The 72,089-nt window shown below is 41.9% G+C and overlaps 1 protein-coding gene across 1 annotated transcript; it reads right to left on the bottom strand.

Annotated features, from left to right (window-relative positions):
• Positions 1 to 59,473: 59,473 nt before the first annotated feature.
• HAPSTR1 (HUWE1 associated protein modifying stress responses) lies at positions 59,474 to 71,801 on the bottom strand (the record flags this gene model as incomplete). Its single annotated transcript, XM_079542798.1, has 4 exons — positions 59,474 to 59,718; positions 66,684 to 66,959; positions 70,806 to 70,886; positions 71,582 to 71,801. 4 exons carry the CDS (start codon positions 71,799 to 71,801, stop codon positions 59,474 to 59,476), a joined length of 822 nt encoding a protein of 273 aa, XP_079398924.1.
• Between the last annotated feature and the right edge of the window lie 288 nt (positions 71,802 to 72,089).

The raw sequence follows: 72,089 nt of genomic DNA, 5'->3' as shown, positions 1-72,089 counted from the left end.
AGAATAACAGGCAGCCCTATTATCTGCATCTGGATCTTGACCAAATTCCCCGAGGATAGGGAAGGTACAAGCTTTGATGGAAGCATTCCCAGGCACTTCCAGTACTACCTAGGCACTGGCAAAGTCTACACGGGCTCCTAAGAGTCAAATGAGAACTGACTCCATGTCAATTTGCTTCACCTTAGTCAGGAGGAGGGATTTTATTGTCCATCTATTGTTGTGAATCTTATGGGAACTGTATCTTTGAGACCTTGTCACTCCATCTAATATTTTTGAAATTGATGGACAGTTTCAGAAAATATTAGGAGGGATTGACAGCAGATCCTTGCAGAGCCCATGATTAAACAAGCTTCTTCAGTTGTGGAGTTTCACCTCTTTTTCTTTAGAAAATAACAAGCTCAAGCAGTATCTGAGTTGGTATCTATAAGATGATGTTTACACTTAGCTCCTTCAAATAAATTTTTGCTTCCTTGGTACTCCACGGTAATATACCTCTGCAAATAAAGTGGTTTCTGATGATCTCACCACAGGGCTACTTCTTGTTTTTGTAACAGTGCAGGAGTAGCAGGAGAGGATCCAGCTTGTGATCTGCTCAGACAGCTCAGAGGAGGAGACAGAGAAGAGAGATGGAAGAAAGGGGTGAAAAGAAACAACAGAGAGCATGGAGAGAAAAAGAAATGGAGAGAGAAAAGGAAGAATGGACTGCTTGTTTCCCCTAGGTGTTCACAATTTCCCAGAAAATATTTTGAAGTGTATCATCCCAGCATCCTTCTGATAGGCACAGCACAGTACAGATGCAGAGATGCCAGACTCCTCTCCTGCTGCAGACAGCAGCACTGCACACCGCTGACTCTTGAAGGCCCACAGGCCACAGGGCCATTCCTTCTAGATGCCAAAAAAGACTCAAGATTTCAAACCTGGAGCAAGTCCCATCTCGCTTTGAATTTACACTGAGCTCTCCAAAGCATCCCATAGCAGTACACAAAAGCGAGTTCCTCAAAGCCCTTGCAGAAGGAAGAGCACAGAGTCCAGAGTGCCAGGAGGAATCAAGCAGAGGGAGAGCTTGGGAGAAAGTGAAGCAGCTACTTTTCTTGCTTGAGTTTTCTGTCATGGAATTTTACCTACAGGAGGACTGCACACATTTGCAGTAATGGCTGAGAGATCCATTTTGAGCTACTGAACTTTGTGAATTACGCAGTAATTGGAAAAACACAATGAAAATAAGGATTTGCACCATAAAGCACTCCTGTTTCATTTATCGGAACGGCTGTAGGTTTGGTTATTTAAGAGAACGCTTTGCAATATGCTGTCGTACTTATGGGGCTGAGCTTTGTGAAGAAAATATACAAATGACAAAGTCCTAATAAAAGGAGATTTCATTTGAGACATGAAGGGCAACATAATTAGAGCAGTTTAGTTGGTGTCTGTGAAGAAAAACCCAGCGCTCACTGAGCTGTGCAGGATTTTCTGAGCAGGCTGTTTGACAAAATGGGAGTTGGGGCTATTGCACAAATTCCCACTCAGCCCTTCCTGTCTCAGGGAAACTACCTGCAGCGTGCAGAGGTGGTACGAGCAGAGCTCAGGCCCTGCAAAACCTTCCAGCACTGAATTCTTTTTACATCCTTTAAACTCTTGCTGCATGGGCCTGGAATTGGGTCTAACAGAAAATATGCCACCAGGCACTGGAGAAGGCCATGAGCACAGGTGATTCACAGAATGGAGCCAGCAGCAGGAGGGAGGCCTTCATCTGGGAGCAATCTGGGCTCAGCTGTGGTATCCTGGCATGGCTCACCCCTCAGCACAGTTACAGTCCCCATACCTATGGGCTATCTGCAGGGTAACCAGCATCAGAGCTGCTGCTGCCGACGATTTCTGCTTCTAAGAAAGGAGTCCTTTGGAGAAGGCATGGTGCCAACTGACTCAGAGAACACAAAATCCTATGCCATAGCCCCTGCAGACATCAAAATACATGAGATCTTGTGAACACACAGCAACGGGTAGAGTTTGATCCAGCAGGTCAAACTCTAGACAGGTAGAGCCTGACCGTGTTCTAGGACCGCAAGGCTGCAGGGAAAGCTGCACGCTCCGGGTGCACAATTTTTGAATTGGCACAAATCATAACTTCTGAGTTCTCTGCCAAGCCTCAGATCCATTTTAAAGAGGGGAAAGGTTGCCCTTCACTTTGTCATTTCTCTCTGCTTCCAGCTGTGATACTGATACTAGCCCTTCACACACTCAGTAGTAAATGACCAACAAGTACAAGATGATAAAAACGTTTATCTTCTCCCTCCTTTCTTTCTTTGGATTTGTTACAGATGTGACACTAATAGTGATAGATGAGTTTAATCTCTTTTTTTTTTTTTAAGGTCTGTTGATTATTTGCTGGCCTTGTAGTTTGTGCTCTATATCTACAAAGGGAATTTTATAATGTGTGATGCCTGCATTAATGGGATTTTGGGCCTGTAAATCATCCAGCACTGATACTCATTGTTGAATGCATATTTCTGAGGCCAATAAGTGCCTACACTCTCTTTCAAAATTCCACACGGTGCTTTTCAGCCTTCTTAATTTTTAAACCCGCTAGGAGCATCCGCTCTCCTTCTCTCTCCAGCCTCCAGAATTGTGAATGTCATTGGCATCTGAAGAAACCAAATCCTTTTAATGCTATTGCTGTTGATTTGCTTTGGGTTACAGTTCAACTTACAGATGTAAAATTCAGGCAGCTCTTTGTGTTTGTGCTCCTTTGGTCAGAAAAGACAAGCTACTCTTTCCCCTACAGATGTCTGACTCCATGAGGGTTGGATTTTGCTTTAAAATTGTCAAAAACTCCCACAAGTCCCGCATTGAAGATGTGCTCATTTTTCCTACTAAACTTTCCTTTTATTATAAATATAAAAGAGGGTTCACTATTTGCAGAGATAAAATACTTTCCCCAGCCTTATTTAATCATCGCTATTAATATCTGGACGCAACCTTGGTGCACATAAATCATCTGAGGCGGACAGTCACACTCAACCCTGTTGTGCAAATATGGAAGGTTGACCTTTAAAACAATACTGTAGTCATCACGTTGTACATTTATAGATCTGTACTTATCCCGAAGGATCCCACAGCCCTAACACCACAAGGTATGCTGGAAAGCAGGCATCCCTGGCATGCAATCCAAATGGCATGCAGCACCCTGCATAGCCCAAGGGAGAAACAAGGTCTTGGGCAAGGTCAGGGAGTAACTCCTTGAATCTCAGCATAGCCATGAGCCTGGGGTTACTGCATACAGCCCTCCTGAAAACAGTATTTCAGACACAGTGCTCGCACACTCAGCCATCCTCATAATCCAAAGGGGTGCCCAAATGGTGGTAAGAGGAAAAGAGATCAGTCTGCAGGCAGACACAGCTACCCTACACGGTACATTACCCCTGAGAAATAATTCTGCACTCAGAAGTTTTTCTATTCTTTCAGTAAGAATAAAAGATATTATTTCTTCCTACACATCTTACTCCAAATAGAAATTAACTGAAAGGGAGTGGTAAAAGATTTGGTTTCCTTACAATATCAACTTTACAACCTGAGTCATGGAATGGCAATGAATTTAGGAAAAAAGGTAATGGAGAGCATTTTCAGTTGGATGAAGAAAACTGCCTTGGGACGGGCAGAAGGCTCTGAGCTGATCCTTGCCATGCTCTTACAAGGCATAGCATAGGACAGACTTCTTGACTCTTATCCTGTCCTCACACAATCAGCAACAATGAAGGAGCAAACCCTCAAGGCATGTAGAAGTGGAATTTGTAAGAGGAAAACAAAGATAGCCGCACCCCGGTGACAATTATTACACAGATATAATTATTCCTGAGGAAGATATTTTCATCATTTTACATACTGTTTAAATCCAGTTTGAATTAGGATGGCCTTGGAAATAATAAGAGATCTAATTTCTGCTTAACTCTGTTAACTTCTCGGGAAGCCCGCTGAGCCTTCAGAGACTTCTCATTTGCATAGAGAAGACGTTCTCCTTCACGCAGAGGCATAATGGATGCTGAAAGGGTAACAAAGCATCTTTCCCAGTCACCCACAGTGAGAGTTTACTTAACACACACACAACAGAAAGCAAAATGAAGGGTTTCCATATTTATATTGGCGTTTCCAAGGGAAAATTTAATGAAAAGCTAAGATAAAAGAGGGCTCAGATGGCTTTCTGAAGTTGGGGAGCACTGGTACAACAAACACACAAACACTTCCTTTAGGAAGCTCTTTGCAACACAGATTTTGTATGAAAGTGCAAATGGAATTAACCTTCATTGAGACTGGAATACAAAACCATACCAACAAATGACCAAATAGCAAATGACACCCTCTCCTTCACAACTGTCGTATCAGTCCTTGAGACTGTGAGCACAGTCCATTCAGTGCACTGAACCTGAAAGTACATCTTTCTGATAGCACATGGCTCCTTCCATTTCCCAACATACACGTAGCAGTCTAGCTGGCCAAAGCAATGTGGAGTGCAAATGACAGCACCGTTACACAGTCCAGGCCACAGCAGGTGCATGGAGTGCTGTCTGCTGGGTGCAATAAATATCAACGCTTCAATTTCAAGCAGGTTTTGCCCGATTGCAAAAAATTTAGGCTTTGGAATGGAAGGTTATAGGGGAAAAAACAAAACAAAACAAAACAAATAGACATGGAAAACAGGATAGATCATGAAACATCTTCATAGTATTAAAAACTATTTCAGGCTTGTAATTTTTATAGATATAGACATTAACACAAAACAGTACTTATCTACCTTAAGAGCATAGCCTAACTCAATCCTTTTAAATGGAACAGCAGAAGCAGAAATGTGTTGATTTTCACCAAAGTAGTGCTAATAACACTGAGTACAAAGAGAAAATAAATGTGACCCAGGCTCTTTAAGTTACAGTGATAAAGTTATTGGGTTTAAAGGTTGTGTTCATGTGAACAGACAAATATAGAAAGGTCCCAGAGAGATGGATCAGCTCTTATAAATTCAGACAGATCAAGAGACAGAATGCATTTCAGGCATTTGTCTATTAATTATAAGCACACTACTCAGATGCTTGGATTTTGTTTGGATATTTTCCAGGAACACAGATCACTCTACCATTTCACAAGGCTCCCAGCCCGCTTCACCTCCCCAAAATGGCTGTTTCTGCTGCTGGTGTGGTGCTCCTGTGGCATCCGTATGGGAAGCAGCACCTTTGCACACCACTGCTGGTTCAAGACCATGGAGACAAGCTTTCCATCTGATCTCCTAGGAAAAGACTTTGAATGATGCTCCGAGTCAGGACAGCATCCTAATTTTTTAGAGCATTTTCAGATTTGCATGCCACTTAATTAAACATTTTGTTAAGTATAAAAAAGAATCTGTCCTGGAGGTAATGAAATCCTGTAAGTTTCAAGACAATAAACATCTGGATGAAAGAGATAAAGTCCTTCAGTGCCCAGCTGATGTAGGGTTTGAAGCATGAGCTCACGTCTGATTATCCATCAGGCATCCACAAAGGAGAGAGGATGCATGTGAGCCTTTCCTTTTCTTTTTAAAGTCCAAGAGCAATAGAAAGTTTGTTAACTTTGAGTCAAGCACAAACCATTATTTTGGTGGAAAAAAGTCTTCATTTTACAACAGAACCACTTCGAAGGTTTTCAGTCTTTACATTCATCCATGAGACTTCAACTAAAACACCTTTTATGCTGAATACACAGTATAGCCAGTAAGTGCTGCTTGTTAAGATCAAGATCTATGATTTTATGAAGATTCACAGCTGAATAAAATGAAAGCTGCCTTCATTTACCACCCGAGATGCCGCTACATTTCAAAGAAATGGTGGCCAAATGCATTCAGATGATAAGAAAGCACTGTTCAAGGAATGATTCGCAGCAATGACTAATATTTGATATAACAACCATGAAATGAAAGCAGCATTAAGTTTTATTAAATAATTTTCCACTGCCTCCACACTGCAGCATTAGTATGTGCAGCAGAGAGCTTAACTAAATTATCAGTTGAGAAAGTAGTGTCGGGAGCTATTACAAAATGCAGCAGCTGTAATGAAATTCAAAGCCCATGACTGCTCTTAGAGAAGGTATTTTATAGATGTGGAACCAGGAAAAGAAAGTGAATCCTGGTTAGTGACTGTAACTGTAACTATCAGCCTCCTCTACTTTTTCCACCTTTGCACTCTCCCCTGGCTGCAGAGCTACTTCCTGTGCCTCAGAATGAGGATAAACTGAAGGCTGAGAAGCCAAGAGAGAGGCTATGCCTCTCAGCACTCAAGCCAGAGTCTTTCCAATCCTCACTGCACACCATGGCTTCCAGGAGGCAGAAGGGCTCACCCTTACTCAGCAGGTAGTGCTCCAGCAGTGGCAAAACTTCCTGGTGGGAAAGTATTTCCCTAACACAGCATACAGGGGAAAAAAAAAAAAAGCAGCTTAAATACATGCATTTCACAGCCAAATTACTTATTGCAGTGCAAAGGAAACCCTTGGAGTCCTGTGCTGCAGAGGTGTTAACACAGCCAGCTTCAAGAGGAGAGCATGCCACCAGCATGTGAGATATCCTTGGCTCGCAGCTCAGACTACAAAGACCCCTGGGGCTCCAGTTTGCCATTCCAATCGAGAAGGGAACTGTTGCCACTATAGATAACACAAAATTTGTTCTGTAAAAAGACCTTTCAGCTCAAACTTATTGCTCAATGTTATGCTTGGGGGAGCCTATGGCTTTGTTTCTGGGCAACCCTAATATTGTAGGCAAAGAAAACCTTCCACCTGCCTCAGGAACAGGAAAAGGAGAGTGCTTCCAGACTTTAAAACACCAGATATGGTTGGATTCATGTTTAATCGTGATGTGACTATTTATTACAAATGCTCTTGTGCTTTGGCCTCTTCAGGTACCATCATACAAAGACAACTGTTTGGCTATCACATCTGTACTGGATATGGCCCAATTTGTCTTCTTGTAACTCATTCAATTTTGAAAATACAGAAGTCTAGGAACTCTGGCTCTATTTTCATGATGTGCTGCACTGCTTGCAATTTTTCTTAGGGGTTTTTCTTTTTCTTCACACTGCAGGCAAGTGAGAAAAGGGGAAATCACACAGATGATGAGCAACTCATGATCGGGCCACAGGTAGGAGAAATTCTTGCACCTGTGGAACTACTAAGGCAGATGCTGGAGAATTGGAATGCTGGAGGTGGAAAAAGGGCCATAAGATAAAGTCACACAAAAAACGGATGGGGAGAGGAATACAATTGAACTATTTACAGGGAGAGAGAGAAAAAAAAATAACAACACAAACATTCAAATTAAACACCTAAGAAGTTATTAGGGGGTGTTACGTTAACACATAACACATAGGCATGTTAACAGCTTCTCTCAGTCCTAGAAGTCAAGGAGGGTCATGCCATTTCTGCCAGTGTCTGAGTGTGTAAGGGTGTCCAACCCATAGAAGAAGGGTTGTCTTGAGTACTGCTATGCATAAAAGTCCACATAGACCAGCTGTGACTGTATATGCAGGAGGGTATGAAAGTGAGGGTGACTTACATTTAGATATATCCAGCAGAGATGTAAACCAGAGGAATAAAGACAAAAATCAAAAATACGTAATCATGTACAGAAAAGGGATTTGTCCATCTAAAAGCTAGATGAAAAATGTTCTTAAAAAGTAAAAAGTGAGAAGAAAAAGAATAATCTGTTTCATGATGTGATTTGGCTAGAAGTCTGTTTTGTTCTTCTTTATCTCTCCACCTTTCTGTTGAATTACAAAGGATTATGAAATATTGTGCTGACTTTGTATTCCCGATATGGGATTGTGCTAAATAAACATGACACATGAAAAGCAAACAACGTGCCTTATGCTCCTACTTGTCTATATTCCTTCATCTCTTATAAACATCCATCAGAGCTCTCTGTGCAGTGACAGTGCTTACTGCAGCAGGACAAGGATATTGTCCATGCACAACCAGGTGAGTTAGGTGATCTGAAGTGAGGTTGAGTCCTCTCAGTAAAAACACAAGAAGAAAAAGCAAAGGGAACAAAGTGCAAATGATGTGTCCCACTCACTTTTGTTCCTTCTTGTTGGGGCCAGCACTGACACCTTCTGACATGCTGTAACTCCCACTGTTTAGTCATATCACAGCTAATTATACATCCACCCTTTAGATTCTTATTCCATTATTCTTATGAGAAACTGAAAGAGTTCAGTCTAGCAAGATATTCAAAGCAAAGACATGTTGTTCGTGAGTTATAATTAACAGCCGAGAGAGGAAATATCTGAGACTAGAAAATGCGAGCAGAAAAAGAAAAAGCAATACCAGATGTCATGTCTCAAAAGTGAAGCCAGCCACATTCACTCTAAAATAAAATCTAACCTGCATATAACTAAACATCAAGAAGATCATTCATGGGTATACTGCATTAATCAATGGCTGACTCTTTATATTAGAAAGCAAACTTGAGGTGATTAGACACATAGAACACATTAGAACACTGTCTGGAATGTGTTGTCTGACATTCTGCATAGCAGACAAGCCAGGGCTCTGACTTCTGGCTTTAAGGTACCAAAACTCCTAACAGCAGAATCATAATGTAACTGAGGCTTACAGCTAGTGGCAGAGCAGGTGAGACAGATTAGAGATTTGCATTGTACCATTAAAGTCATTCATTTCAGTATTGTTTCCTTAAATTTAGCCTATCACATCCTTAAACTTCTACACAACAGAGGTGGTAAGCCAAATTCTACTATAAAATGTTCTGCACCCTCCTTTCCTGCCCACCATTTCCAACCCTGGGCACAGATTTACCTGTGATTTACATTTCACAATGCACAAAGTGCCTGAGAATCACACACAGGGCCAAGCAGAGCAGAACGTTGGATTGTGCATCTCGGCACAAAACTACTGAGAACAGTGAGAAGAGAAAGGGTAAATGCAATCACTGGAACCTATCTGGTGACCCTTTGACCTCCACTGAAATATTGCCCAGCCTCACTTCTCTCTCTTGTATACTTGCCTCATCAGCCATCACATAAGACAAAATTTTACTTCGTACTGTTGTGATGCAAATTGTCTCTCCAGTGCTACCCACGGTGCCTACACAGTAATTGTACAAGGCAATGAAGAAGTGAAGACCTTACCCAACCTTGTTATCAATAATGAAAGCAACAGCTGCATAAGCACATCTCTCCACAAGAGCTGGGGATGCCTTCAAGGCACTCAGAACATTTGTAGACCTTCTTCGTAACTAATAATTACTTAGAAGTACAAAAACATAATCAGCTTACAGAACAGATCTGTCTTGGCCTATTTACAAGACCTGTTGTTTTGCTGCCAGTTACTGTTCCTGAGCTGTCAAAGTAAATTTTCTTCCCCATTCAAGTGTGGATGTGCAGAGACTGTTGTGTTCGTGCTGAAGCATTTCTTATTCAGGCCAGAAGGTCTTTGTGCCCCCTCCTCTTCTTCAAGGGCTTCTTCATTTCAGCTGTAATTTGTCTGTGCTATAAATACTCAATCCTGGACTCACTTCTGAGCCCAGGCATGTTGATTGTCAGGATATCATTAGCAAAGACAATAGGTGTATAAATGCACAGTGACTAAAACAGACCCACCAACTTGCAGGATGGCTACAGACCATGTTGAAAATTTTCTTAATATAATGAAGACTCCCACTCTCATCCCCTTCAGCTCCAAAGCATCATGGCTCTGTCTCCAGTATCATCTATTTGGAACCACCTGGTTCCCAAACACCACCATCACTTGGTCTGAACCATTCAGATAGTTGAGAGCATTCAGTCCTGCTGGGTGTTAGCATGAACTAGCATTCTGTCTCCTGACACAGTCTGCCTCTTTTTAGCTCCAAATCCCAAAGCATTTAATCCAAGCTGTGAATATTGTTTCAGTCCCCACAAAGCTAGTCATCCATCTTTCCTACAGCTTACTCCTTCCAAAAGCCACCTTGTTCCTGAAGTTCTTCACCCTTCCCCGAGCAGGGAAGGTCCCATAGCAGCCTCCTAATACCCAACCTAAACCACCCCTGTCTCAGCTTAAAACCATTCACCCTTCTTCCTTAGTGAGGTTTAGGCTAGTGATGACTGACATTCAGATGATATGTAGTTTGTTTAGGCTTGTTTAGTAATAACAACCAAAGTTTGTCCTCCTACACTAGTCAATAATATCCAAACTGGAGAATGCAGGGAAATAGTAGTCACTGCTAGAGGCAAAAATTCAGTGTAAAGCTTGGTTTCATGAGATATTAAAATTCAGGTTAATTGTTGTATTTATTTAGAAGCATCCAGCCTGAGCTCCTAAGTTCTAAAAAAATTTAGGAGTAAAGAATTTGCGACCAGTGGATCCATAATGCTGGCAATGCTCAGTAGCAGATTCACAGCAAATCTGGTCCTGGTAGACCTCTATCCTGCTCCTAGCTTGATTACTGAGTGATATAAGAAGGACACTGAAGGAAAGAACAGGCAGCTGAAAAGGTTTGGGTTTAGGTAGAGGAGAAATGCAGAACATAGAACTCCAGAAAATGGACCTTTGGCTCCTTTTTTTTACCTGAAAGATCTTGACAATGATCTTTTCTGCCCTCTATCATAATTGCTATTTTGACCAGTTATTTGAGGGGAGGAGGAGAAGCTACAGAGGTCACTTACGTGCATTGGGTTTATGCAAGCACCTAATCTAACAGAATTTACACAAAATCAAGTACTCAAAATTGCCATTCTTGTTCTTTCCCAATCAGCTACTTTTCTTCTTTGAATATAGGGAGAAATTGCAGTGCCTAAATTAGATGTCTAAGAAAGTGACAGAAAATCCTTCCCACTCCCTCTACATCCATGTCTGATAACTGTGTAGCTTCAGTATGAATCAGGATCTCACAGCACAACCATATTATAAATAGTGACTGTATTCTTATTTCCACAGAGGCTGCTTTTTCTTTCACGGGCAAGATGCACTGACATTGTGAATTTATTAGAACATGGAGACATTTATGAGAACCAATGAAGAGTTTTTATTTCCTCTCACTCTGATGTGCTAACTCTTCCCAAGGAATTAATCTCCATTTGGCTTTACTGTATGTTGCCTTACATCACCACATTGTCCATACCTGCATTTCAACAGCCTCCCAACATCAGTTTTAGGTTCTCTGTCTCTTCAGTTATAATTCTGTCTCTGGACTAGACTGCTTTGTGCCCAATTAAAACAATATGCAATTAGCTCAAATCTGTGTCCTGATTCCATCTAAATTAATAAGCATGCTTTATTCTCTTAGTTCATTTTTCCACTTGGAGAATGGCCTCATTATATGCTATATTCATGAAACAGATTAACATCTCTAGACCCAGAATATCTTGAAATAAGGCAACATATTGTATCTCTATCTCTTACAAAGTTAAAAACATTGTAGTGTTCTTAGTGAGGACTTAAAGCAGAGCTGCATTGTTTCATAATCTCCTTTGACTCTCAATGCACTCTTCCAGCCACACTGCCTTATTACATTATTACACTCGTCTACATTTTGCTGAGTACATGCTGAGCCAAACAGTTATGCATGTGAATGCAATTTGATGGCACTTGAGTAAACTGAATTTCAGGTAGCTGTTAGAAGCAGCAGACATCAACACCGAGAAAGTGGAAAAAAATGAAAGGCTGACACATAAAATCACTTCAGAAGTGATCTGGTGTTACTGTGGATGAGTGTACTGACTGCAGAGCTCCTCTGTTGCTCTTACCACCTGTTCACCAAGTTCTAGGTCTTCCCATATGCTGACTACAGAATTCCCCCCCCCCAAAATAAACTCCTTGTATTAATACTCTATCTGAGAGATTAAAAGACTACATGCTTCTAGAGGTCAGTGCATACTGTGGGTAGGTGTTGTACCATGAATTAAAATACCTGAGCTCCATTCCTGACCTTATTGTAGACTTTCATGACTTTCAACAAGTCATTTTGCTTCTTCTTTTACTACTCTACACTTCTGTTTTTTTGGGTGAAAAATCTCTTAGGAATGGTTCCATCTCACAGGGTGCTGAGACACTGCCTTAGCCAGTGGGATCACTGAGCACTAATGAAGAAAATTATCAATGAGGAGGAGTACTGTAAGTAATTATTTCCTATTAGGGCTTCCTTAACTAAAAAAAAACAACTAAATACGTGCTTTTTGCATCAGAAATATGTTTTTTCAGTGGAGATTAGGCAAAATCAAAACTGTCCTAAAGCTTAAGAAATTTGGATTGATTTGTCATTAATATTTACATGGACATATTGAAAGTATGCAATGCATCTGGTTCATATGCTACCTATCATCATCTTGACTGTTCCACATTTTCAACAGATGGGTTGGACTCTCTTGAGACTCGCAGCTATGTTGTATGTCCTGGCATAGCTCTGACAATTGTTCTTATTTCTCTAGGATACCTTTGCTTCTTGTTTCCTAATGTCGTCTGAGAGAACATCATCATCTGCATATCTGCCTTCTGCAGTGATCTAAACTGACAGCAAAGAGTAGCAGTCCACGCCCCACCTCCTGCTTGCAGAGATTTTGCTCTAAATTCTATTTGGTGATTTGTTTATAAATTGTTTCTATTAATACTCTTCGGTTAACTACCAAGGAAAAGCATCTGTAGTAAACAAAAAATTAAAAAAAAAATTAAAATATGGGGAGTGCTAGTCAGAAAAGGGCACAGCCATTAAGCAAAATTAATGGAAATATGCTCATCTCTCCCAAATGCAGAATCATTTTTTCTTACCACGCCTTATGCATTACGAACATTGCAACAAATTGCTCATGGAAAACATTCACATTTTAAGGCAAACCTTACTCCTGTAGTTCTAAAGGTGACTCCTAATGGGAAAAACAATTAGACTTCAGGAGCATTTCATTAAGATCTCTTGATTCACCTAAAGGTCTTTTCCTTGGTTGGATTACGATCCTGACACCAGAAACTGCAGTTTCCAGCTTAACATTCCCTATGAAGTCATAGATGAACAGAAACAAGAAAAAATGGCAATTAAGCAGAAGAATCGATGCACAGAGACAACTAATATACAGGAATAAATCTAAAGTTCAAACAAGTCCATAGATTTCATAGCTAGAGTGAAGTGCTCGTGCTGTGAAAGACTTTTTACTTTACATCATCTGTAGGAGCCCACACGGTTTCTAGCCTCCAACACTTGTTCCCAGGACATAATCTTCAGCAATGACTTTGGAGGTGGATGCTCTTTCTTCTTGAGGAACCCAATGACCTTGAGAATTTTAACACAAAAATCACACTTCAGTCTATTAAAATCATTTTGGTACTGATGAGAAACTTTTAAACAAAACTAAAGTAGTTGGCACATTGTTCCACAGTTGGCTGGAACTTTAACAAAGACAGCAACTAACCACCAACATGTATAGGCTCTACAGCTCATCTGAGGGAAACAGATGGCAGTAACTCATTTAATTGGTCCCTTACAGATGCACATAAATGCCACCTAAAGCATGTACTGTCCTGAAACGAGAGAACAAGCATGGAGCTTTTGGTAGTTATCTTTGTTTGGGCCAACAGAACAGCAACCATGATGAGACACTGAATATACAGACTGGAATCATACCCCTGTAAAAGACTTTTTCATCATTTACAAGCAAAAGAATAAACATTTCATGTTCTTTCCCGAAGCTGATAAATGAGGAAAACCCATGCTTACATCCCTAAGGACCTTCTAACCTAAAAATAAGAAGTCTCCAATAGCAACACCAAAATCACTGCAGTGTGTGTGCAAACTACTTCAGTACCATGTAGGCATTGTGTCCGATTTTAAAAAAGAAAAAAAAAAAGCTTCAGAAATAACTTACAGATGCCAATGCTCTCGAAAGGATTATAAACCATTGCCAACTACAACTTGTCTTTTCCCCCAGCCACATGGGATAGCTCCTTAACCATCAGGGAGATTAGGTAAAATTAGGAGCAACTCAGCTAACATAATCAAAGCTGATGGAAACTAGAATCAGGTAAATCCAGAACAGTAAGGCAAGCTCACAGTATGGTTATAAAACATTTGCTGCTGTGGTTACAATTCAACTGCCCTAAAGTAGCTCTCTTCCAGTAGGATCCAATAGCACAAAAGGCATTGTAGGCTCTCTACCTTCACACATGCCTTTGCTGGATGTGATGAAATGCTTGCTGAATGCAGCAGTTCTCTCTCACTCCACCAGCACATTGCCTATCTGCTATCCATTTCCCTGAGCTGCAGTCACACTCCTGGAGTGTGGCACAGCACAGACATACCTTTAAACCAGTTTAGCAAGCACATAAATATCCAGGGCTTATTTATCCCCTCACTTGTTACAAGATGCAAGCATACGCGAATGACTTAGAGATACCTATGGCCTTCTAGTTTGGAGTCCCTACTCTCCCACTGAATCCATTCTGACAATGTCTTCTATCATCCAGCGTTAAAAACAGGAGTACAACAAAGTTTTATTTACTGCTGATTGCAGTTGAAGGTATCCTGGCACGAGATCTTCCTTTATTCTAGCCTGTAATGTGAACTGAAGGCCTGGATTTCCCCCGTACCTCAGGAGAAGTCAGAAACAATTACCTTGATATCAGTGCAATTAAACCTGCATGAAAAGAGAACGTGGGAGCTGAGAACAAAGTCTTGCTGTTTCTGGGAACAGCCCTCAGTAGCTCTTCTGAGCAGAGATTTTTTTGCACAGAAAACTGCTCAGTGGTCCTATGGCCAGTTTGGCTGTTGCTGTTGAAAATTGTGGTTTTGCTTTTCTGCATGGAAAGAACTGGCATCATCAGTCTGAACTGCCAAATGAGCAAAACTTACTCGAATAAGCAAAAAAACTTCTTTAAGCAAAAGTTTTTGCACATGAAGGAATCAAGATCAGAGTTCTCTATGGAAAAATACTTGGGAATAGCTTGAGTTCATAACAAGCATGTAGTAGAATGAAGTTGTGTGACCTGAGAAAAGGAAATAGGTATTAAATATACAAAAAGAAATTTTCCCCTGGTTCTAGATCTAAATAACATTAAATTATTTGGCTTTGTGTTTTGTTTTGTTTTGTTTTTTTTTTAAATTTGTTTATTTTTAATTACTCCTGACGATGAGAAAATCTTGGTATTATATTTTGGGGAATAAAGGGTTTTACTCACTGTACAGATCTCCAATCGTGCTTCTTAAAATTCTTAAGATTCTAGTTGGATTTCAAACAATTGAAAAGTAAGGTAAAATTAAATGGGTGCACTTCTAGGTTATTATCCACACACACACATTAAAAAATAATTAAAAAAAAAAAAAAAAAAAAAAAAACAAGCAACCATGCTCTGCTACTAATAGAAATGTTGCATCAGAACGAACATCATTTCTTTTCACAGAAGGGTTTGTAAGGGAGCTCAAGAGATCACTGAGTCCAACCCCCCACAAAAGCAGGTTCCTACATTAGGTTGCACAGGTAGGGATTCATGAGTCTTGAATATCTCCAAAGGAGAGACTTCACCACCTCCCTGGACAGCCTGTTCCAGTGCTCTGTCATCCTTATCATAAAGAAGTTCTTCCTCGTGTTTGAACAGAATTTCCTGTTCTTCTCTTTACGCTGTTTTCAATCTAGGAAATAACAACCATTCATCCATTTTACAGTGTTGGGGGGCCATGAAGATGAATCATGCCAAGACGTGTTAATCTGAGATGATACAAAATTGCCGGGCTGCTAAAAGTGAGAAGCAATAGATATGACTCTTTATTCTACCAAACGATACATGGCCTCCAAATCTGAAAGCAATGAAGATTGCTCTAACCTGCTTCTTTAATCTTTTCCACTTTTTAAGGTTAAAGAATGGAAATGGAATTGGGACTTGCAATGTTCCCAAAATGTGGACTCACAGTGTGCACAAACACGGTTCCCCTTTATTGCCAGAATGACAGGAGGAAGGGACACCATCCTACACAACAGAGATATAAATTTGCATTGAGCCCCAGACGGCTTAGGTTTGATGTGCTGAATGTGCCAGTGGCTTCACTTCAAATAGCGAGTGCTCAGCAACATTCCTCTTCCCAGGGTCACGCAAAGTTTATCTTTCCAAATCACTCAGTGCATCTATAATCAAAGTGCACTTTGGCTTCAGTCCTAGGTTTATATCTTCCTGTCTGTCACTTTGTTCACAGGTTTACAGAAGGTCGAAGGCCCTCGTCCTTCACATCTTCTCTCATGGAAAGTGTATCTAGCTCAAGCCAAAAAAAAAAAAAAAAAAAAAAAAAAAAGGACTGATGGAGCTTCCCATGCACAACTAGAAGATTTAACATTATTTTGTAAAATCAGTAGCAGGATGTTTTCCACAGTGGTTTCTGTTCAGCTGCAAAATGGTCACCCATGCATATTAGCTCTCTAATAAGTAAAGGTATTTCAAGGGACGTGCTGAAAAGCACTCCAGATCACTTTATTAAAAGTTGTAATGGTGTCCCTGGTTGAATTCAATTCTTGCAGTCAAAGCTATCAGGTTAATAAAAAAATACACTCTTAATTAATAAAGTATATGTTACTATGTTCGTAATCAGCAAGATTCCATCAAGGTTAGAATCAAGTGCTCATCCCATAACCCACGATCACAATTTTCAGAGGAGGATAACATAGCAAATGAAGTCTGTATTTCCAAGCATAAATGTGACTGTTTCTGCAACGCTGTAATAAGGTGGCCTTGGATTAACATAAAAGCTTTAAAGCAGAAGGTTGCAGTGTTTCAAAAAGTGCTTAAAAATGTTTAAGCGTATATTACAATGTCGCTAAAATAATCACAGAATCACAGAATACATATTCTTAAATCATATCTTTAAACTTAAATACACACCACAACCTTCCTGATTCATATGGATTTAAACACTTATTTTTCTGAACTGGGTTCTAAGCACCAAGGGATAGAAATAGCACAGGTAATGGTATCAAGAGACCTGCTTGTACGTATCATTCTGAGCACAGACAGTTCCAGCCCAAATCTTTGCATAGTTCTGCAATGCCTGGTCAGGTGTTTGCTTCTGTTTACATCGATCTCTTCATTAACCTGAAGACAGATGCTACCTTATGGAAAGTGAACGACAGACACCTGCAGGCTGGTGACTACTTTTTATTACCTTCAATGACTCACGTGGAAAATTAAACAATCTCTTATGCAATAGCTTAATTTCTTTGACTCAGAATTACAAGACAGGGCTCTGCATCAACAGTTTGTTGTTACTCCTTAGGCTCAGGCTCTCTAGAGGTCTCTAAAATAACTACTTTTTTTTTTTTAATAATAATTCTTACAGTTAATAAAAGTTAAGAAGTTTATGGCTACTCTCAGTGCGAGGCTGGGATCATGAACTTCACACTGAGCAATAAGGAGAATTGCCTACAAGAGCTTCCAGAATTCTGGTGAAAAATTGGACATTGCTGTAATTTGGTCTCAAAATATTTGTTTAATAGGATAACCAGAACTGTGACATTTATAACGTGCTAGAACTCCTGCTTAATGCATCCTTGCACCACTGGTTTATTGAGCTACGTAGCTCCCTGAACTCAGCACACAAAGGTCTTCATCACAGAAGAATATTTGCTATTGCAAGAGTCAGCTATAAAAGAAGAAACTTGAGCAGAATTTCAATTCACTCCGAAGGGTTTACACGTGCAAACAAAGTATGTGTAACAAAATGAAGCAAATATATACGTGTACACATATAAATATTTACACGCAAGCACAAACACATGATTGAAAAACTGGAAAAATGTGAGTTTAAAAAAAAATTAGTTTAAAAGAATTCAAATAGATATGAAGACCCGTAAGCTGACTCACTTTTCACACTTGAAGATTTTTAAGCTTATGTCCCACACGAAGCAGGTAAGAGATAAATTTTGACTGATTTCAAGGCCACATAGTTAGATACATCCTAGAAGTCAGTCTCATTCTATTTCCTTGCTCAGTCACAGCCTAAATTATTAGATCTCTCTGATGTTGGAGGAAACTTGAGAAGTCATCAGCTCTTCTGGAAGAAAAAATTGGTATTTTCCCCCCAAGTTCAGAGAAACCAGGCCACAAGGATTATGCAAAGGTAGCTATTATGTCTCTGTGCAAAGCATGTTCGTAACAAAGGAGATTTAAAAAAAAAGATTTTCCATTTCAGTAACATTGCATGAGAACATGAAAAGCAGTAAAATCTCTATCTCAGGCACCTCACACAACATCATTCTTTGCATTCAAACAACTCCTCACAACAGCATTCTTTGTTTTGACTGGTTTCACCATTTCCTTATTCAAGAAAGCATTCCTACAAGGAAGCCACATTTACAGGCTGACATTCTTATCTCAGCAATTTCATAAAATCAGCTCTCCTGTTTAAGAGATGTCGGTGCTTTCTGATCCTCCACTGTAAGAAGATCAGGTAATATGCATTATGTTTTATTCTCTCCATTTTAAAACACTGAAAAGCAGTAATTATCACTGATGTTAACTCAGTGTGTGAAAATAATGTGTTTCTAATTTAAGCTAATAGCAAATCTCTCCATAACTTTAAAGCATAATGTTGAGATCTGGCAGTGAGCATTATTACTGGGAAGTCATTTGGATACTATCAGTCATTCATAAGCTTATGGTGCATAAAACCAAAGAAATCCAAAGTACAACTAAAATTTATTTCTAAATTTAAATATAAACATACTGCCACAGCCAGATATAAGTTGTCAGCTCTCAGGATTGTATTACATATGGCACAATATTTCATATCTCTTCCAAGTCTCAGCACTGGGAGGTATATTCAATCACTTACAACTGTGAAGACACCTTGAAATAGTGTCCCATACCAATACAGTAAATAGGCTTTAAATCCAGAGAACAGTTTTTTATTTTTAAGTTTGGAATGTTAAGTCCCATAGTCCCATAATTCTAGTACCCTATGTTATTTCCATATTCCTCAGGTAAGAAAGGGACAGAGGAAGTAGAGATGTTTGATTTCAGATCAAACATTTGCAATTCTCATCACCAAAATGGGAAAAGAAAAAAAAAAAAAAAAAAAAAAAGGAATAAACACACACACACAAAAAGCAGCGGCAGTCAGGAAAATGAGAATTCTGGTCCTCAGTCAACTTGGAAGCTCCAATGCTTCCTGGAGACAGGAGGTTGGCTGCTCCCATCCCTGCTCAGAGCAGCCAAAGAGGAGATGCCAACCAGCCCAGGAGAAGGTTCTGGGGCTGTCCTGCACCTTGTTCAGCTCAGGTTTCAGTTAGTGAGGACAGAATTAGCTCAGAAGTGCTGAAATCGTGAGGTCACGTTTCACGTGTCTGCAGGGATGCGTGCTGTGACTGCATTGGCATAAGAGAGAATACAAACCCCAAGCAGTGGGCAAAGCCCCATTGTTCACTCCTCTGATGTAAACCATTTTCTTTTGCCTTTCCGCAGCTGTTTTGGATGGGATGCTGACCTGGGGCAAGGCCTTACATTGTGCTGCCCTGGGACCATCCCGAGCCACCAGGCCACCCTTAATTACAGCCACAGCCAACAGCAGATCCCTCCACAGAACACGTAGGTTTCTTCACTTGCCAAAAGTTGTTTTCCCTTGCCAGCTTTCCTCTAGGTGACACAGTATTCATCTGCTGTCAGCAGAGGTTAGCATAACAAACCTCAAGGAGTAGCACTGTTGGATAGGAAGAAAAATACCTAGATGGCATACAAACATTTGTGGAAAAATAGAGACTTGCTTTTCTGATGCATCTCTTTAATGGCCATGCTAAGCCTTCTCCTGCCAAATAATTGTCAGTGTTCGTCTAATTCTGTGTCTCTCTACTGCCCAAGGGCCACCTACATTAGAAATCAGTGGTGTTTTGTCTGCTCTACTGACCAGAATCTTAGGTTTACCATTTGGTGCAAACACAGCTTAAACAAAAACGCATCAGCATCATCTTCAACTGATTTAGGAGGGACAGCACAAGGTGACAATTCCCTCACTGACTTTGTAATTAGAACTGGTCAAAAGTTTCCCTCTGATAAACAATTCTATTAAAAATAAAGTATCATCTATCATACTGGACATTTTCAACATTACCACTTTTGGAAAAAACAGCATGCCTTTTAAAAACACATCATAACGTTGGCAAAAAACATTTCTGAAACTATAGTCAACTTCTCTCTTAATTTAAAACAACATGGGAAGTTTCCAAATCCTCAACTTCCAAACAGTTTCCATATGGCACAAAATCAGGGTTACCCTTCCTAGCTCACCCCCCCACCAATACTATTAAGCAAACACTGCTCCACTCTGAAAGCCAGAGGACCAGCAGCCACTGCTGCAGCTTGGCTGCAGTTACCCAGACTCAGCTGCTGGTAGATTCACCAGATCTACTCCTTAGATACAGAACGAATGGCCCTGCAACCCCTTCTTGAAAAAATCATAAAACTAGAGACATGAAAAGGATGTTGGTTTTCTCCCTGCTGAAACTACTTCTGTTCCTTTTGTTGCACACATTTTTTCAGTTTCTCCAGGAAAATCTATTATCCTTGGCAGCCTGACACTGCGTGGAATAATTTCTAATTTGATCTTCCTTGCCATGATACGAATATTAGAGTATTTTTGCTTTTTATTTCTCTGGGGAGCGTAAATATCCTTGAGAAGAAGTTTTTCCACCAATCCTTCTGCTGGCACGCAGGTCAGTTTGCTGACATTTCTCCATTTTCTGGACTCTCCATCACATAATTCAACGGTACTGATTAACATCAACCCACATCTGGGCTTTGGTGTTCAGAAGAACTGAAGAACTGTGCTGTAAGTGAACGTGACTGCTCTAAGAAATGTTCCCTACCAGCTGTTAAAACCTGGAGAGGTATTTTCTTTCTTCTTCCCTGGAAATCTTGCAATTATCTTTTTCCTTTCAAAAAGAAAAAAAAAAAAAAAAAAAAAAAAGAGTATTCCCAAACAGTTAATCCTATTTCTATTCTATTCCTTTTTTTGAGGTATTTGTTTCTAAGTTCAAAGATATATTGCTATGTAGATACTTCATTGAAGCTCGGGATTCCTACTAGGATTTCCAGCCCTAGAAAAGTCTGTAAAGGATTTATCAAAAGATGATAAACGTTAGCTACCTCAATGCAGAGTTCAAGTTGTAGGCAGATGTCCTGCAAGAAGACTGTAGAAATTAATTTCATCTTTACAAAAAAAAGCCTCAAGAATTGTTTTTTATTTTCTAAAAACTATGAAAAGCCCACCTTGGAATCATTATTTTAGCCGAAAGATTAAACTTCCTACTGTCTCAATTTTGCTTTTAAATAAACTGATGTGTAAAGGGAATATGGGAGCTTTCACCCACACTCTCAGCAACCAGCATGTTCCCTCCGGTGCCAGCACCCTTCTTCCCACTTCTCCTCTGAGTGAACATTACAGAACACATCAAGGGATGGAGCCTGCTGAGGGCACAGCCCCCTGTGATCTGGCAATCACTGCAAAGAGTACATCCCATCACTGGACAAGCTCTATAGGCCCAGAGGATAATGCCAAGCAGAGGCTTGGCTTTTGCTAGAGCTTACATAGGGCCACCTAGATTTCCCTGCAGCATTCCTATAGGCTTGCCAGAGCTCTCTGACACACACTTTGCAGAGATTATACATGACAGACAGAGAGCAGGTCTGGGAGACAGCTGAGCAGGCTGACAAAAGGAGCTTAAGTAAAAGCTGCCCTCTTCTTTCTCCCCATTTTCTACTTACAGAATGACTGATTTTTGTGGGGAGGTGATGTGTTTGTTTTGCTTTTTGTCAGAATTATTTTTAAGAGCCGTTTAATTTGCTCCTTTGCTTTTCCCTGGACAAGAACAGCTACGGCAGGTTGGCAGCAGGTGCTCAGCCAACACGAACGTGGGATGCCTGTGCTCTATAAAGGGAAGGGTGGAAAGTCGTGAGTCCTGCATCCACTCCTGCAGCACTGCGGGCAGTTGATGCTCCTATCCTTAGAAAGGTCAAATGCTTTGTAATAAGAGCATTACAGGCTCACAACCACACTCTGCAGAGCCTAGCCTCAGCCCCATAATTCACATTGCAAACATCACGGTATGAATGCAGATCTGCTGTCCTAAGGGAGACACAGGAACCATGAAAAACTCAGGCGGTTTCATTCCTTCTTTCCTCATTTTTCTGCCCTTGCAAGGACAAAAACCCACATCAGCAAAATTAATTCATTCCTGTGATGAAGGCAACAACCAGGAGAGGAAAGTAGTAGGAAAAACAAGTCTGGCATTTTGACATTTGTAACATGCTGACAAGAATACACGATGGCAAGAAGTCCTATTTTTCATAGCCATCAGCCTGCACAGTTGGACTGGACTTATTTTTTTTATTATTATTCTACAGTATTACAGTCACTGCTCTGAGTCAGACACCATGGGATGGTGGACCCAGAAACTATCCATGATATTTTGTGCCAGCATATCTGAAAGGTCAGTATTCTGCATCAATGAGAGCTAAAATAAAGTCAGAACCAGAGGCAGAATCTGACCTAAGGCACAAAATTAATTTCAGGAACTGGAATATTTTACTAAGAGGTTCTGTAAAAGAGCACTCTCAGGAATCCTTTGATTACACGACTCCACGCTTGCCAATAAATTTATCCCAGATGTTAGTGAGGAGTACAACTCTATAGAGAGCTCCAAAAATGGGCTGTAAGCTCAGTTGTGCTGTAACTTGCAGCAGTTTTCTGGCCCAGATAACGCTCTCTCCACCATAATGGAAAATCAGAAAACTGCCCAAACCCACCTGGTTGACAATATTCAGTTGGAGCAAGAAATGGGCAACCTAACTTCCACAACTACTTGTACCTCCCTTTTAAGAGAACACCATTCCAGGGCACTGCACTCTTCTACCTCCTAGGGAGGCTGAGGTTTGTATTTTCAAAATCTGGTTTTCATTTTACATCTGTGTGACAGTTAAAGCCAACCATAGCCTATTTAGCTGGGGGCTCCACATCTATAAAGGAAAGAAACGGAAGAAGGCAGAACTGCAAAGCAAACAAACAGACAAGGTGCAAACAGTACTTAAACACTCACAGAAACATGGAAAGATTCAAAGAACTCTTTGCAAGATGAGCTTCATGGTCCTACGTAGCAAATGAGTATCACAAAGACAATAACATTTTCCTGAGGTCTGCAGGTTAAGAGTATACCAAAAAAATCTTCAGACTAGTAAGATTTTGTATAGTCATTTAGAAGAGGAAAAATCCTTTTTAATCACCCACAGAAAAACTCCAAAATGAATAACTACCAGGATAATAAATCTGCCAGCGTAATCTCATTTCCATTAGCTTTATTAGCCGAAGAGATTGCTAGATCAAATTCAATCTTCCAGAAATAAATATACTATTATTTTTAACCTCATTTCCCAAGACTGTGAAGTCAGCGCTCTCAGACTGCTTGCTGCCTGTCCACCCTGATAGGTTTTGAGCCTGGTGTCCAGTATCAACTTAATTTAATGAAGAAAGAAGCGTATTTGGAGATGTTAAAGTCAGAGTCGGTTGGTGAACAAGCCCTGAACAGGGGGCACCCAAATGCCCCACTTGGAAAGACAGTAGCACTGCAATGCAACGCCTGTTCACCTCTCCCCAAGGGAATGGACAGCACAGACCTGTGGCACTGGCCATCTGCGCTCGCACACCCAGGCGTTTTTCACTAGTCCAAGCTCATGCTTCCTTTACCCAGTCACAACTAAGTAGATCACCCCTGAAACGGTGCCTTCTTCTACAATTGCTCTGCTTGTTATTCTAAACTGGCAAGCAATGACTTTGCTAGCTGATTTCAAGTAAGATCTTGTTTAAATGGCAAAGAGGATACCTAAACATCTGCCAGAAAAATTGCTATGCAGTTTCCCATAAAACTCATTTGTTAATATTTTAATTCATGTTTAGCCTGCAGCCCTTTACTCCACACAATCTTCATTACTTTTACTGCTAACATTAGTGTTCTCCAAAATCTAAAGCAAAAGATAAACCTATGCATGTAAAATACTTTTGTACATTTTTATATGTTCTGCAGTGCAGTACACACAATAAAAGGTGATTTCTGCTTCCCCTCCTCCCTAGTGGACTTACTGCTCTAAAGAAACCCACCATCTGTTGAAAATACCTTATTCTCCTACCTTTTTTTTGTTGTGTTTTTTTTTGTTTGTTTGTTTGTTTTTAATCTGTCAGTACATAATGATGAGAAGACCAGTGCCTCTTTGTAACACAGACAAATTGCAACCAACCTCAGTGCAGGAGGCATATTCCTATGCAGTACTTCTGCTCCCAGTGGGGAAGATTTCTACTGCACTCCTGCTAACAAGAATTCTTGCCCTGCTGCCTGTTGCTGTTCTCCAGTAATGCACAAGTACTGTGCATCAGAGAGAAATATGCAGTGGGGAAGACGCAAATTCAGGCTAACAGCACTGAAAGTTACACAGCACTCCAGCATCTACTTACAGCAAATCCTGCAAGAATACATAAATGCTGCTCATTAATTTTAGTAGGAATAACTTAATAGTTAAACTAGTTTTGCACAGATCGTTGTTATAATGAGGTAGTGAGAAAGGGAGGAGGGACAACGCTCCCTTATGTACCTTCTGAAATTAACTTAATTTATCAGAATAACCATTACCTGACCATACCCAGCCCTGAGAAAAACTTGCTTTTCAAGCATTAGTGAATTAGGTTTTAATTCCTCATTATCACTGATGGAAATAATATGCGTGAACTGGTGCACACATAGATAATAAGGAACTTTGCACGTATCTCTGCCAGCTCCTTCCTCTGTGGAATTGCTTTGCTCTGTGCTGCATTAGCACCTGAGCAGCCTGCTGCTGAGCTGAGCTCTCTATCCTCCTTTAAATTAACAATTTCATGTATCATTACCTGGACTTAATTTATTCTTGGTCTTTGGCTTCTTAACAGAGAAAAAAAGTTCAGTAACACAGAGTGCTGTTGTTGTCAAGGGATTATTCAATATATTTTTCCATTCCTATCTTGCAGCTTTTAAAAGCACTCCTATTGTACTATGCATTGAACCTGTGGATGTTTCTTATCACATCTACTTCTCATCTCATTCTATGTGAGACCCTCACAGTCAGATAAAGTCATCAGGTAAAGAGAAGCAATTCCTTTTGCTTGATTAAGCACATGACTTAATGCTTCCAGCTGCATTAGGGGACAGTAGTGGGAGACAGGCTATCTCAGAGCCACACAAATCCCTGCAGCAGCACCATGAGGCTTGAATAATCAATTGCATATTCCAAGAGAGCTTGCCTGCAATAATAAAAATGTTTCTTGTGCCTTGTGAAGTAATAGGTAGGGTGACAGTAAAGATTTTAAAAAATCCTACAGCATCACTTTATTATTATTATTATTGCCAGGACTTGAGATGAGAAAGCTGCAAATTTTTTGCAGTGTGGATGTGAGACTGTTACTAAGATGTAGATGTGCTTAAGCTATTACAAATACTAAGATGAGATAAATTACCATTGGCTCTATCAAGGTGTGACTGAACAGAAAAGCATTCATTGCAGAGCAAACTCCCAGCTCTCTGAGACCTGAGATTGTCCTGCCGAGGATGATCTCTTTTTACCAACTCAGTAAGGGCATCTTAAGTAAGCACGAGGTCTAAAGCAACGCTAATCTGCAAAGTGGTTGTTGTGTATTTAGAAGGGATCTGCTCCCCACAACAGGGAAGTATTTTGAAGTCCCAGACAGCAGCCCAGTTATGCCAAGGGAGGTACATCAGCATGTGTTCCATGCTTTCCCAGAGGTTGAATAGGAGTTATTACAGCAATAATGCATACAGGCCACTGGCCCTTCTTCACAAGCCATCTACCTTAACAGCACATTAGTACAACTTCAGCTCGTGAGTTGCTCAGCTGAAGTGAGGTTTATAAATTCTGCAGGGGAGGAGATAGAGCAGTACATGCTGGCCAAGTCTCGTATGGCCTTTGCTTTTAAATCAATCACCTTTGTTCAGATCACAAATAAATGCAAGCTATTTTTGTCTAATGGTATCAATAAGTATCTACATCCAAGCTACTGTATGCAGTAGATGTCTCAGAAGAGGAACCAAGGATGGCTGAGCGAGAAACTGAACGATCCTCATTGTCAATATGAGCCACTTACGTGTCCCTATTAGATGGAGCATCCCCCATGCCCTCAGTATAGATGACTTCCAGCTCAGAAGCCATAGTCAAACTTCAGTGTGACATAGCCAAGCAGTACTGCCAGCTATCCTGCCCTGACATATAGGGGAACAAAATGTTACTCAGCTGAAATCTACAGCAGTGTTGATTTTATTTTTCTCCATTAAGTTTTCTGGAAAATTTTGAGCCATTTGTCCCAACAGCCGGCTGATACAGCTAAAGAGCACTTCACAGAAGCTCTCCAAATTTGGAGCCACTCTCACACCAGACTTGGTAAGTTATCATCTGAAATTAAAACCCTTGTACCAACTTAGGCAGAAAAGCCTCCCAGAATAAACATCACAGTGGCTAATAAGAATGCAGAATGAAGTGCAAAATAATTAAACTCAATGTGTCAATGTAAACCTGACTGATTGCTGTAATCCTCTGATTAGTCACTCCCCCTGCTCTGAAGAGCATTAGCATGAGAGGGGAAGATAACCTTGATATTTCAGGATATCCTGAAGCTCTCTCTTTAGCAGTGTGGGTGAGGTGATCAGACCAAAAGTGACTTGCTCCAGCTAATTATCACAACCTGTTCTCCTCCTTCTGCTGATCAATCTGTAACAGTGGAGGTATGGTTTTCCAAAACAAGCAGCCAGCCTCCACTTGAGTACCCACGTCTTCTTTTCTTCCTGCCTTTCGAGGACACATCTTTCACTCAGCTGGATGCTACACTAACTGACTCCACTTCTCCACTGCAGTTATTGTTTTCAAGATGCTAGAACTTTCAGCCTTTTCTTACTGCAGTTCAGCCATTTGACATGAGCACACCAATCTTACTGTTTAGGAAATTCATATATATAAAGTTCCCAAGTAAGGGACACTTATACTCTGCAGCCCAGCCTCCAAGCCCCTTTCTCAGATACGTGGCTCCAGTCACCACAACCAGGTCTCACTTCCCAAGTAGATTAACTCTCCAGAATGTCTCCAATTACAGACACCAGCTCCACGCCAAGGAAACGTGCTTGTTGCAGCTTATTTTACCCCTGCAATTCTTGCAAACAAGTCGCTTTTCTTCTTATGATCATGTGTAATTGGAATACAAACTTCTGAATAATGAATGCTCAGAAAAATTACTGCTCATGAAGCAGTTTATTTTCATGATAAAAATAAATCAACAAAGTGATACCTTAACAATAACAGAGAATTGGCTTCTGCAGATCATAGATGCAGAGAATGATGGAGGCTGCAGGAAATCTCCACCCAGCCCTGCTCAGAGCAGGGCCAGCATCAGCTCAGGGCATTCAGGGCCACAGCCAGTTAAGTTCTAAGTGTCTTCATTGACAGAGGCTGCAGAGCCTCCCTGGGTCCCTGCTGCAGTGTCTGGCCACCCTCACACTGCACAAGTTTTTCCTACCTAACCAGAACATCACTCAGTTCAAGGCTCCCTGCCCTCTGCTGTGCAACTCTGAAGAGTCCAGCTCTTTTGTCTGCACTTTCCCCTTAGCTGACATAACATTTATTATTTGAATTATTTGCTGCTGTCCACGTTACGTTCCATGCTTTTTAAAACCAGTCCTTATTTCCTTGTGCAGTTACTGGGCAGAATCAGTAAGAGCTGCTTCAACTACACAAATAACCTCTGTGCATGAAGATCCCTCTGGCAGACTAGGCTGGGGAACTGAGACCCTGAGCCACAAACAGCCTTAACATGAAATCATACATTAAACAAAGGAATGAACATTTTATTAGCTTACCTTTCCGTTTCGTTTTGAGAGGTTGAAAAATGAACAACAAAAAACATCCTTCCTCTTACGAAAAAGAATTGATTGCTGTTAGCATGGATAAAGTACCCCTTGTTGTGTTACAAAGCCGTGGTCTGCTGAATTTGCAAAACCCTCTTCACAAAGAATATTTCACTGCTGGGACTATACTGCACAGCACTGTTTTTGGAAGGCTCTAGGGAGGTTTATCTACAGCCAAATAATCCCAAAGCAAGAATGTAAAGGGCGATTTCTTCCACGCTACTGATGGATTTGCAGATTTCAGTGACATAGCCAAGGCCATATTTATACCTTTAAAAACTTGCAATGACAAGACCAATATCAGGGTACAGACTGTGGCCAACCCAAAGACTCAACAGAGGTAATTTGCCAAGTCCCATATCTGCAAGTTACTATTATCCTCGACTGTAAGTGCATGCAAACATAGAAACAAGTTGCAATCAAACTGATAGATTTTATTTACTTTTGAGGAATAAAAGTTCCCCATCCACAGTTCAGAAGTTCCTGCTTCAAGCAAGTGATGCATTTGTTGGGAAGAAGTTAAGCACACATATCACTCCACATCAAAGAAAAAACAAAACCATCTCTGCTGCCATCTTACAACTTCATTCTGATCTTAACCATTAGCTTTCTGCTCAGTTATTTATAACCTGTCTAACTGCAAAATAGCCAATATAGCATCTGACTAAGGAAAAATCATTCTTTTACAGGATCATGGAGTTCCAAGACCGGAACTGCAATTCTAGAGATGCTACACAGACACAAAGTGACAGCTAATTCCTGTTCCCAGAGCCTACAGGCAAGATAGTCGTCTTTATCTAATGATGTGAAGAATGAAATATCACCATCACCTCTTTACCAGCAGGAAAAAAAAAAAAACAAAAAAAACCACACACACACAAAGATTAAGTGATTCAGCCAAGCACTTAAGATTGTGCTTTTACTTTTTGGAAGATTAAAAATTAAAAATGTAAATAAGGTCACAGAGAAAATCAAACTGACTCATGAACTGAGCTGAACTCGAGTTTCCTGAGTATTCAGCCCATGTTGTAACCACGGCCCTTGCTCTGATTTATTTTCCCAGACTTTCCCCTATTGTGCCCTAAAGATCCCACTAGACAATAGTATCAGCTTGCTAAAAGACCCGGTCAAGGTTTCTTTTTGTTGTAAGAAATAGATCAGGTGAACACTTTCCTCAGAAAGCACACTGTTACAACTTCACATCCCACTGGCACCAGCCTGCAGCCCTGTGCACAGACCCATCAGGAACATGAGGGGAACTGCTCAGACAGCCAACACAATGATGAAGGGACCTACTGGCATCCTGCAGTGCTCCCAGGAAGCTCAGCTCACCTCAGAACCAAATGGAATGTAAGTAAAGCTCACACCACTTCTTCAATTCCCTGAAAAGAACTGCAAAACCCTGTAGGAGGGGAGATGTGTAATGGCTCAGTGTGGGGAGAAAGGAGAAATTGGGGATGGGCTTCTTTCTCCACCACCCTGATGGACAGCACTGAGCTAGCAGTAAGCAAATCATGTCTTGAGCAAAGAGCTTCTTGCAACAGAAAATGGCCCAAAAAGCAAGTCAACAGTGGGACAAAACCAACACTTCAGTGTTGTGGAGGAGCCCTGCACAGAGACAAGACTTCCCATTTGTCTTGATGGTTTCCATCCAATGTATTTATTGCGTACCTCCAATATCTGAAATTGGGCTGGGACTTGAACTCATCATCCTTCCCCACAGCCTCATGTGCTGAAGTGACACTGTGCAGCACACAGAACCTCACACAAATGAGAAAAAAGATGGGAGCGAATAAAAGGCCATTGCAATACAGAAGGATTAATAGAATTTCCCATGCTATTCCCCTTGGACAGCCCTGAGAGCTCAGTCCTTCATCTCAACATATCACCACAACTTTCAGTAAGTTTTTAAAAGAATAAAATACTCCTTTTCTGTTTTTGTTTTTTTTTTTCCACCTTCCCCACACTACTGGGATAAGATTATCTTATTCCAGTTGATTACATTCCTAATTAATTCAATGATAAGGAAAGAGAAAACCTGCTGAAGCTTGCCATTAGAACCAAAGGCTGCTTTAGCGCCATTACTGCCACCAACAGCTTGGCAGGGGTTAAGAATGAAGCCTCTTCACCACGTCTGTACTATTTAAAAGTTCAGCTGTTGATTCTAACAGTCTGTCAGATCTCAGCACAGTGCTCTTATCTAGCCATCTAAAATGGATAATGTGGGCTGAGGAAAACAGTAGACATTTTTTTCTTTTCTATTTGAGGTTTAGCTCCATGAAAAAAGTCCTTCTCTCCATGACTTTCATATATTCCTTTTATATGAGCTGTGCAGGCTGAGATGCTGACCCTGGACCAGCTCTCTGTAGCACAAGTTTTGCAGCAGTGCCTGACAAATTCTCACAGCAGCTTTCATAATTCACTATCAGCTAATACAACTTGATAAATCAATCCACAGGTCAACAGATTTCACTGCTTGCTGGTTTTGCAGACCCGATTAATTGAAAGATAAGGAGGAATGTATTACAGGACCTGCTAGAACACCAATGGCAGGAGGAAATAAATTGTTTAAGTTTAAAGAGGAATAATTCTCAAGTACTTTTATATGTATACATGAATATAAATGATGTGTATATAGAGATGTAGGAATACACAGGCCCTTAGAGCTGCAGTGTGGGGCAGCAGTTGCTGGTGCTGCTCGGTGAGCTGCTGCCGTCAGATCTGCAGCTGAGCCCTGTGTTCTGCAGCACAGCATAAAGCCTGCCGCAGCGCCAATTCCCTGCACCATGCAGGAGCAGATGGAAAGGTGTTTTCCTGTTAATTCACCTTTGAGAATAGCAGAGCTCTCCCTTGTGATCCAGCCGCAGCCTCACAGAAGTCCTGAGGAGCAGGTGGCAGCCAGCAGCAGTGCCACACAATGTCACTGCGACTTTGAAGCTCTCAGGAGCCCCCAGAGCCAGAAGGGAGATGAGTGGCAGGGCAGACAGCTTGCCCACGGAGACACCAGCAGGTCCCATGTAGGGCTCACAGCACTGCAGGAACGAAGTGAGATCTGCTGCACTGTGAGCAGGTTGGCACCTGCTCAGCAAGGCTGCCACATTGCAGACAGAGTTAAGATACACACAGTTGCACTAGAAACAATTTATATTGTACAGAACACAACAGACATGATTTCCAGTCAATTATGCCACATTCTCTGCTGCACCATCTCTGTTACAACTACCCATGCCTCATGCAATTCAGGCTCTTCTGATGCTGAGCAGAGCATCTCCCCATCCCCCTGCTTGCCCCAGCACCACTCATAACCCTCATCTCACCACCCTCTTCCTAATCATAGCTCAGGGAGCTTAGGGCACCATCAGTGCCAGGTTATTCTGGCTTTACCCATGGCCAGGTATGTGACAATACATGCACCCAACACAGAACAGCACCGTATGAAAGCTGTGTTATAGCACCAAGGACACAGCTCTGAGTCATAGTGCACTTGACACCGTGATGCAGGCTAACGTGCCACAGCATCCTCCACCTCTTTGCACATCAGGTTACTACCTGTGAAATACCACGATCATCCTTCGCTCCCAACATTCGTCCTTCTCTGGTGCTGAAGCTCCTCTCACAGCATCTTCAGCTGTGGTGAATTTATGTTTAGTCTCATATTATCTCATACTAAGGATGTCAGGAAAAAATGGCTAAAAAAAGCAATGACTGTAGTGACTTCCTGTGGGTGCAAGAAGACCCTCTGTTACCTGTGATTTCTGGCCTTTGCAGGCAGCTGGCCAGCACAGCACACCATGCAAAGCCTCCAGATGCTTTTCTATCCCAAATAACCGGAAATTAATGTTTGCTTTCGAGTGTTCTCAGGCAGCAGCTTTTCAGGAAGCAGCGGAACCCCTATTATTTATATAAATCTTATTATTTTACAAACTAGAACTCTACACCAGCGCTGTAATAAAGCGTTACCCAGGAGACCACTGAAAAACCTGAACAGAATCCTGTAATACACTGAGATGAAATACAAACACAAAAGGAAACAGACATTCAGATCACTGCAGTTATCCCTCAAAACTGAAGCACCTGATGTGCCCTGTGCGCTGCAAGCAGAGTGCTTTGCAGCAGGGCCAAGGCTCTATGGAAACAGCTTTTCCCTTTTCACCTGTCATTCTTGGTTACATTCTTTCTATTTTGCTTTCCCGTGGATCTGATAAGCAGAAGGGTAAATACGCCCTGGCGGATTTGGCAATAGGAAACACAAGGGAATGAAGGAAATACTGAATAACCTTCATACAGAATACCCTTAGAAACTTGCATGGCTGCAGAACAGCTGACTGTGCAATGGGAAAACTGAGCAATCAAGCAGCTGCCATCACCAACACACACAAGCCTAACAGGGGTTTATGGAACCAAACCCCTCCTGAAACACCAGCATTCTGCTTTGCAAGAAGCAAAACCCAAAAGACTACAGCGAGTCAGTGCTGCAACCTGGCTGTCCACCGTGCTTCTTGGGCTGGATTTTGGTGTCAGTGTGAGCTGTGTTCCTGCACCTCCTGACAAGGTGGCTTCTTTATGTTTAGGTATAGGCTGCTGGAACGCAGCTCTCAGGAGCTGCTGAAGGCTTGCCCTGCTCCTGCTCAGGCTCACTCCCCCACTAAAACCCTATGTGCTCCCTGAAGAATAAAAGCCCATGTCATTTGTGCTCTCACAGAGCGAGCTGCAGGATGAAGCTCATTAGCATTGAAACAGCAACCAGAATCAGGCTGCTCCAGTCCTTCCTATTGTAGGAGCAATAATTCTCCATAGATGCTCAAACGCATACAGAACAGAGCACTCTTGAAATCACTTCAGTTAAGAGTTGGAGCTGCTACAGAAAGAAGGGAGCAATTTGCTGCAGCATCAGACCTGGACACGTTGTCCTGCAGTGCGAGTGTCAGCTGGGCTGCCCAAAGCTCCGCGCTAGGAACAGTGCTGCCAGTTCAGGTACAGGGGCATTATCCAGGTTTGGGGATTTACAGCAGAATTTCCTGTATCAAACCAAGCTGGGAAAGCAGCTGCACCAGGAGCCCAAAGGCAGGGCCACCCACTCTTCCCAGATGGGCCTCACACTGCACACGAGCCAGGAGCCAGCAGCTCTGCTCACCAGCCAGGCCAAACCTATCCAGGAGCTCTCCCCAAGTTGGGGCCAGTTGAAGCTGCTGCCAACCACCAATGGGATTGCTATAGTTTGAATTACAGTCTATTTTACAGTTCTGCTGGGACTCAGACCTCTGGCTGGAATCCCTTCTGCTAGGAAAAACTCCCTAAATAAGCCTTTCTAAACAAGCAGGTTTGTATTACTTCTTAGCAAACACATGAGGAAAAGTTGCCCAGGGAGGTGTCTGAATCAGTGGTACCAATCCATTAAGATAATTTGACAAATGTAATAAAATAAAATAATAAAATCAGATGACTACAGATGAAACTCAGCATACACCAATACTTCCAAAAAAATTTAAAAAATAAGTAGGGTATGTGGGACCTAAAGATCAGTTCATGTGAGTGGATGCTGGGCACGAATCTAGATGGGAGTGACATGGCATATTAATTACTGTGTAAGAGAAGCTGGTGGCACCACCAGTGCATATCACTACCCTTGCCAGCCATTGAAAACTAAAATTTTCTAGATATTTTCAATAAACGTTTTATAGAAAAATAGGTACCCAAATTATTTTAAAGCAAGTTTACCAACTGGCACGACACGATAAATGCAGAATTAGCCAGACAGCCTCTGTCCTTGATCCAACCCTATTCAGCACATCATTGCATTACCTGGAAAATACACAAAACCATTACTGATGCAATTTGTGCATGGCAACATTCCATGCCAGGAACAGTATTAATGACAGAAACAGATCTGGAAAGTCCAGTAATACCAATTTATTTGAACAAAGCACTCTCAACAGCTGTAAGAGACACATCATCTATGTAAGAACCAAGTACACAGGTCTCTCCAATAACACGGAAGACAGTATTTTGTCACCAGCAATTAAGCAAAGGAAATGAGAAGGTTTGCACAGAACCAGTCACACATACTCCTAATGTAGTGCTGATACTAAGAGGGTAGGAGCAATTCAGGGATATAAATAGGAGATTAAGCAGTAAATGCACGGATGTGGTGTTTATTTCAATATCCAAGATACCATAACTAAATGCTGTGAGCAGTCTGGTAACTGTATTTCAAGAACAGTCTTGAAAATATATGAAGGATTTAGACTAGATTCTGAAGTTATATGGACCCTGAAAAACTTGCTATACTAAGAGGCTTCCAAAGCTCAGTCTATGCAGCTCTCCCCAGTGGTGGTAGGGATAATTCAGCCATAGTCTGCAATTACTTCCAAGAGGAGGAAACTCTGATATCACACAGCTCTTAGTCTGGTCAGAATGGATACAGCCCTGAAGTGGTAAATGAAATAAATATTTAAAAGCAGAGGGCAAGTAGCCATTGGGAGCACCATGCTGGACTACGATCAACTCTAAGAAGCTTAGGGAGAAGCAGGGTGATGTGCAGAGAAAAGGCTCTGCTCAGGCAGAAGTTCTGAGCCCTCCTTCTAGGTGGACACCCACGTGAGGGAGGTGATCTTATTGAACAATAAAATCCTTGGCTTTTTATAGAGAGAAAGAGATAAAGAAAAATATATGTAAAAGGCAATTTTTGTCTGTGCCTATATGCATAACATCAGCGCTTATTAATGTACGTCAATGCTTACAGAGCATTGTTTTAAGATGAGCAAGACACAGCAGAGCTTTCCTCTAATAAACGCAACAGGAACAACGCCTGCAAGTGCTGTGCTCATCAGAGGAAGATGCCAGCACTGCTGGCTGCTTGCATCAAAGCATCCCCATCCCACTAACCTCAGCCCTTCCATTAGTCAAACAGCCACCCAAGCCCCAACCTGTGACTCAGAAGTACTTGTGGAGGCAGCTGCTTTGCCTTCCTGAGCCACCTGCATAGACGATGCTGGGGTCACTGCAGATTGCTTTAGAGAAACCCACAGTCACAAGACAAAGGCAACCTAACAAAGATCCAGCTGCAAGCAGAAATATTCTGCTTATTGGCAAGCTCACTGCAATCAGGTTATCGTGCACAAGTGGAACACACAAGGACCCATCAAACCTTTATGCCTAATTATACAGAAATGAACTGCCACCTCCAGTCATGTCGGTTGTGCTTCTAAACTATCACGAGTTCTTTAAACCTATGCACTCATTAGCTGTGGTGGGGCACGACACTTGGTCTGATTGTAAGGAAGAAAAAACAACGTGACAAAGCTGCAGAGCAATGAGGTAAGGTTACAAAGGGGGAGATGTCAGAACAGCAGTTTTAATTTGAGTTTGGAATTCAACAGAAAGCTTTAAATTAAAAAAAAAAAAAAAAAAAAAAAAAAAAAAAAAAAAACCACGTCCACACTGCAAAGAATACACTGTTAGCACTAATGGGTGTTTGCAGCATGAGATATTTCCTTTTCCATGCAGATTTGTTACAATAAAAAAAAAAAAGTGTTCATATAAGAATCCGTGTGCGTCAATAAAATAAGAGAGATGTGAGAACAGATTAGGTTTAAAACAATCTCAGGGAAAAGAGAACTCATTTTCACTGAAGTTCCTCTATATCTTGCCCTCTTAAATCACGCAAAGAGCATCCATACAATCTCAGAAATCCTATTATCTCCCTGTTCTTATCATAAATTCAGCAGTCTTTTTTGATAAATTACATTCTTCCCTATCACATTATTTCTTTACAAAAAATTACAAGTCCCAGTTCTTAATTGAAGCCCACACTAGAAATTGGAAATTTGTTATATATATTTAAATTGGAATATATGTGTATGAAGCATAAATATATGACACACATGTATAGATGGGATCGTGCTGTGCCATTACTGAAACAGCACTATCATTTCTATAGCTCTTAAAGAGCCTATTGTAATCTGTGATTCATATGCTTTCAGGAGCTTGACTCCCAAAGCTCTATACCTCCTTCGTTTTTCTGGTTAAAATAGATCATCTATGTGATGAATTATTCTGAAACAGTTATTCTTGTGCGGATGCTCTCAGTCTGGAATTAAATACTTCATCATTTTGATTTAGCTTTATCCATATGCTCAAAACTCTAAACATTCCTTTCATTCCAGGTAAAGAAATGGAGAAATAACTGAATCTGTAAACCTAACTCCAGTCCACACAACGGATTAGAATCCCAACATTGGTGCTCTATTTCAGCCTCTCCGAGTCACTCCTGTGGCTCAGAGATGTCAAATGTTGATGCCAAACTTCAGCCTGTCACAGATGTCCCCTGGTGCTAGTTTAGGACCAGAGACCCATTGCAGTTCCTTCATCCCAGCACTTCCCAGCTACAGCCCCACGTTCCTGACTGCTGCTCCAGCTCCATGGATACTCTCAGCCACCAGCGAGAGCAGCCATGAGGGCTGTAGCATCTGCTTTAGTCCTATAACAAAACACAGATTCATCATTTCTTTATTAACAGTGACTTTGGCAAGATTCAATCACATCCAGGTTTGGGCATCAGCAGTTCAGGAAGCAAAAGGAACTCGAACAGTCCAGGAAACACTGGCATGGAACCCACACAAAACAAGCGTTTGCATGCTGTGTTGCACGCTATAGACACAACTCACAAGGCTATAAAAGTGCACTTTGCATCCTCACCTGCCCCAAAGAGGCAGCAGAAGAGTCGTGGCTGTAGGTAGGTCAGGCAGTGCTGGCAGAAACAGGCTGAGCAGTGCCAACAGCATTCCCGCAGGAGATAAGCAGCCAACTCACCTCTCTTCCTCAGCCAGCAAAAATGAAAACCCAGCCAGGAGCTTTAGAGCCTCTTTATTTAAAAAATAAATAAAATGGAAATAAACTTTACGGTGACGTTAACTAAAACTTTCTAAAATAGAACTTCCATTAAAAAGGGAAGCTAAAAGCTGATATTTCTGCAGCTGCTGCATCCTCCACCATCCATGCACTTATCGCATCCTGAAAAACCCTCAGGAGGATCCACTGCCTCCCCCTGCTATAGCCCTGTGCCGTTTGCTCTATTTAAAAGAAAATGTAAGGATCTTTTTTGCAAAGGCAGACTTACCAAGAGACCACACTCCTAACAATCAAGAATAATTAGCACAAATTAAGACATGGTTTGCACGCAATAGTGCAAAGTCCTCCTTGTACAGACAACACACATAAGAAAGGTCACAGGGATAGAAGTGAACACAGCACAGCAGAGCGAGGGCAGCCCTGAGCTGAACGCAGATGAAGAGCTTCAACAAACTGCCCAGGGATGCCTGCCACCCAACTGCAGCAAGGGCAGGAGTAACCCTGCAGCTTTCTGCCCTTGTTGGTGGATCCAAACACTTCAGTAAACACCAATAGCAGCATCTGCTATGCAGTCAATTAATCTGATACTTATGTGACATATTTTAAGCCATATCAGTGGGGAAAAATATATGTTTGACCTCAGAAATGTCAAGAACACAACAGGGCACTGAAAAATGATGCAGAGTTCTTAGGTAGTCGCAAACACCTTTTTCAAAAGTCACACAAACTGGTACTTGGAATTAATGTAGTTACATAGGAAATTGTTCTCACCTTAACAGAGACTACAGAGGTGTTTTCCTACCTTTTCATACAACAATTTGCAGTAAGCATTACCCTGTAGCACAGATGCAAGTCTCACCAGTAGCACTGTGCTATCTCACACACGGCCTGGAGATTTTGAAGCTGATGACCACTATTATATCACTGCAATGTTTTCCTTCCCTTATTTTCACCAGAATAGAGGGGGGAGAAAGCGTCTGTGTTGAAAGTGATAACAATTCCACTTGGTTGCCTGGAATTTTCCTCAACCCTGTTTCTTACCTGAGGGTGGCACAATCACAGAAAGCATTTGAATAAACTTGTTCTTCTGAATCGAAAAAAAAAATCAGAAAGATCCTATCAGTAACACAAAGACAGCCTGACAGAAGGAATGGGGAGAGCGGGAAAAAAAATTAAAAAAAGTAATTAAGGATACCTAATCCCTTAATGATATAATTTCTGCCTTTAAAGCACTTCTGGTAGACACCAGAAGTCTCAATAGAAAATCAGTGAGCACAAAGCTGGCTGTTGGGTCACAGAGGGGGTTTGCTATGGCAGATCACAGTCAGATGCTCCTTCCATGCAGCAGGGCTTTTGCTGGGATGTGGACATCTACCTCTGCTGCAGAAGCAGTGCAGGTTCAGTCTGCTCTGGCTCGTAACACTGTGAACCTCACCTGGAGCCCTGCCACCCTCTTGCTTGCTGCCAAAAGCTTGAAATTCTTCCTCTTGCCACGTCAGCTGCATCTCTGCAGTGCCTGGTTATTTCTGGTGCTCTGTGACAGCACGCCCAGGTCACCTCTTACTCACTCCCCAATTGCTCTGCACCAGGATAGCTCCTTCAAGCTACTCACATCCTGCGTGAGCAACCCCGTGTCCCATCCAGTCACACCTCCCAGCCTGCGTGACAGGTGACAACCTGCTCAGACCACACCATCACTCTTCTGCTGGCATCCTTGCAAGGCAGTCACTCCTGGGAAATGGGGGTGCAGCAAGCAAAGATGAGACTTAAAGACTTTCCAAAATCAGCATCAAGCAACTCTGAAGAAAGAGCGTGTTCTCAGGAGTTCACCACCAGCTGTGGTTTTCAGAGTCACCACTAATTCTTGGAGCACTGAGCAACACAGCTGAGGATTTGAGCTGCAAGTAAAAACATTACCCAAAAGGAGCACATCATGGGATGGGCCAACAGACAGGGTCAGAAAGGATGGGGATGGGGGTGCAGGCAGGATGGCTATCTACATGTAGTCATGTAAAGTTGGGTTTTTTTGTCACATGATCAGATACAAGTAGCAGGAAAAGTAGGTCAAATATTAAAGCATTATGTCATTTTATTTAAGTCTCCCAGTTAACACAACACTACATCCTCTTTTGTCTTACCAGTAATGGACCTCAAGGGCAGGGGTTTAAAGGACAGGGCAACAACTGTACAAAATCCTATCCCAGAGCTCTCATTAGCTCCAAACAAGTGATGGACACTGATGCAAACACAAAACAATGTCAACATGGGTTTTACAAGCTAAACCAGTGCAAATTAGCATGAAGCAGCTGCACACAACAACAGCCTCACTAGTGGCACAGAAATTAGTCAAGGAGAACTTCAGGAAACACAGGCAGGCACACAGACGGTCACATCAGGGGTGAGTAAGGCAGAAGGAAGGAGCTGATACAAGCTGGAAGAGGACTGGGTGAGTTGTGCTCATGTCACATCCCCCCCACATGCAGCATGTGCAGCCACTCAGGCGCAGAACCATAAGTGGGTGAATGTGGGCACTGGACTGACAAACTCATTGCTCCCCTGGTAGTTTCTATCCTGCAAAGAAACGCCCACTGAAAATATTTAAGTATACTGGAGCTCCTGTGGGGAGATCTTAGGGCCTGGTGAAAACCACATGAGTTACCAGTGGGCACAGAGAGCTCAGTTAGAGCAGGCACAGAAGACTTGCAGTGAAATATCTCAACTAAATATTCCCAGACACCATTTCCAGTACTGATATCTTCAATTAGAAGCATTCTTTCTCCAGGCAAAGGTCAGCAACAGAGTTGCACCATATTCAGCAAACGCTCATTTCAGTGCTCAGTCTCTCCTCAGCCAGTTTCCCTTTCAGGCTACTATCCTAGTAGCACTATTTTCTGCAGTATACCATTGTAATGCTGTAACACAATGGAAAGCACAGCAATGACAGCAGAGTAGCAAGGTCCTAGGCTGCAACAAGTGACAACATGCTCAAATACAACAGCCATAGGCAAAGAAACAAAGGAAAGCAGCTGCTTACCTTCAGAAGGCCTCTGATACACAGGGATCTCCAGTGAGATACCCTCACCTCTCTTGCCAGCCCTTAAATGAGGTCTGGAAAGGAGTAGATCCTGGCTCCAGCCCTTCTGCTCACTCAGCTGCATTGAATGCACCTGAGCTCCCCTGGGTTGGCCCTGCCTTCCTGCCAGGTGCTCAATCACAGCTTCAAGCCATGACTTAGCATTTCAGCTACAACTATTATGTACAGAGTACATCTTTGGCTATTTTTCTAAGCCCCTGTCCTTGCTCACAAGCGTTTGAAGGCTGTGCTGTGCGATGTGGGGAGGAGAATGAACAAACTTGGCTGAGCCCAATATTCTCTATCAGAAAGTTTCAGGAGAACAGCCTGCAAGGACAAGAAATAGGTGTGTGAGCAATGGAAATTGTTCTTTAAGGAAGAGATAAGCAGGTCCAGACAGGTGAGGCAGCTGTCTGAAATCTACAACATCAGGGAAATGGTAAGGGACAGGGCTCCTGATCCAGAAGAAAAGACTTGTTGGTTTTTTCCCTAAGTTCACAGAGCTCATAAACAGTAACAAAAATTCCAGTGATGTCACTTCTTCCCCTCCTCTCCCCTCCCCTTCCTTTCCTGCCCATTCATGTAACTACAGTTCAATAAAATTTAAAGTAAAGATAAAAGTAAAGATGCAGGCTCTCTGCTGTGATTGCAGAAACTTTGCTCTCCAACTGATCTGCAAAAGGCAGTCTTTTCAGACTGCAGAGTGCCACCTAGATGATGGAAAGAGGATTTGCTGAGAGTCAGCCAACTGACGGTAGTAAATCCTTTGGGGATGCATCGCAGAATGCCTACAAGATGCTTTTCAGAACAGATCTTTGCAGACTGCAGATGTTTTGTGGCAAGGTTCGAGTTTTTTTTCCATACTAAAATACTCCTGTGACTGAATGAACAATGCTTTCAAACAGCTTGCATGATGAAACGAGAACCCTTTTAGTTTAGCATTCGAATATTTATGCATCCACAAAGAGAAATATTTTACTCGCTTCTTTTTTTCTAAGTCTTCAAGGGTTCACCTATTTCAGACAGGCACTGAATCAGGACCATCCTGAGGCTGGAATTCCAGACAGACCTTCATTAAAGGAAGCACATAGATTGGCACAACTGAACCCTAATGAGGTTCTGCAAGTTAATAAGTCTTTTGCACATGTGCAAATATTTGCAAATGAAGAGATATAGAAGGAATGACCTCTACAAGCAGTTGAAGACAAGCTAGACATTGCCTATCTCATGAATGGAAAAAATATATAGCAGATGTATTAGATGAGTCAGAACACATAGAGCCCTCTCTTAACACCCACAGCTGAACTCTCTTACTGTCCCCAGGTGACCACCATGCCCTTGAAACAAACAGGAGCATATTGAGAGTGATGAAATGATGAATACTTACTGAGTAAGTAAGTATTGGCTGAGCAAAGGGTGCCTCCTGGTTTAGGTGAGCCTGAGCTCAAGGTGATGCCACAAAGATCAGCGAGGCTTGTGGGTCCATGTCAAAACTCAGCCTGACATTCATCATTTAAACTGAACAGCAATGAAATAGCCAAACAATGCCTCCCATAAAGAGAACACATTTAGAAGTCAGGCTGCTCCAGAAGGACAATTATTTTGGACCATCATTACAGCCTTTCTTCTCTGCTGTCTGCATACCTTCACGTAGTGCAGGAACAAATTTCAAAACAACCTGGAAGAGAAATGAACAGGCTTCTGCCACCTAAACCTTGTTTCCCATTCCTCTGCCACACTTTGATGGAACCAAGAGGCAGGATCTAGGTTCAAAACACACTCTCCTTTGATTGATGAGTAGCTGAAGGAATGGACTGGCATTAGTTCAGTGTCAGACCTCCTTGGAAGCTTCAGGCTGGGTTAGAGGGCTATCCCAGTTCATAATTACACTGACATGAAAACCAAATAGAACTTGTTCTTTTCTGACACTACAGGCCTGTTACTTGTGCAGAGCAGAAGACTGAGAGTTGAAAATTAAGAAATTATGGAAATTATGGAAAAAGAGGATTGTGCCCAGTGTTTTGACTCAGGGCAGGGAGCCCTTCACCAGCACCACCAGTGGAGCTGTCAGACAAGTGGGACAGCAGCCAGAGGGACACAGCATGGCCAAGCACTCCCTGCCTGCTGGTTAGGGGCCATGTGCTAATTGGCCTGCAGCACATTGATTGTTAATGCTGTGAAGTAGGAAGGAAATTCAGTGTTTTGTAGTTTCTGGTGGTTGAAGGGTGGAGAAGCAGAAGATGTTGCCTTGCAGGGTGAAAGACTGCACACCTTTACAACCTGAAGAGAAACAGTGATAGCCTGAAGTTCTCTTGAAAAACGTGAATGTCACCTTAGCTTTTGTATTAAATGCTTAATGTAGGTGCTAACTAGAGATGATCTAAGGCAGTTTTTAAAAAAAACAGACTCACAGGAGCCATACCAATAGACATCCACAGATGAATTTGCAAGCATGAAATGGAAAAGGGCAAATTCTCAGCTGGTGCAAGTTAGCCCCAACCTTTTCCTTTCCCTACCTCCAGAGAGAGAAAGACAAGAAAAGCAGTTCATTCACTCCCTTATTTTAGGCTCTTTCCTTATATTAGGAACGTGAGATGAAGACTGTATGCACTGAGATGCAATAAATCAAACCTTGGGTCTTGTTCTGGATGAGCGATGCGACTGCAGAGTATGGCTGCAGCATGGTGCTGAGCCCTGCACGACTGCTGGAGTGCCAGTGCCCTCTCCTGTTCAGTGTGCACCAGCTCTCCCTGCTCATTTCACAGCATGCTTGCGTATGTTCAGAGGCTGGTGGAAAATATTCCCAATCATAGCCTGACATCCTGCTACAGAGTAATAAAAAGCAGCTAAAGGAAACACGAGAATGCAGCAGAACTTACTAAGGCACTGCGTCCTTTCTATCACAGTCCTGAAAAATTAACATTTGCATTGGGCCATTTCAGAAGAAATAATTCTCAAACTATCTAATTCCATTGAGCACAGCAGGTTTGGATCTTCTTTCCAAAGCACATCTTCAATGACATTTGGTTATATTTGTTATATTTTTGTGGCTGTAATTTCAATTTCCAGCCACCACCAAGTATATTCATACAACTATGATTCAGGAGGAAACCAAAGCAAAGGGAAGTGTGCTGGCAGCCTGAAGTCAGGGTGGCTTTATACCTTAATCCCTTGACTGTCTTTCAGACTTTTCACGTCATTCCTTAGTGACAACAGCACGGACTCATCCTCACTTCACCACAGTAGCAAAAGCAGTGACAATGCCACAAAAATGTTTCCCAAAACTCGTGTGTCAGCTATCCCGAGATTTCTCATGGGTTGCTCTGATGAAGTTACTTTCAGGTCTAATATTATCATTCATGCTAAAGCAGCTGAGGGAATCAAAAGAACAAGCAGCAAACCAGTTCTATGTTGAAAGAGGGGATTATTCCCAAAGACAAGGCTCCACAATGCCTTAGGATGGACAAAAATTAGAGCAGGTGAAAGACCAGAACTGTTACTGACACGTCAAAAAGAATGTAGTTCTGTAACATCACTGCCTGGAGTCATGTGATAATGGCTATAAATGTAGAAATTTCAGATGCTAGACTATTACAATAAGCAATTTCTAACTCTTATGCTTAGAGAGAAACACTTGGGAGTGTGATACTTAATGGCTCAAAACTCAGAAGATGAATAAAAAGAACCCCAAGCTCCCCAAAATGTACTCAGCTAAGTGCTTCAGCAGTGTCTGACATCTAGAGCACATTAGCAGCCTTACAATGCAAACCAAGCAGTGAAGATACTCCCATCACGTAGGATTTTCAGGTTACCCACCCGAACTTCTATCCTCAGAGGTTACTGTTTCTTTCACATCACAGTCAATGCTACAATGTCAAAATAATCCCAGGTTTTCCAGTAGCAGGGGCTGCATCCAGTTGATGGCTAAGGAAGGGAAGGATGCAGTGTAAAACTGCTGCATGTTCATTGACTGAAACTAATGGAAGAAATGCAGAGACTATCTCATTTGCACAGACAACACACTGTGTCAGTAGAAACATTTCAAATTAACTCACTTTCTCTAGGTTTTCTGAGTAGATAGTGGATTTCTTTCATTACTGTGTGAAAAAGGAACAGCAATCAGTACCTCTCCCTTTCCATCACCTCTGCACCTCTCATTAACAAAGAAGTAGTTTTGTTTTGCTTCCATCAATCTAAAAATACATGCAAATCATTAGGCAAGCTAATGAACACAACACTAATAACCTGAAAACATTGATAGCAAAAAACATGCAAGATAAGCAACATGAACATGTTTAGCACATTTCACCTTTAGCAAGCTTGCAAGCAGACTTGTGCATGAGACAGGAGCGACCTGAGGCACTGCAGCAGCACAGGGCTTTGGTGATACCACTGCCACCAGCACAATGGGAAATCATCCCATGGCTGTTGCTGTAGGCTGTAGCTGCTGGAAATCACACCCTTCTCCTGGGGATGCTCTGTCTTCTAAACCTAAATTGCTGCCAGGAGGGCAGTTGACTAATCCAAGCATAGGGCTCAGGTGAGCTGGTGGATGCGTTTCACCCTTTTAAAGTGGCTTTTGTGCCATTCTCATGGCTTTAGTCTTACTCTGACCATCTCAGCAACAACCAGGAATGGACAGTGCAAGAACAAAGCCTTTATAATCAGAAATGTGAGGGCCAGAAGGGACCTCTGGAAATTCTCTGGTCCAATTGAATTAGTGTTGGGCAACCATAAATAGGATATTAATGTTAAATACTCTTCTTTATATTTCTCCTCTGCTACAACACACACAATTAACAGAGTGAGCCAAAAGTTCATACCAAAATGTTTCCCAGTACATCGGCAGCTTAAATTTGTTCTGCTTTGTACTCTGCCACTTAGAAGTAACATAGCTGCTCTGCTATCAGATGTCAAATTTCCTGCCACTTTCTTTCTATAAACCTATTTACAGGCAGTGTCTTTTGCCAGTGGTAATGTGGACTGGAGTTCACAGCCCGTGGAGAAGCAGAGCTCCTCTTAGGAAACAGGAGGACATCACACCAAGTGAATTTAGGTTTAGAAAAAGGTGTTTGCATGTTATAATCAGGGTTGGACGGAGTCCAAAATGAGTCATGAAGGAATGGTTGTGGATGTAACTGTAAACACCAATAGACCTACAATAATCCTCTTTGGAAAAGACCATCAATAGACCACTATATTCAGTCTAAGGATGCTAGAAATATGTACAAGCGGGAAATAACGCCACAGGACTCTGACAAAAATTAATCCTAAAGTAAAATAGTGAGGGAAAGTTGTATGTCAAGGAGCCTACCTGTACTGATGAACTGAAGTCTATTTCTGTTTCTTCTGTTAAAAACCCAAAGCCTGGGATCTTCTGGACTGAAATGACAGCAGCTGAACTTGGAGCTTCCTTGAGCTGGTTCATGTCCTGTAAAGCAGGCATCATCTGTAGGGTACCAGCCAGGGCACAACCCAGGGCATGGATGGAGCCATCCTCTCAGGATGTAATGAGGACTGAAAATGGGCATTAAAGGTGAGCACATCCCCTGCAGCTGAGACAAACTGCAGCTCCACATCAGCCAGCACAAAGCACATTCAGAGCACTGTTGACAATGTCTACAAAAAACTCCTTTTTCTTGAAATTCTTCCCCACAACTCTCCTTAAAACCAGAGGAGGCTGATGACAATGTCATTTGCTGTTGTATATAAACAGTATTTAACCAATGGACTTTAGAATCATCTATAGCACAAAAGATCTCTCCTGAAATTTCCACTTACAGCTCATGTCTGTGCCTAACCACCTGCTTCTCCCAATGAAATCACTGCTGACACTTTCCTTCCACCTGCCTCGGGAGCATGGTTTTCAGCCACTCCTCAGGTCCATGTGCTCAGTGCAGCTTTAGGCAATGGTTGTCCCAGTGGAAAAGCATCTACATTCAGCTCAGAAGAGGGATGTGGCTGGGCTATGGCATCACAACCACAGGGAGAACTCCATCCTTCGTGTTCCCTCTTCAGAGAGCCTCTTCAGCAAAGCGCTCGCTTTTTCTCTCGTTAACAGCCAGAGAGCATCGCTTCAAGGTGTAACTCTATAGACTGTATAAATAAAAACACAATGTATAACATTTATTTGTGAAATCAATGATGCATTCATACCAGACTTGCCTGCCTTAGTGTTTAAAGTAACTGAAAGCAGGAAGCATTTAATTACTCTCCAGCAGATTTCAGTCTGTAATACTTAATAATTATCTCCAATAACTACATCTACATTAAGAAATACGGACAAAAAGGTTAAGTTCAAAGCATGCTGAAATCAATACTGCATTTACAGAATTCCTTTGAGATAACTCTTAAGAAAAAAACATACAATAAGAAGCGCCAGCTTGACATTCCTCCTACAACAGAATCACCCGCCTACGAGTACTGCAGGACTCCAAGAAGTGTTGCAGAGAGGGGAAAGACCTCCAACGAGAAACCTTGAAAATGGGAGAAACTTCCAGAACTACAAAGCATAAACTCTGCCACATAATTCTGTGGACAAGGGAAAAACGTGGCACTAAAAATTAAGGAAACTATGAACTGGAAAACTTTTTGGTGAGCAGATTCTTATCCTTTCTTTCAGAGGCAATATTTTCTTTCAACTTCTTATCATTCTGAACACTGCTTGAAATCACTTCAGAAGTATTTTTCAAGTAAATTTTCAGGGAAAAAAAATATGCAGAGCAGCCCAAGTCACCCCACCTAGGCAAGAGTCCTGCATGCACAGGGAGATCCAGGATTACAGGATCCTCCTCCTTACTATCCTCTCACTTGGGTAAAACTGGCTCGTTGGTGCCATACAGAGACAGGGGCTTCCACTTGATGAAGCTGTTTAAACTTTTGGAGAGCTTAGTGGCTGGGACAGAGAAGAGTAAAGCCACTGACAGGGCTGTCCAGAACACTCAACTCCAAACCACTCTCAGCCAGGTATGGAAGCACTCACAGGAGGATACAAGGGGGAAGGGATGTGCAGGAATAGAAAGTAGATTGACAGCAAATGTGTGGCATGTCCTTTGTTTTATTACTGCCATAAATGGTTAAAAATAAATGGCAGTTTAAAAATACGTACTTGCTTTTCCAGGACGGAAATAATTCCCATTCCAAAGTACACTTTTGCAGAAGTCATTACTTCAATGAGGAAGATCACAGCAATATAACTGCAGAAGAGTTACAATAGGTACTGCAGCTATCAGGTGCTGATTTCATCTATACCAGTGGATCATAAAACAGCCCTGAGCCACTCTTCATCTGGCTCTGATTGAGAAAGCCAGCTAGGAAGAATTTAAGACTATCTGTAAGTTCATTTAACCAGGAATTTGAGCTTAGGGTAAAATACCAGCTGGATTTACTGAGGTCTTTAACTCGTACACCAAGACAAGCTAAGGGCAAACATACAAAGCTTTAGTAAACTTCAACAGTCTCAAGTTTAAAGCAAAAAAGTGAGGGGCTCTTTTGTTGGGCTTTACAAACATAAAGTCTGTGAAAAGCATTCCGGAAAACAATTTCAGTCACACCTGAACTGGAACCGAACAAGAAAAATTCCTTTTCTTTGATGTCCTTGATGTGGGGTGGGAGCCATTAGTGCAGATTCCAAGCAGAGGATTTCAGGCTGAACTGAACATCTGTTCCCGAACCATGCTCCCAACCCCGGCAGAAACTGGTCTGCAGCCAGGCTTTGGCTCAAGTTTTCCCTAAGTATGTGTAAAAAACTTCCTGGATCTACAGGAAAAAGAAGAAAAAAAAAATGTGGGGGGGGGAGGGGAAGAGGGGGAGACATGCCTGTTTCACACAAAAGCAAACTAAAGAACTTTGTAACACACAAAAGCAAACTAAAGAACTTAGTAAGGCGAACAGACCTGTCCTGGAGCTGCTTAGCAGAACTCTGTTCATGCCATGCGGGCCTCAGATCAAACCTGCTGTCTTCCACCAAACACCACCAGCTGCACAGGTACTTGTGCAAACAACTGCCTGAGTACATGTAGAAGACAACGTGAGCACGGTGCTCGCTCTACAGCCACCAGCAGAGCCAAGAACCAGTTCCTCCCCCCTCCAACACCACGCAAACCCCCGAGCCACAACACGCTGCCCTTTCCCAGCGGTGCCATTTTGTGAGCCCTCCTCGATGGGCGGGCGCGTACCCCCAAGCCGTGCCGTGCCCCGCGATACCCCCACCCTGCACAGAGGGTAAACGCTCTGTAAAACCCTATGGAAAATATGTGGAGAATGCGGATGCCGGTGTGTCTGAGCAGCGGTCTTTGCAGGCTCGCACCCTAGATGGCAGCACAATTCAAAGAATGCGCCTCAGCTCCCGTCCGGGTTGTTCCGCCATCCGTCTGCCGTGCAAATCCTGCCCGAACGCCTCGATCTTTAACAAAAAGCCCGAGCAAAAGGTGCGAGCCGAGGTATTTCTTAGCGCTTGGCAGAAATGAGAGCTGTGACGACGCTGCTGGGCTGCGCACGTGGGCAGCTCTGCAGGAGCAGCGCGCTGAGGGAGCAGCCGCTCCATCAGCCACAGCAACGGCCGTAAACAGGCGGGAAGGCATCGCCATGGCGTAACGAGGCGGGTAAACCTCCGGGTGCAGAGAGAATAAAGCTCAAGGGGGTCCCGTCTTTTTTACCTGCCGAGGAAAAAGGTGCTCGCTGCAGGGAAAGCTGCCACGTGCAAGGAAGGGGCTCGGCAGAACGCCCTGCATGCAACCCACAGGGGTGCGGAACGGGAACGGTGCTCTGCCTCTGCTTGCTCTCCCATAAAGCAGGCAGCCGCTTCCTCCAGGCGTTACCCCTCTCCTCCGGAACGGGGCGATGGTGCCCGCTCACTCACATCGGACGTTTCTTCTCCTTGCCGTTCACTCCCCTCCTCAGCCTCTGCAGATCCTGTGCTGCTATGAGGGATCACAGCCGTGCCTCGTCCATGGAATATTATTTCTCCAGGCCTGGGGCCTCGTAGAAGAAAAGCACGCAGTTTATTCCACTTCCCATTCTGAAGGAGCATTAATATTTTACCACCAACGCATACTGACTTTCCCCATCTTGCACTTCTTGGTCTTGTCCTGTACAGAAGCAAAGTTCAAAGGAAAAAAGGGGATAGCAAAGAACATCGTGTAATTCACAATACATTTATGAAGTTTCATTACATGAAATGGAAAGAGTAGTTATTTGATCCCTGTAGCACAAGGATAAAACATCACTCTGGCAGATACTGGAAACAACACATCCACAAAAAACAAACAAACAAACAAACAAACTGAGAAGGAGATAACAGTTGCAAAAGCAGGCAAAGAAATGGCATCACCCTGCTGCGGCAAAGGCACAAGCCAAAGCCCTGCCCAGATGGGCAGTACCACTGCTTGTGAACTACATGGATGACATCCTCCACTTCACAGCAGTTGAGCTGGAAGCACATCAATAGAGGGATGTATGCACAAGATAGGAGAATTTGAAGCTCTGAGTTATGAGATGCAAACCAGCACGTGGAGAGACAACTGGCACAGCCGTGATGGAGATAATGTTTCTCTGGGAAAATCAAATAAAATGAAAAGCACTGTCTTGGCCATATCATCCTGTATTTTACAGCTGTCTTAAAAGGGTTAACTTTGAGTTGGATATGCAAGAGTTATTTTGTATAATAGTGTTCTGATTATGGAGATTACAACAACACAATTGATTTATTTGAAAGATTGAATGTATGAAACATGCAGGATTAACAAAAAGTGACAGTTTCAGTACCAACAGCCTGCAAAGTTGCCATCAGTCACTGAGAAAGTAGGAAAGCTGTCTGTCAAGACACATTTTGATCTTCACAAAAGACAGATGACAACAGAGTTCTCTTTCAAGGACGTAAATACAGCGACTGAATGCAGTAGAGCTTTTCTGTCCATATTTCTTTCTTCTAATGCTCTTCAAGTTCATCAACTAAAGTAGCATTGATCCCACAGCAGTTGTATGGAAGAAAAACCTGAGGCAATAGAAGGTAAAATCATCTTTAGGAAGCAAACTCATAGCCGAAGGATGCGAACCCAAGTCCTGCCACCACACAGGGCAGCACAGCTATTGGCACAACCTGCTGGGTGACACAAAATCTGGGTCAAAACGTGGAACAAGCAACAAAATTCCTTCAGAGCTCAGGAGAACCAGAGCTCCTTCCCTGCATCTTGGGCCAATCATGCCATCTCGTCTTTCCTCTGATAGTTAATGTTGGGATTCATGCTGCTTTAAGCTGTATTTTTTATGTATTCTCTTCAGAAACTAGGGCTGAAAGGTGCAAAATGAGCAGCTTGGACTTCCTGGTAGTCAGTCTGTACACCTAACAGTTAACAGCTGGAGCTTAGGATTGCTCCCAAGAAAGGCAGCAGCCAGATCACTGAAAAGTTATGGGAAGTGCCCCATCATGTAGCTCCCAAAACATCAGGGGCTCCACCATTATGGGGAAACTACAGGGCACATTGTGGATTTTCTCCTCCTCCTTTTTTCTTGAACACCATGACTGCAGTCTGCCAGTCACTGGAAGCCTCACTCACCTTCTTTCACGCTGCCGACTTGCTACAAGCCTTCACCTCATGAAGAAGCTCCTCTGATTCACACTCCTGAGCAGTGTAAATGGGCCTGGTGCCATTAAGCCGCCAAAGATCTGGCTCTGCTCTGCAGTAGTTTTATCTGAGATCGCTATGAGCTTACCTAGAGGTTGCCAGCTGGAATGCTCTGGCAAACTCTGTTTACAGATAATGCTTGAAGGTGGTGGCCTCTGGTTGCCCTATTTGTATTCCTTCAAAAGGTCTTTATTCATACCTACCCAAGTGTACGTCAGATATGTTGAAAAGCTGGTAATGGAATTAAAAAACAAGGGCTCAGCTATGCCCTCTCTCTCCAATTCTGGTCGGTTATCATGTTAATGAATGCCATACAAGCCAGAGTGAAATGACATAAAATCTTGTGCAATGTCGCTTCTTGTTTTCCTTTGTTTCTGATGAATTACACCTTGTAATTCCTTCCATAGCCAGACTTCATCCATTACCAAACATCAGTCTTTGCAGAAAACTATTGCAGACTTCACTTGCAATCGCTCCCCAGGAAGCAGTTGGGCGGGAGCTGGACTTTCTTTTCCAGACATCTGACAAGATTCCGTGTGTCCTCAGAAGACTGCAGCAAAGCACTCCTGCCTCTTTGTCCTGCACCACAGCCAATGAACAACAGGCACTCAATCTGCAACACAGATTCTTATTCTTCAGGCCCTCATTTTCCTAGTCACTACATGTTGTGCTTTTTTTCTCCTGCAAGCAACAAGATGCTCAGTGCAGCAAGAGCATATCATCAGTTTTTAGAGCTGTGTTCCAATGTCATCTTCCTGCCTCCCAGCTAACTGGTATAACTTCAGACATTTTGCTTTACAAAGAACCATTTCACAATCACTGGCAAGAGTCACTTGAGGGATTGTTTTTGCTTGCAGAGTGACTGGTTTTCAAATTGGGTAAAGGGACTGGGCATGGTGGTTAAGTAATCCCAATGGCTCTTCACAATCATTTTAAAGCTTTGAGAAACTGAGATTATTTAAACCATCAGCATCATCACCGTGAAACCTCTCTGCAGTGTTTTAAAAGACTTCTCAACTGAACCTAAATAACTTCCCAAACTTCGGTTAAAGAGAAAGGTTCTTCTCCTTAATAGTGCAGCATGCCCTCATTGAGAAATGCAACTTATTTTTTTTTTAGCTCTATGTGATGCAGCAGGTAAGCAGTTACAAAAATTAGCTTTTCAAGTCACCCAAATCATTAGTTAGCCTCTACAGCCAGTACTGATCCAAGCCATGGAGTTACTGCAATTGAGGGCTATAAAAGCAAGTAGGCAAGTTCACTTTACCTGCCCAAGACCCTTTACCTCCTCCTTCCCATCACATTTCTTACATTCCTCAAGACTCCTGCTGTTTGTACCATCTCAAAGTCGCCATTGATGCCACTAACACAAGGTTGGCCTGCAGCATTGCATCAGACAACTTTATGACTGCGTAGGTTGGGGGAGTCTGATTTCAACTTTCTGGCATCTTTATTCAGAACAGCTGTGGCGAGATAGCTGCAAAACACAGACAGACCTTGAATTTAACAGTAATTGAATTTAACATCTGAAATGTACATGCACAGATAGATGGTAAGATCAAAAGTCATGTAATCTGAGACAACTGATAGAAAGGCATCATGGTGGATTTCTCACCAGCAGTGCTGGGAACCTCATATAAGACTGAAATATGACTGCAAAACTTTGCATGATCAAGTCTAAAGATGCCTATTTGTGCCATATGGTATCAGATCAGACGCCAAACATGCCCACCCTTCTGTCATGCTTTTTGGCATGCTTCAGTGACATCTAATCAATACAGCCCACTTTCTGGAGATGCAACAACATGACCACATATTTTTATTAGGCTGTTAGAAGTGTTCCAGCACTGTCATGATTAGACAGTCAGGGAAGAAACAGGAAGAAAAAAAACAGCAGTGTGCACTTTCAAGAGCTTGCAGCCAACAGGTGGTATTTAACCTCCCATCTAGCTGGAATATTCACTATATATTCAATATTATCTTCCTATATATATATATTATATCTTCTTATCTATATATATATATATATATATATATATAGATTATATATCTTCTTATATATATATATCTTCTTATATATATATATATATATACACGTGTGTATGCATGTATATTTACTTTAGGGTGCCACCAAATTTTTGTATGAGTTTGGGTGCTTAGAAAAGGCCTGCTGCTTATCTTGGTAGAAGAGGAAGAAGGCTGATTTTCAGGAAGTAATGCTTTTGAGTTCATCGCCAGCACACTCAGGCACTGCATCAGCAACAAATAGGTGAATTTCTGGAGGTCTTAAGACAGGAGCAAAACTAACCCAGCTTCTGCTTCCCAGGCAAAACCCCCGGTCTGTAAGGAAGCATTTTAAGAAGCCATTAGTCCACCTAATACTTTCCTGAGTCTTCTGGACAGACCACAGCTATCAAACTAAGTTTTAGGCCTTTAGAGCTGATGCAAATTCACCAGCTGTCACCAATAAATCAGTTATCAGTCCCCCAGAACATTAATCACAGGGTTTGGCTTTGATATAAAAGCACTTATCTACTTCTAATTAGAATATCACCTGGAAAATTGCCTATTTTTGTGCCTCATCAAATCCAAGCTCAGGCAGGTGCTCTCCTGCCCTTTGGAGGCTGATGCTACATCTGTGACACAGAAGACTCACTGCAAACTCCTGCCATGCAGAGGCAGCTTCACAACACAGCCTGGGTTTGCTTCATTATTCTGGGGCAATGCATGTTCAGAGCAGGTCCAACAAGAGGCAAGGTGCTCTGAGCCTGGTCCGGTTCAGTCACAAACATCTCCAGGGTTGGAAAGCTCACAATCCTCTATGTCCATTTAAAGAAAATGTAACATCAAGTGCAAACACTTACTAGAGGCTTCTACATATTTAGTCGCACTTTACCTCACAAGTCAGGATGTATTTGGCCCAAAAAGAGACTCCTCATTAAAAGAAGTCAAAATGAGCCATAGACACAAACAGGAGAACATCAGGTAGATGTTACACAGCTTGCATGTACGCTAAAACTAAAACAAACTGCAAAGTAGCTCTGAAGGAATTAATAGGCTTCACTGAAGCTGAGCTTTATTTAGCTTCTAACAGAAATATTTTATAGCCAGGCTATGTCATTTAAATGTGTTGAACCCATTTGTCAGGAAACACTCTGCAGGGGAGAATGTCCACATTTTGGAAAACACATCTAGACCTACTGACATTTGAATTTTAGTAAGAACAGGGACAAAGCTCTTTATAAGAGCAGGGAGAGGCAAATAAAGCAGGCTACTTCCTTCAGGGGCTTGTGATGGTTTGCCTAGCAGTTCATTGCTGGCAAATATGCATTAAGATCACAAGCTAAGCTATCTGAAGAATTAGGCCATTCTATTATCAGTTTGTATGGAATATGCTAATATCTAATATCCAAGTTGCACCACTGCACTATCATCTTGCAGCACACAAGCCTACAGCTAGAATACTCAAAGCATCTTCAGCAGTTTCCTACTCTGAAAACAACTACAAATAAGTAAAACAAATTCATTTTAGCAAAGAGAAATACACCTTTAGTGATTCATGTTAATGTCAACAGATTCTCTGAGGAGATGAAAAAGGCATACCTGCATACCTCACATACCTGAGATGGCAGCTGCTCCTTCCACCAGAGTCATACGAAGCCATGAAAGAGTAGACTTAAGTGAGATTTTCTAGCCCAAAAGCTTGGGGAGAAGTCACATATACTGTGGTTCCCTTAGTTAGGTGAAAAGATAAATTACTAGCAGACATTTGATACTAGTTTCTAGAAATGGGTAGTAAAAACACTTTAGAAAACTTCTGAAGATAGCATTAGATACCTTCAACCACACCTTACGAAACAGGTACACACTTCATGAAACAGGTAAGCACATTCACATAGTCAACTTGTGGAAAAATCCCTTCCTCATGCTTTAATGTTAATCATATTGAGAAAACCATAACTTTCAGAGGACGGCTAAACACACCCTAAGGCATTCAAAGAATACAAAGATTGGACATTTTGGAGTGGTCAGAAAGAAGGTCATCAGTTTGCAAAGCAGCAATGCTTCAGACAAATGGTGTACCTATCTGTCTATGAGGGATCATTTAGATAACCTTGTGCTTTCTCCCAGCCTCACTCCTACTCTTGCATACTTCATTTCAGGTAAGGCTCAAAAGAATTCCATTAGAAGGAGAAACCTAGGTTCAAATAGTTTTCAGTGTAAAAAGCAAGCAGTGTAGGAACAAGTGACAAATGCTGACCTTCAGACTTTCCAAAATTGACCATATTCTGAGGCTGAGGCAGGCAATGGTGCACAGGTAAAGCCAGCAGTGACCCTATCCAAACCCCAGTGGAATATTCATACACGTTTCTGAGAGTACCTAGTTTAAATACTTTGGATCCTGTTGTGATGCTTTATGAAGACAAAGGATGTACAAGACACAAGTGGAAGAATTCTCACGGCTTGGAAGTTTCAGAGCTGAAGGAACATCATGAGCTGCTGACAGACAAGGTGGTGTTAAAACACAATTACACAAATATATACTTCAATCTTAACATAAAATGAAGTGTTATGAAACATGATTAAAAGCTGTACTGGATGCAACCAATTAACCGGTTTTATACTGAAGTTCTTGACTTTCTACAAACTGTATTCTTCCTGATCTCACTGGTGATTTCCTAAGTCACATTCTTGCACATTTCCCCAACATACTCCCATCTTAAGCCAAGGAAAATACAGCCCAGTGTTCTTGGTGTTCCAAAATCCCCAAACATTGCAGTTTGAACTCTGAACTTGTGACCAGTGACGCTGCATTCATAGGAAACACTGGAATCCACTTAACTCAAAAACATTTACTCTTTAACTCCCTTTTGTAATGCACCTAGGTGATACTACTGTACTATACAGAACAAGTATGTTTGGTTTATTCATGACTTCCATTGTGAACTTAAGACAATTTTCACTTCTTTTGAGTTGATGTGAAAGGGATCCAACAGGAGAAAAGGCAGAAAGCACCAGTGTTGACTACAGAAACAGTTCACTGCAGACTGTAGAAGCATTTACCAACCTCCATCTACCCACTGCTGAGCCTTTATAGTTTAAGCACACCATTAAAGCTTCAGAAACCAGCACTGAAACAGTTAACAGGTGTCAGTGCCTTCTTCACTGCTTTAAATAAAGACAGGTTCTGGAACAAGACACAAGGCCTTGTGGCTACCCCAGATGGTGCACTGAAACCATGGAAGAAGCCAGGTGTACATTCCTCACTTCTACCAACCAGTTGCTAGCTCTAGGCTATCATCTGAAAGACTTACATTAGGAGTCGTTTAAGAATACTTTCAAACCATCACCAAAACATTTGACTGGTTAGAAATTGGAGAAGGCAGCTAAATTCCAAAGCCTGCTGGTAAGACAAGCGAAAAAATATTTGCAGGTTTGGGGACACCCACACAAAGCAGGAAAGCCTGTTATTACAGCACCTTGTTTCACACAAGTGCAAAGTCTTTTGGCTAGAGAGATAAATCTCTACTACTGAAGTCAATACCAATTCCACTCCTAAAGAGGGTATGCTGCATATTTTAAGGTGCTTTTCCTAGATCTCAGTGATGTTGAGTTCTATAAAACATCTCACACAAATGCATGCAGTACACCCCAATTCTTAAGGCTTTCAGCAGCCCGCAGCACAGCAGCTTGTGATGCAGGAGACAAAAGCCTAAATACAGCTGCCATCAAATTCCATTCTGCAGAATTAAATAAGCCTGTAGCTCACACTTCTGTTTGGGGCTCATCGATGGACTGTATTACTCATTTAAAATAATTACAAAGCAGCCTTAACATTTTTTATTTTTTTTTATTAGGTTTATTATGACTTAGAGTTTCTATTACTCCAGTTGGGTAAACCACATTTGAGAATAAGTTTAACTGCAGGACTTCAGTTTCAGCCAAAATCATTTTTGCATTACTTTATTGTAATATAACTTTAAATTTAACATTTAAAACGTATTTCATTAATAAGCAAGCCAAGCTCAGTAGCTTCAGTGCAGGATGTACTGTATGTAACTTGCCGCACATTCATGTTAGATTTGATGTACATGGAAAAAAGACCAGTCAACTCTATGATTCATAAGAGAAAGCAAAAATAAGCACTTCCTTAAAAATCAAACTAAACAGTCCTCAGTTCAGTGTTTCTTTAACATCAACTTACTTCTGGCTCCAGGAGCTAGTTTGGATAACAGCAGAATGCTGCTTCTCAGAATTACACTTTTCTACACTGACACAAGAAATAATCTTCAAAGCAAAAGGTACTGAGCTTTAACTTGTTTTCTCGAGACAATCTGTTCTCCCATTTACCAGGTGAATATGTGCATTTTGGATTATTCCAGCAAGGGTTAACAAAGAAACAGTTGGGGCTGAACAGAAAAACACGTTGCCAAGTATTTAAGGTACAGGCAAAAATATCACTGCAATTAGTTTAAGACTGTTTTCTCCTCAAAGAAAAAATGGCACAAATCAAAGAAAGCCAAATAAATGTAGTTTTGAGTGGTAGTAGACTGAAGCAATGCTTCAGAACATTAACAGAATAGAACTGCAAGGAAGGGGAGACAATCTGAACAGGTTCTGTGTATTTGGGCTAGACCAGAAACACTGTTAACAGTTCAAACCCTGTATGCAGAACTCTGATATCAGTATGTTGCTACCCTTACACATAAGGTGTTAGAAGTTGCAGAGCATAAGCATATCAGTTGTACAAACCAGTTAATGAATAAACAAAACAGATGATGATTTCCACATGTCTTTTCTGGTCAGGATTCCAGCCTGTGACTTTTCATTTTGCGATTCTCCATTTAGGACAGAGAAACTCCTCCATCAAAAGCCAAATAAATACTAATGCTTAGATACTTAAAAGTTTCAGTTGAAAATGCAGTCAAATGAATACTAGCTTTATGCAGCTTTAATATTTTACATAAAATAAGTCTTATGAATCATAGTTAATAGCAGTAACTGAAACTAAGGTATACCAAGTCCTTCAGGTGATGTGCAAGTTAAGCTATGTAACACAGGCAGGGAGTTCAGAACAGAACTTACCATCTTGCTTTGCACAGTTCTTACACTTGCCCCATAAACTACAGAACCTCTAGCTACAGTGTTGTGCAAATGTTGACATCCTTAAGAGCTTTTCAATGTAAAGAAATATGATGGAAGCACCACAAAGCAAGGAAGTTTTGCTCCTAAGAGACTTGAATTCTGAAAGTTTTTAAATATCAATTACTGTCTTGCCTCATCAAGCAACCACCAATGAAAAAACATCAGGGCAAAAAGAAGCAAGACTACAGTCAAGTCTGCTTCAAGTAACAAGAAATACAAAGATCTGACTCTACAAGCACATAAGCAGAAGTCTTAAAGAGCTGTATACGAATGGAGCTCAAGGTGCCATAACTGTTAAGTAGGACACCAGAATTTAGCACTGTGGATCTAGAACAGCTGCATTTCATCAAAGATGAGTCTATGCTTCCAGTTAAGCACATATACCACCTCACTAAACACCCTTTCCCAGCTCGCAGGTCTGGAGCTCCTTGTTTTCTTATTCCTCGTGTATTATTCATTTTTAGGCAGAGATTCAGAGGCCATAAAAGCCAGTCTCCACCAAAAAAAAAAAAAAAGACTCCTACCTACATGTAAAAACAGAAGTTCTTTGAGATTGATATATCCATCCCCATTCAGAAACTGATTTGCAGCCGATCAGTCTTGATGTCTACTTCAGTTTTTGATAACACTTACTTTATGGCAGAGTTTGATCCTATGAATGTAAGCTCAACACAAAAAGAAAGCCATTTATCCTTTTTAATTCATCCTTACAGCATGTTTATCCAGAACTTTTTAAAATCAACTTCCAGTTTTAAATTATTTTCTTAGCACTTGACAGAACCTGCACTGTCACCCGCCATGAAGGAGGTGGCATCACAGAGAATCTTAAGTTAGTCCAAGTTCCCACTTGTGACCAGAAGTCTTACTTGTTAGACAATACCCTTCCTTCAACTACTCCCCCTCACTCCCCTCTCCTCCCACCCCTCCCCAGCAATGGGCAATTACTCCACAAGAAATGTAAAATGGGATATGGGTGTACACAAAGCCTACCCTTCACTAATACTGAACAGAAAAGCCTACTTTCCAATTACAGGACATCTTCCTCTAAATTTAGGTCAGCACTGGTGCAGTCTGCACTGTGTATTGTTACCACAAGGATAATACCATTAAGTACATATATTTCCTCAAACTGAAGATTCAAAAGTCTATGAAGTTAACTGGGGAAGTTTTATATTGCTACTTCAGAGCACTAAACACACAAAGTGAACCCAATAAAGATCCTTGTATTGATTCAATATTAAGTATTAATTGCATGACCATCATAGCACCTCTTTACATTATCACACAATCACCAGAATTATCAACTGCTTTTAAAACTAAAAAGGGTACAGTCCAATATTTATAACTTGCACACTGTTACTATAGAGAAACTAGGTGCATGGTACAGTGCTGCAAAAATGGAAGCCTGCAGTTTTGACAAAGATGCCAAGTCATGTAGTAGACAATTTCAGTCAAACTGGCAATACTGTTTAAGCAAATACTCAACACAGCAGGAAATAAAGGACAAAAGAAGCATTCTATAACCAAATAAACGTCTGAAATTTCCTTTCCCTTTAAGAATACAAGTAAGGTCACTTTTAGCCTTGGAACAGATACATGTTCGCCTATGATGATCTTGCTAGCTACTACACAATATCTGATGTCCTCTGCTAAGAATATAGTTTAAGAAAGCCGCAGATACAAGAGGCGTCTAACGTAATACCTAAAATTTTTTATGGCAATTATTGAATTTGTCTTAAACAGTGAATATGGGAAGATGGCCTCACGTTTCCTTTTCAATAGTACTCTGAGGATCAAGTGGCTTTCAAGCAGCATGGTGGGTTTGAAATTTATGCAGTTTAGATCATTCTGTTGCGTTTATGAGTTGGTGAGTCTGTAATGACATCGCCACACTGGGCTGAGGTACGCTTTCTAGTTCCACCATTGTCCAAGTGGAGTGCCATTTCTTCTGATATGAAAGTGTTCAAATCAACATCATGAAGTCCGTTTCTCCTTCGACTAGCATTGGAACCACTGCTCACGTGAGTAGGAGAGCCTGGGGTACTTGAGCGAACACTTATACTAGCCATTGCACCACTAAGACCTAAGGGAAGAAAAGAAAGAATATTTAGGACATGCAGCAAAGAAAGCAACTTCCTGTGCGTACAGGGACAACATTTATCTGATGTAGTGATATGTTACAGGCACTTCATCCTATTATTTGTGCCACACACACTCACTTGAAGGCCAGGACACACCCTCCCACCTCTCTGCCATGCCTTCTTAGCTTTTACTATAAGAGAATACAGAAGTTGGAAGAGCCCCTTCTTAGAAAACTTGGAGTTCATACACCAGGTTGTAGAGGCACACTACAGCAAATGCTTGCTCCACAAGCAGATGACAGGCTAGTCATAGTGTGAAAACACTCAAAGGAAGGGTAGTCTATCCCATGTGGCAGCTTCAACCTAAGCCATTTCCAACACAGAAGGAAACTTTCCCTACTAATGCAGTTAATTGCAAAGTTGACTTAGTCTTGCTCCAAAAGTTCCCCTTACGTTCTGAAGGGAACTACAGCATGACAGCACATCACAGACAGGTTTGTAAAGCAACCGATTTAATTATTTAAGTAAAAACAATTGAGGGCTGCCACTATTAGCCAACACATTAGTATTCAGAGCACTTAAAGCAGAAAAGCAAGACCACATGTCAATTGACCAAAATTCACTACCGGCAGATCTGATCCAACACAGCATCACAGGCTCCCTGCTATCACTATGCTTCCTAGCACTTCATTAATAACCTGAACAGAAGTGAAAACTTCATACTAATTAACAGATTCTAAAGCCATCTGCAGTGATGGCAGGTTGATACACGAGTCATGACAGGACAGGTTAGCCAGATTCACTCTACATCACTGCAGAAATAACATTGAAAGCTTTGATCTTGTAATACAAGATCTACTTTACATGGAATATTTTGCACTATGTCCAGTAAAAACTAATAGCTTGTGCTTTCTTACAGCTTCTGCTCACAGCCCCAGTGAATGTCCCAATGACTTAGAAGCATGGTTTAAAGCCTGACCAGAATCCTGCAGGGTTTTAACAACATAAAAATTCTTTTCATCCAAAATGACAGAAAGTATTTGGAAGAAAAAAAAAAAAAAAAAAAAAAAAAGAAAAGCCCCTTCAATGAAAAAATAGGCCACAGCCAAAAAGCTTTGTTCTGGTACTCCCAGAATTCAGGTTGAGCTTAAATTTGAAGTCATTAAAAAATGAGACTCATATCTACAAAATAAAGCACCCAAACGAAAAAAGAAAAGCTAGATGTTTAAAAGTTAGGCAGGTAAGAAATCACTGCACAATTCAAAGATTGCAGGAAGTTTAATTTCAACTGACACAGCATTAGAAAGAACATTTCATCCTGTACAATTCAACTGCAAAAACAAAACTGACAGTACAGAGGGTAAATGTTTCTGACGCTTCCAAACCCAAACTGACACTTTGCCCATGGTTCTCCATAGCACTAATTCCAAACATAATTGCTCTGAACACACAGGTTCAGTACTGTTACTTCCACAATTGACAGTTTACATAGCTTTCAGTCATTGGCTGTTCTGTAGAACTCAGAATCAAGTGATCAGTGTATTTTTTTTTTTTTTAGAAAAACAATTCTAAAGCCGAAACTGATCTCTCAGGTGAGAAACCATGTTTTAGCCATCACTCAAGAACTACATTCTGAAGAAGAGACTTTCAAATACCATACATTGTTTGAAGCCATAGATTCACAAGTCAGAATTAACAAGTGTATCTACTACACTGCAGCATCCTAACAGAGGATGGCAAGCAATGCCTCAAGCAGATATTCACTTCTCAGTATTCAGGTAATACCAAATCACTACAGATTTCCACTCAGAACCAGCCTCTCTCTTGGAGACTATTCTGAAGATTATAAACTTTAATCAAGCCTGGTGTCAAAGGCAGTGGGTTAGCTTTGAAATAGTGGCTACAAAGATCAGAATACAATGACATTGCAACACAACGAGTACTTCTAGTTGCAGTTTAAATTTCCATCTCATACTAGATCAGTTAAGTACCTGTAGGTCATCATTAAGTATGCAAACAGCCTCACCACAGAGTGGCAGTTCTGTATTGGTTATAGCAGTTGCCATATTACATAGCACTACACAGCAATCTAATGTCAAATGAAACATTTACATCCATTGAAGACTAGGCAAACTAATATAGAAGAATGAGGAAAAAATATCAAGACATACTGAAACACTGAATTGCCATTTGACAATGTTAACAAAGCAATGTTACTGAAGACAATCAGCAACATAATCGAAAAGATCTGTTTTCTGTTGCCAGAAAACAGCATCTTTCAGGATGAATGATCCACAGTTCACTTCTTCTAGGAAAGCTGTTGTCACGCAAGAGGAAAATCTCAGAAAACCCATTCACTGAGAATTATTTCAAGTTTTTCGTGTATTCTGAGAGCATTTAAGTTAAGCAGTTAGGTGAACAATAATAGATACTACACAATAAGATGACATGATTAGCAACATCATTTAACAACTTCTTTTCTGTACTGTGATTAAGAGGACCTAATCACAGGCACAGCTTTGTCTACAGAATAGGACAGAACCAATGGCTACTGAAGCGTTTTCACCTATTTCATTACCCCATGATCACAGCTGAAATCTCCCACTGCTCTTCATAGATCTTTCTCTAAAAGCCCTTAAGAAAGGACACATTGCTCTCCTCTTCACCATGCCTTAAATTGGAGGGCACTGTCTGAAGTGTTTTATAGTATTCATTACTTTCTCACTACCACTATTTTTTCAGTCAAAGCTCTTATGAAATACATTGATTTTTGTGAAATTACTGCTATCTGAAGGGTGTTTTAGAGCACTTACTATAGCGCTATTAGTAAAAGTTACAGTATAGAAAGGATATTAGGTAGGCAGCTTACAATTAAGTACTTACTCTCCAAGGTTATCTAATCATTAGAAAGCTTGGCTAAACGTGCATGTTTCATGGAGAATGGAATGTTTAGGTTAAATAAAACCTCCAACTCTAGCACACATTTACTTACACTAACCTAACTGAAGCTTTATAAACCACAAACTGTTTCACCTGCACTGCAGCCATGATCCCAATGAGTTATTCAGGACACTATCAAACTATCAAATACTGGATAGCCACTATTCAGTATAGTCATGGTATGAACTACTGTTTCCAGACGTTTCAATCAGCAAGGATTAAAAGGAATATTCACACTTGAAGTGTGACCAAAGCAAGAATTAGTTAACTTCACAAAGATCCTCATCACTCCACCACTGTTCAAATTACTGCTACACAACAAGTTCCAGCAACACACCAACACAACCTTTATGTCAAATTTAACCCTATCCGATTCATCTAAACTCTATTCTCCCGTGGTCTCTATCAGCTGCTTCCTTCTCCATTTTTTAATATTGATTGGTAATACAAAACAGATGGCAAGACAAGACAAAACCTGATGGACATTTAGAATCCTTGAGTCAAGCCACATATTTCCATCTGGCAGAGTCAGTTTAGCCCAGAGGGACTGAATCAATGCCATGTCAACACTTAATCTACCGAGCAAAAACTCCACTGTTTCTACACTGAGCTCTTGCCTACCAGTGCATCATTTTAAGTAAGAACACTGAAGTACAATGCTTTTCACTACTGCCTTGCTGAGCTGCTGCTCGCCTCAAATACATGACATTTTCTCCCATGCTTCTGGAAAAGAGTACAGATCCCACACTGAGCATACATCTGACAGAGCATCAACCCCATGCTGGAAGGCCAAAGCATCATTCCAGACTGTAGAACAACCAGCACCCCTTAAGAGTCTTGTAGGCAGACAGCATTCTACCTATCAGTAATGCAGAAAGTGCTCTGGTACATGTCAACTTCTAGAAATTATGGCTCAGTTCAATTTAATCTTTATCTGAAAATTCTTCTCACAGATACACACTGAGGAAGCACATGAAGATGCACCTAAGCCTATGCTAACTGCTTTTTTTTTTTTTAGGGTTAGCTGAAAGTCACAAACTCAGGTTTGAGGAGTCGAACAATAGCAGTATTTTATCTTCATTACTTCCAGGAATATGCAGTATCACCACTTTAAGAAAAATCCACTTGAGCTTCAGGGAAAGACAGCATACTTTACCTTAACTACTTCCCAAATTGTAAGAAGTGCTGAGTACAGCCTTTAACAGCTAGTTTCAAGTGAGATTATATTTCAAATGGTGCCCTCCAGCACACCAATAATGCAAAGCTGCCATCAAGGGCAAACATTTTCACTTGCCAGTTTACTCTCTGAGATTCCTTCTTTGGTCCCCAGAAGTTACACTGAAGGAGTTCAGTAACAGATGCACACAGCAGAAGTGCCATAACAGAAAAGTAAGATCACCATAAAAAAGGAACTCTTCCAAGTTAGTACAGCTTTTCTTGATCATTCTGCTTTTAAAACAGAAGAGTAAAGAACAAGTTCACCCCTGACGTGAATAACGCCACAAAACTAAGTTTGGGGTTCAAAATGCCCAGCCTTCATCAAGAAAGCCATTTAATCACCTTGCTGAGTTCTAATACACACCAGACAAGGATCAAAAGGCAAGAAGTTTAAAATTGCAGTTTTAGGGAGATTTGCAGATGCAGCATATGGTTTTCAAGATTCAATTACAGATACTCTAGAGTTTTATTTTAAGGAATACACAGAGCTGTGCACAGCTTTCCAGGAAGTATTAACTAACTACATCACTATATAGCTGCTTCTCTAAGTTCTCAGATTTAAATATAAATAGTGAGACTTAGGTATAGTAGTCCGATCAGCAAATTGAAGGATCTAGGTCTTCAGTCATACTGCCATCCCCTTCTGAGCAGCAGCAATATGCCAGTAAAGGAGCTTCAGAGCTTTATTCTGTACTTTAACTCATATCTGTTTTACTAAAGACACCACATTAAGCAGCGAGTTTCCGTATTGCCCTCAACTCTGATTCAGCCCATCCATGTCACTGACAGAGGAATACTCTACTCCACAGAAAGCCTTCTGGCACAAAACCCCGCTTTTACACACTGGTCAGAAATTTCACTTAAAGCCTTAGTCCTGAACACTTGCTGAAGCTGCTCTCACTACCACATTCCCTCACATCCAGAAGTAGCACACCACTTCAGCAGCCTGCCAAAGATGCAGACACACAGCCCTACATTAATTTACAAACAAAAGTTACTTGCAGTTTAAAAAAAGTTGAAACAGTTCTAAGATGACCAACAATAAACAGGAACAAAGATGAGACGATAGTTTTATCACTACTTCCTCAGTGTTAGAAAAGGGCAAGAAGGAGATGGAAGGCAACAAATTGTAGACACTAGCCTAGAAAGACTCAGGGGGCCCTACACAAGTCTAGTGACTGAAGGAGGAATACAAAAAGCATGTGTCATATCAGACTGAAACTGATATCAGAAGAAACTAATCCAGAAGGTGACTGACATGTAATCCTGCCCACCAGCTGATTAAGGGGAAGAGCACATTTCTAGTCCTTCCTGCAGTACTATCAGAGCAAACTTCCTACTCTGCTCATGAGCCTCATTCCTTTCATATTCCAAACGTTGTACCCAGAAGTTCCCCTTTGCTCTTCCATGAACAACCTCTGTACTAAGAAGAGGTTAAAAAACAATTATAATAACTTCAGTGAATACCCACCAATTAACTGCTTGAAAGTGCTCTGTGTTTAAGCGACTTGTAAGCCTTTATTTAAGGTAATCTGCACAGGGTTTAAATGTAGTTTCAGAAAGGAAGGTGTTTTTTTTTTTTTTTTTTTTTTTTAAGTCCGCTTATCATTTTGTATTACATGAGAGTCAGCTTCTGCAGCTGTCCTCCTCATGAAATCAGCTTAACCTACTGAATAAACAATACTGGTACACAGAGTTCTCTAGCCAGCTTCCAGTATGAGAAGGAAAACTGCCAAAAAAACATGATCAGGTGTAAGTGTGGTTCATTGAAATGGCAACAGAGCAGCCAGTAACATGTCTAAGTGACAGCCTAATTCTGGTAACAGTGCAGGGCTTATTCATCTTGAAAAACTGCCACAGCAGAGCAGAGGCAAAGACTGCATTTTAAGGAATGCACTTAACTACTTAAATCCTATTCCCTACCAAAAATAATATGGTAATGTTTTCATTTATTTTTCACAGATATTTCCAGACAGTTTTATCTTTAAGTCTCCACAAACAGCTCATTATTAGCTCAAAGTATCTGCTACCCTTTAGAAATTTTACAAGGCATAATAAAATCCAAAGGTGAGCTGCTTTTCACCTCATGACCATTTTCTTTTTCACTTGTTGAATGAAAGTTCAAAGCAGAATTAGCTGCTGAGAATTTGTAACTCTTAAAAAAAACTACACCAGCACTATTGACAACAGCAAGGAAATCCACTATGAATCAACTCGGGATACATTTTTTAAGAAGTGAACTAGGAATCAGAGTTGAACAGGACTCCCGCAGTGAAGGGAACCTACAATATCCCTCTCCATGCACTTGCTGGAGCAGAATACCACACCATTATCCTTGCACCAAAAAACAAGGGCACTAAGATATATAGTTTCAAACTGTCAATTCCTTCCTCTACCCCACATAAATCTGTTAGTTACTTACTACTAGTTAACACTTAACTAGGTGCAAGTGTAGTATTTATCACTTCCCAACAATTGTATTTATTTTAGCATTGATACAAATATCATCTCTTCATGCTTCAGAAATACTCTAAGTTGATACTTAACTTTGAGTTTCAGATGTATTACATTCTGCAGCCATGAACTCTTTCCACAAAGCACCTCACTCATATTTGACCACACAGCTTTTTAGTATCTAGCAAATCTTACACATACAGAAAGCTCTTAGAGAATTAGGTAGACACCTTCAACTGGAACACTGAGTACATGACAAAGATATCAGTGACCAAAATCCAAAGCATAAGAGGAAGACATGCTTCATGAACCCCCACCCAGTTTTAGCCAAGTAGTATTGAAAAGTTACTGTTACCATGCAGAGCTATGGCTTCACGGAAGGGTTGCAAATCAGTCTCTACAGATGAGCTAGTTTCTGTTGAAGTAGCTCGGTTAGGGGATACTACAGTCAGTCTTGGAGGAGCTCTAGAATTTCTTGGAGGAGGAACTTTCCCACATAGGAAGCTGATCAAGTCTTCTCTACGAATAGTTCTTCTGCGTTTTTTAACCCAAGCTAACACATCCTTGTTCCGACGTTGATAGCCAATCTGAATTCCTACATCAAAGCTTCGCTGATGGGCATCCACACTTTCTGCAAGAAGACAGAAAAGTATTCTTAGCAAATATTACAGACGGAACAAAACAATATATAGTATGGTACACACTGATATGATTTTCTTTCAGCCAAAAGAAATAAACGTGTCTTCTACAGGTTACTGTAATACAGCACCTAGTTTGTAGCAGTGAAAATGAGTCATTACAACTAAGTATTAATTAAAAGGAGTTGATTAGTTCCTTTTCCTCCCCCTACATCTTTACAAGTCAGAATTTAAATTCCTCAGCAATAGCATTTATTCGCTATACCTGAGGTTAGCACTAGAACACTGAGACCATACTGTATTAACATCGGAAGCATCCTTTGAGATGGTCAGTCTGAGACAGGTACTTAAATCAGCAGACATGCATTTGCTTAATGAACAGCAGCACACTTCAACTTTCCATGCACTCCTAAAGTACATCAGCACAGTTAGGAAATTCCACATAAAAGAATTAACTCATTTTCTCACTGCTAGCAGATGCACAATTTTCAGAAGATTCCCATTTCTTTAGAGTACAAGCTTACTCCAGATTTCACATAGAGGAAATTGACAGGAGGCCATAGTTTTGGACCTAGCTAGAACAGTATTTCCGACATCCTTCAGTTAGGCTTCTTTTGTAAATATATTACCTAAGATTTTCCTTCCTCATTTAGGTATCCATTACAAGTTTGATATACAAAAGCTTTGAATAGGTATTACTTACTATTATCCCTGCTACAAACACAGTTTTATTCTTCACTGATGCTATCAGTCATCTGTGCACAACAGTTAACTCCACTTCTAACAAGCACTATTTATTTACTTGTATTACATTGTCCTCAAACTTCAGCAAGTTCTTCAACTGGTAGTCAAGAAGTACTATCAGCAAATTTCAGAGAACAGACGGGACAAATCATTTTCTTTACTCAGGTATGTTCTTGTTTGCCATGAAAACCACTGCCATGTTAGCTCTCACTCCATTCAAAGTTAAAACAGCGCCCACTCCAACTCAATTCACTTGACTTCCAGATTTGTTTTTAAACTTAAAGACAGAAGAAGCTGCTTTTGAATTCTTCCTTTACTAATGAAGTCCAACATAAAAGCCATTTCCTCAAAATAATGTTGAGATTTATGAACAGCTGTCCAAGATATTGGCTTACAGATAAACAGAGACATACACATCTAATCTATTTCTCACACACAAGAATAACCACTTAAGTGCCAATCTTGGACATTACTGTAAGGCACCACTGGATGGCCCATAAAGGAGTGCTAAAAAACTACCACATAACAGCATTTCAAATATAGCACAACTTACCAAGGAAGGAAATACTGGATCACACAACCACACAAAGTATGTTTAGTATGCTAACATTACCTTCATGCACTCTTTTTTATAGTACTTTCTTATGCTGCTTTGTAACCAAAGGACTGAAAGGTCTACAAAAGCTAATTCGTGTCAAAGCAATGGCAACTTGACAGATTATTCCTCCAGGCACTTTAACTCCATACTATCTCTGACTCCAGTGCAGTAGGGCAAGAGCTACCCAAACTCCTCAGAGCTAGTCTGGAAGCTGACAACAGTCCTTTAATCCCTTCCTGAAATACCTTGAGAAAACCCTGAGAGACGAAGAGCCCAGCTCTACATCAACAAGCCTGCTCTCCTTGTATACAAGAACACTTGACAAAGGGCTAACTAAGGTCAGTTATGAAGGCAGCCACTGACTGTCAACATACCCTAGGCAAATTTCAAGCACCATTACCCTAGGAAAGACCAGGCATTAAAACCTACAACTGCTTTGTTCACAAAGTCAGACTGAGAAGATACACAAGCAGTCAAGCTGCCTACATTTCACAATTACAAATACTAATATTACCAGAAAATTACATTTTTCAATAAGTTAAACTGTGGGCTCACAAAATCATCAAAATAACTAAAACCCTTACAAAGCAGATGTTCACTTCTTTAAGTGAAAACAGAAATCCACAATCCAGATGCTCTTCAGATCATGGTACAATAACACAATTTATTTTGAAGAAAATGCTAATATACATGCAATCACACTATCTGCCCTATGCACTGTTTCTTACGTTGCTCCCATTAAAGGCTTTGATGCCTTGAAGTTATCAAACCAGAAACCCACTGGGGCAAGAGAAAGTAGGTAACATTTAGTTCACAGTACCTAGCACTTCAATGTTTTGTCAGAATTCCTTTGAAATAACTATTATTGAGTGTGTGAGGGAGCCACAGAAGGTTTTTAAAGAGTAATTTTCTGTTTATTACTCGAGGCAAATTCACATTAATGGACTCTTTACTTGCAAGGTACACCATGGTCTAGATGATCCTAGGCATATTCTACCTTTTAAGGGGACTTACTCAACTGGGAATCAAGTGAGGACTGAAAGGAAGACTGCAGTTTTGAGTAACTAAGCACTTAATTCTGTTTAAGAGAAGTTTCAGATACTCCTTTGTGAAGTATTACATGATATCTGCATGAAGACAGCATGCTATTCTAATTCTAGTTTCCCTGATCACTGAGAAACTACATATTCTTCTCTTAACCACATTATTGCAGAAAAATAGGTCTCATTTAACTTGATTACTTATAACACAAGTAATTTAACCAAAAATTAAGGCTGTAGCAAGGACATTGGAAAGGACAGCATTTGCAACAAACTAATAATTCTAGACAATTTACTACCTGCTGCTCCTCCAGCACCATGCTCAAGAGACAATGGAGCCTGTCCATGTTTGAGCAGCTCTCTCAGGATGGGCATTAGCCCATTACATGATGGGCTGCCCCTTTACACAACTCACAACACATACAGAATAGTCATACACACTTCCTGCAGGAGAGATGATCACTGCTAGTGAGGGCTATTTATCTACATTTCCTTATTGCTTCCTCCACATCCCTCAGAAACCCAATGAGGCAGAAACATGCTAAGCTCTAGCAAATCCCACAAACCAGGAAATTCAAGACAAATGAAAAACTTCCAGGGTATACCATGTGCCATGCTATACAGACCAAGAAAAACACTTCCAGAACTTAAAGAAGAACAGCCATTTGAAACTCAAAAGTTTGAGTTTCTTCCTAGTAATGGAAGGCAGTAATAACAAATTCACACTTTGCTGAATTCATTCTCCGCTCATACAAGTATTGAACAATCCTTCTGAAGCAAGGAACTCTTGTACCAATCTAAGGAACACCAGAGTCCAGAAACAGATCTTAACAGATGGAGTCAAACAGCACAACAGATCAGCCATAAGCACAAGGAGCACAAGCTTTGGCTAAGATCACCCTTTTACCATCACCCTAATGAAGAGTGAATGAAAATGAGGTGCTTAACAAAGTGGGAATCTTCTGCAAGGCTCACTGAAAGCACCTCAGTGGCACAAGAACAAAGTTATTTGGTTTTTTTTTTTTTTAAACCTATATGCAGAGTTCTGCAAACACTAAAGCCAATCTACACTTCAGTGAAAACGCACACACATTATACTGATATCCCAGCATTTAATACACAACGAAATTAAAGCTATGGAGGACACTGAAGTCCTGTAGAAGCTCTTGTACTCTTCCCTTGAATCATGAGAGGCACACTAAGAACATCCTCTTTCAAGGGTCTCAGAACAAAACAGCCTTTAAGTTGTTAGTCACTGACATGAGGCAACAGAAAAGATTCAACTGCTGTCAGCTAAAACGGCACAGGGAAAACTCTCAAGATTCAGGAAGCAGTCTCGGGTTAGATTTTATCAGGGTGAATAAGAGACATTAGCAGGCCCCGCTTATGAGTAAGCCGAGGCAGGAGGCCGAGCGGGCCCGGCTCAGCGGGGAGGGCCACGGGCAGCAGCCCCTTACCTTTGTAGAGGTTGGTGACCGCAGTGGCCGCGTTCTGGAAAGGGACCCAAAGGGAGAGCCCCGGCTGCTGGCACACCCGGTCTGCAGGGAGGGAAGGACACACGCTGTTTATTTTGGAGTCGCTAACTCCGAACGGCCATGTTAGGTTTCGCCATTTTGTTCCACCTCCCGAAGGCGGCTCGGCAGCGGGACCGGGAAGGGCGGCCGGCCGCCGGGGGGGCTCGGGTCACGGCGGCGGCTCCCGGGGCCGCGCGGGGAAGCGGCGAGCCGTGCCCCCGCCCGCAGCCCCCGCCGCACAATGGGGCCGGCCCCGCACTTCGCCATTTTGTGGGCGCTTCTTCCCCGGGCTGGGCGGCAGCCGCCGCCGGCACGGCCGTCCGCCCGCTCCCCGCCCCGCCCGCGGCTCACCTCCGCAGAGCTCGGCCCGCCGCCCTGCCCCCTCCCGCCCGGCCCCCCGCAGCGGCGGCTCCGCAGGCTTCTCCCGGCGGCTCCCCGCGCCGCCATCCCGGGCCGAGCCTTCCGCCGGCGACCGCGAAGGGCGACGTTCCTCGGCCGCCCTCACGCCATTTTGTTTTCCCGTCCGCCTCCATGGACGGGCGCGGAGCCTCCAGGCCGGAAGCCCGCTCCTCGCCCTGCCCGGGCCGTCCCGCCGCCACATCCCCTTTGTGGGGCCGCGGCCCCGCTCGCACCCCGCCCAGCGGCCCCGCACCGCCGCCGCCCCCGGGCCGGGCCCCGCCGTCCCCCACCTTCTCCCCCCCTCCCCCCCAGCCGCTCACCCTTGTACAGCTGGGCCACGGCGGTGGCCGAGTTCTGGAAGAGGTGCCACAGCTTCTGCTGCTTGTGCTCGGGCTGCGCCGCCGCCTCGTCCTGCAGCTCCGGCGCCAGCGCCTCCTCCTGCTCGGCCTCGGCGAGACACTGCCGCTCCCACTTGCTGAACCAGTGCTCGGGCCCGTGCTCCTGGATCTCCGCCTCTCCTTCCTCCTTCTTGTCCTCCATCCTCCGGCCGGCTCTGCGACCTCTCCGCCTCCTCGCAGGCCCGGCTCCGCCGAACGGCCGCACTACCCCCTTTTTCTTCCTCCTCCTTCGCCGGCCCGGCCCTACCTCACCCCCATGCCGCCGGGCTCAGCCGGCCCGTCCCTCCGTTCCAAACACACTAAGCGACGGCGCCGCCCCGAGCGCAATAAAAGCCCGGCGGAACCGCCCGGGAACGCGCAGCTGCTCAACTCCGCCCCGCAGCGCCGTTGGACGCCCCTGCCCCGGCACCGCCGGTTTGAACGGCGGCGC

The sequence above is a fragment of the Tetrao urogallus genome, assembly GCF_951394365.1.
Source record: "Tetrao urogallus genome assembly, chromosome: 15".
Classification (NCBI taxonomy): domain Eukaryota; kingdom Metazoa; phylum Chordata; class Aves; order Galliformes; family Phasianidae; genus Tetrao; species Tetrao urogallus.
This window is presented reverse-complemented; position numbering and strand designations above follow the sequence as displayed.